We start from the raw sequence: 72,089 nt of genomic DNA, 5'->3' as shown, positions 1-72,089 counted from the left end.
GGCCACATGATGTGGTTTTACCAGGTCGATGGACACAAACCTGTTCTCCTTTCATCCAGCAAGGGGCGGCAGTAACACTGTTCTTGATCCGTGGATTGCTAGCCAGGTACTGGTTGTCTCTAAGAAGGCCCAAATTCCTTCTTGTTCACGATCTTTTCTCTGACTAGATCCCCAATCTTTGGTATCCAGGCAGGCCTTGCTGGGACATGTGGTTCTCCTTCAGTGGTCATTGGCTTCCCACAATGTGTTGCTTTGACTTCTCCTTGTTTCACTTAAGACCTGCAAAACAGCCAAACGGTCTTTGATATCAAAGGGTTTTTGTTCTACCACTGAAGTGTGATGATCAAGGTCCTGGACAATCATTCTAGTACCAAAAAGGATTTCATATGGAGTTATTCCCCCTGGAGAACTTCTTGGCAGATTATTAAGACTACGTTGGACATTCATTAGATGTTTTACCCACCCATCACCCGAGCCTAATACCCTAGCTGTTATAGATTGCTTTATGTCCCGGTTTATTCTCTCCACAACCGAATTTCCCTCAGGATGGAATGGACTAGAATACCGCAATGCAATGCCCATTTTGGCCAAGGTCTCCATGTAAGCTTTGGAGCTAAACGCAGTACCCTGGTCAGAATGTAGCGTGCCGATGGCGTATGTGCCGCAAATCTTTTATAACAGTTCGGGCGTCAGCCGAGCGTTGAGGCCACATCCAAATTAATCTGTGCTAATAGTTGTGGGACCGCATTTGTCCATAGGGACGTCTGCGTGTAGATAGTCTAATGCTGTCTAACAACGGTGTCTGTACTGGGCTGGCTATACTGTAGTCAGGTATTTGGCGGCTTTCTTTGTGGCGATCTCTGTTGCAGTCATGACAATTAATTGCAAATTTGTGAATGTGAGCATTCATCCCTGGCCACCAGTATGTCTCATTTAATTCTAGCATAGATTTAGAGATTCCTTGATGTATCAGACCGTCTCCCAAATGTGCTTTGTGTATCAAAGCTACTCTACGTCTCCTGTTTGGAATTACTCTATCCCCCACTCCAGGAATTCGAGCAAAAGGAACGGAGTTGGCATCAATTATCTATGAATATTCGAGAGGATATTTTAAAGGTAACGCTGCACTGCTGCCTTTGCTTGTGGCATTGACAGCTACCATTATTTCGCCATCTATTTTTGTTTTTGAACAAGTGATTGCAGCTACGGAAGCCGTTTGCACAGCTGCTTTCGCGGCTTCATCAGCCAATGAATTCCCTGCAACATGAACGCCATCACGCTGATGACTCAGTGTATGGATCATGTGAGTCTTTTGTAGTTCTTTCTGTCAGTGAACTACTTGTTCCCAAAGCAATTTATGCTTGATTGTGCCACCTTTTGCATCTTTGAAACCGTTTTGAATCCAATTCTGCAAGTATTCATTGTAAGATTGAATGCAGTAATAAGAATCGCACACTATAAGTGTGGGGAATTCGCAATCTGTATTTTCAAGCGCCTTGTTAAATGCTTGTAGTTCAGCTCGCTGAGCTGTACAATCTCCAAGAGATTGATTTTTTGTGACCATAGGTCGGAATTTACCATTGCGCCAGCGACCCTTAACAATCGCGCACGCAGCACTATCAGCTTGTTTACCCCCTATTGCGAGCTGTGCTGATCCGTCTGTATAAATTATACATTTGTACTGTTCTAGAGGCAGAATCTCAGTGGGCAGAGGACATTCTTGTTCGTATTGTAGAAATTCTTGTGTTTTCAAATAGGGGTCAAAAACGTATTCAACGTCTGTTGCAGCAAGAGAATGAACCCATTGTATCCAACTTGGATGTAGAGCCTTTGCATTTGGAATGCTAGCTTTTTTCACTGCTTCTAAGGCAGGTACAGGAGAAACGACTATTATGCGTTTTCCCTGTGCGAGGTCTTTCTCTTTTGCTACTGCAGTTTGAACCGCTGTCAGAATTTTTTCTGTAGAAGTGAATTTATTTTCAGCTTGTGTGTACAAGTGTGATTTATAAGCGATTGGTACTTTTTCACCTTCGTTAAGTACGTGAATCGGCATCTTCCTGGAATTATTCTTATTACAAGGTTGCGTACATTTACGCGGTCTGTAAATGTGTTGTTGCTAACATGTCTGTTTGCACTGAACACAACATTTCTGTGTGTTTTTGAGTCCAATTAGTAGTTTTAAAATCAGGTTTGATTAATTCGTAGAGAGGTTTAACCCTTTCTGCGTAGTTTAGAATGTATGTTTTTCCAAAATTCAGGAAACCTAGAATTGACTGTAAGTTTTTCCGCGTATTTGGAGGTTGAAGCAGTGCACACTTTTCTAAAAAGTTGGCTGCCAGGCTTTTGCCTTCACTTGATAACTCATATCCTAGAAAAAGGACGTTGAGGTGGGAAATACTTGATTTCTTAAAGTTAAATTTGTATCCTTCAGAATCCAAGTATAATGGTATTCACCCTGTCCAAGTGCATGTCCAAGTCATTGTCTGTTAGATGGATGTCATCGACAGAAGATAATGCCTCATCATCATACATTTGTATTAACTCTGGCTGAAAATAACCCCGGACTATTCTTGAATCCCTGGGGGAGACGACAGAAGTGACGCTGTGTCCCCATAATTGAGAAAGTGGTCAAGTACCTGCTTTCAGGTGCAATGTTTTGACAGAAGAAACCGTTAGAAATATCTAATGTCGTTTTATATTTTTTACACACAATGTTATTCATTAGTGCTGCACTGTGTGCATTTTGTACTGCAAATGTTTTGCAACAAGAGTTGAAATGTCTGTAGTCCAAAACTAGACTATATGTATTGTCTGGTTTGGAGACAGGAAACAAAGGATTGTTCAGTGACGAGGTCCATGTTTCAATCACCCCCTGGTATTCAAGTTGATCTAATATCTCCCTGACCGTTTTTTTAGCTTCTTGCTTTACTGAATACTGCCTTTGTGCAGTTGGTTGAGTTTTTAACTGGATTTTATGGTGAGGAGAATCCTCATCCCATCCTACATGATTTTTATATAATGCTGGTACCTGGGCTACAGCCCATTTTTGGGCATAGGCATATTTTAGGTGAATTGGAATGTGATTGGAGAAGGCTGGCGTAATGATGTGTTCGCCATGTGGGCATTCCCTGACGAATTTTGGTGGTAAGCCTTTTTCAGCTAGAAGAATGTCATAACCCTTAGAGAGCTTCTCCCAAAAGAGTGCTCTTATTGTCCTAGTTATGTCCCCTCCATCCAGAACGTTATTTCATATAACTTATGGGTTACACTAACCCTGGTATCAGCAGTTTCAACTTGGATGTCCTCATTCAAGTCCACTGTCTTCAGATGATCCTTCAAGATCTTGCGAGCAATGGTGACTTCTGCTGCGCTGTCCAGCATTGTCTGGGCCCACTCCCCGTTCTTGAGTTGTGTCCTCAAGATCTTCGGCATGTCTGATTTTTAGACCTGCTACCTTCTTTTTGGTGAATTGGGTTTTCCTATTTTTTGGAACGTGTTGATTGTCTTTGGACTTCACGCGTTCTTCCTTGTGTTCTGACCGTCCTCTTCTTTCCGATTTCTGTGAGGAAGTCTGAAAGGTACGAGAGAAAGGTGTATCAGTGTCTTGATATCTATCAAGTTTTTTCAAATTATCCCTGTTCCTGAGGTTATGCCTCTTTTCAGAGGGCTCCTTTTGAGGAGACCTTCCTCGGGACTGAGAACGCTTCTCTTTAGAAGTTTGTTTAGTATTTTCCCACTTCTTTTTAGGAGTGATGAGAGTGTTTTTAAAAAAGACCTTTTCAGGACTTTCTGTTAGTTGAGGTTTTACTGGTTTCCCACCCAAACTATCTCTACCTAGTTCTTCATAGGATTTTTCAATAATTCTGGCCAGTACATATGGTTGCTCAGTTACATCAAATTCTCTTAATTTTTGGTGGATCGCCACAGATGCTGCCTCACCTTTAATATTAGCTAATATTATAGCTGAGACCTGTATGAAATCTCTCAGTATTTTCATACCCAGATTTAATGCAGGCTCTGCCCCGTATTCATTTTGAATCTGTTTAAGGACATCTAGTATTACTGCCATAGACAGAACACCATGTGTTTTTGTGTAGAATGCAGCAAAGACTGTACCCCAAGTGTCACAGTCCTCCAGGTGTGGTGCGATCCCCATTGTAAACAGATTGTTCAAATCATGTGTTTCTCATGAGGGGTAGTATCAGGAGATACTGCCTCGATTTGAGTAATTTTTTGAGCTATCCAGAATGGAATTTGTTCCCGTTTTGCGGGCAATTTACCAATGACTGATTGTTTAGTCTGTGGTGCAATTTTATTTGTGTTCCCCTTGTGAGGGGTTTGTTGTGGAATCCTTATAGGAGGTTGGACTGTTAGAGCCCGCATGACATATTGAACCAATAGTCTATGGATTTTGATTAGTTGTTTCAGTTAAACTAATAGTTCTGCACCCGTCATTTCTTTAGTGGCAGGGTGCGGTGTATAGCTGGCTAGCTCCGGCCATGTTGCTCCTGGTTTACCTAGTGCACCGAGCCTGGTAATGTGATTTTGATGTTGTAGGGTGCCTTTAAACCAGAGCACATGCTCTTGGTATGTTAGCGGAATTTCAACAGCCTCGAAAGGAGTGAATTCCATTGAAGGTTCCTCTTCTTTGTAGAAGTGAAACACATGTGTTACTGGATTTGCTTCAGGGAAGATAATCCATGAATAGAATACCACTGTCTGCTGATATTAATGTGCCTCTATGACAAATATTACCCTACCACCTCTTGATGTTAGGCCATTTGTAATAAGCTTTATAGTGATAGTTTTCCTTACGTTTTACGGGATGATTATAGCATCTGGGTCGTCTTGTTGGAAACCTGTAACGTCTAAACCCGGTTGGGTTGCAGTTACTGCGGCTCCACCGGTCGTGTTATTTCCGTTGTTATTCGACATTGTTTACTGAAAGTTTGCAGAGCAAGTTTCAAGGAAACAAAGATAAGGTGCACAATATTTTGGAACACTGTATCCTTCAACGTTCAACAAACCGAAAACTAATACATAGGACTCAGAAATGGCAGATAGTTTATCCTTTTAGCCAATCCAGACATCTATTGGAGTATTTTAAGGGAAAAAGGGGTCTCCGTGAAAAGCACGACTGAGTTACTCTAGTATCTAGCGTTAAATTAGTGCCTTACCAAACGTAGGGCTCCATGTAGTGTAGTTCCTATATTCCCCATAGGCTCTCAGCATAGGAATAATACATCCTATAGATTTGACATAGGACCGAGGTCGACTAGGTCTCTATCGAATATATTAAACTTAATTGTGAGTGCCAGCTAGCTCAGAGGTCACTAGAAACTTTCTCGAATAAACAAGAAGGGATTAGTTTCTGACAACCGCATAAACATGACAACTTTGTTTCCTCAAGAATAAACTTATCTTCAGAGTCGTGGAAACAATAGATAGATATTTTACTCAGTCAATCGTGCATGCTTCGTTTCATCAGAGGTGCAGAGAAATAGAGAGACGGGCATTTTCACTAAAAGGATTTATTGAACAGTCTTCTTTCTCATGCAAGTAAAATGAACTGCTACAATCGTAACACAAGCTGCAAAGCATAATGCATACAGCAAAAATAGTATTCTGAAATAATACTGTAAAAGCATGGTATGGTTTCTAAGCCATATAAAAGTACATACATAAATAACAAGGGCTAAAAGTACTCAACTAGTGCTTCTAAAATACGCCTACCCAATGTACCTAACCTAAGTCTTGTACGAGGGAAGCAGTAAGTGTGGTGTAGCATAGATTTAGTTTCTTTGTCATGAATCTATCCAAGATTTCTCTTAGGGTCAAATCAGCTCCATACCTTAGTTTAAAATGAAGGAGGTCTGGTATCTTTTGCCTCAGACCCGATTTCCCAGCACCCTGCAAGGGGAGCTTGGAAACATTGGAGCTGGATTCTCGGCGAGAGAAAGGACAGCGTCTTGCTCAGTGCTTCAGCTGGAGGGTCGGCTTCCTTCGGCATTTGCTGTAGCGAGCTGCGTCGGGCAAGTAGATAGTCGAGCTGCTCTGAACCACAGTGTCTTTGCTAGAGCAAGTGAAGGCATATTTATAACTTGAAGGTGCCTAGTTTGACGTAAAGTCAGGCATAATAAAGTCAGAAAAGAACCCCAAGGGAATGGTAGTTCTTTGAAAACTCGATGAGTTCTTGGACAAATCAATATTCAAGCAAGGGGATGTCCCTGACCGCTTAAGCCGATTTTCCAAGAAATCGTTGTGGTTTTTTGGTACGGGTGGAAGTTGCCATGCCCGTATTTAGACTGCATGGGCTATGTCTAAATATGGGTATGATTTCTATGCCTATATTAGGGCAATGTGAATTGTACCTATATTAGGGCATGAATCGGGAAATTTTGCTCGGATTCTAAAACGCCATACAACAGGGGGGTGTTCACCTTTTGCCCACAAGGAGTCTTGAATCTTACAGTTCACTGCTTGCATTACTATTTGGTCCCTTATGAGCTCATCAATTTTTTAGCACAGATATGTAATCCTCCATAGAGGCTTTTTTCCCTTGTTTTCTGTGGAAGAATTGATAGTGATCCACCGCAACCCAAACAGTGGGCTTGTAGTAGTTGTTCAAATCTTCTAGGGCATTGGCATACACATCACCTTGACCCTCTGCACAAATTTGTTTAATAATGCAATTGTAAACTTTTAGACCACTAGCTCCTAAAATATGCAATAATATATATTTTTTCTCTTTTCAGGCAATAACTCCTTACTTCGTCATCAAAGTTGGATCTGTAGTCCGCGAAATATTCACACCATTCTTCCCACTTTAATGCGGGTTCTCCCGCTGCTGGTAAAAATTCTTTTGGTGGGGACAGGTTGTACACATTACCGGAGGCCATGGTGGCACAAGTCTTGTATTCCCTGGAGGTAGGGAATACAAAACTTGCTGTGATGAATCACGTGAGAGTGCCCCCTTGCTAAATACATAGAGCTTAAAGGATGCACCTAGAAACGTTTATTTTAAAATATTGTGCCCACACCAATGCAAACACAAGAACTGAGGTGGCAAAAGTGGGAGCACACAATAGCAGAAGGAGAGTTGAGGAGGAGTATATATTTTAGAACCCAATTAAAGCAAAATGGGGGTTGGGAGCACACTGCCTACCAGTCCCAGCACAGTTCGCCCCTTTGCATCCTGGTAAATGCAGTACACAGTTCAAACTTACTTTCAAATTAGCTGGAGTTTTTCACCAAAGTTGGTGCAGACATTGCTGTGTATCTCTAGACACATGTTTCTGGGTTGAGCCCATCATCAGTAGAGAGGGATCAGAATGCCAGCTGAGTACAGCATAATGGGGTGAACAGCCGAGGGTATGGTGTCCTATGGGGAAAAGGATGCATGTGCAGATACTTGACTACACTACAATCATGACAATCTCCTAGATCATTTATCATAACAATGATATTGTGCCATCTTCCTCCATGTGTGCTTAGAGAATTTTGCAATGTGTTTGCTAGCATCATTCCTGTCTGGGCTCTAGGAGCAGCCCAATTATTTTTGTTGGGTAATATCTACATATCGGTGAATATCTAAAAAAAACTGTCAGCACATTACCTTTACGAATTTGTTTCAATATTTGATTTACTGTGGACCTAACTTTAGGTGTGGGAGGGCGGGATTTTTGATCTCTTGTTTACCACTCCAGATCTAAACCCCGTTCTGGTCGACTGAATCTTTATTGCCTGTCATTGAGGGAAGAAAGTGCATCTAATACCAGGTTAGTTTGACTAATAATGGGCTCGACTCTGAAAAACCACATACTACTTCTAAGTTTTAAAGGTTTATTACAGAGTCATTGATAACTGCAAGTACAGACATCTCAAAACGAGATTCAAAAGATATAGAGGCACTAATACAAACATATGTTCTCTAAAAGTTCTTAGGCAAGCAAAGAATACTACTAGAACTAGTTCCAAAATCAGCAGGGTTGCAAGCATAGACACGAATTGTGATCTATCCGTCATTTACAAAGGAAGGAAGGAATCAGGTTAGGCTGTCCCTACCCTGTACTAGATGGTATCCCTACTTAACAAGATCCCAACCTATCAAAGGTGTCAGCTGTGAATGTCTTCCTAAGAAGATCACCCACTCTTAGTCTTTAGGTGAAAACCTATGATCTCCAGTCATGACCCCTCTCTGCCTACCCATCCGCTTTCTGAAGGGTCCTCAGGCGTCTGCTCTAACTCCACCCAAGGGTGCTGTCCCTAATACGAAAACACAATTACAGTTGAAACGCCCCTCACGAGACGCCCCTCACGTGGTGTCGGTTCTGGCTTTTTCCATGATGATCTTCCTCTGGGCCTCGTGTTTAGCGTTGACCTTGCTTCTCAGGCTTCTTCTCCAGCACGCTGATACCCCCAAACATTCCTGAACCCTCCTCCATGTCTGTACCAGTCTCTCTGAACAGAGCTCTATTCATCAAACTTTAATCGAAACCCCCTCGCACCTGCAGACAGACATCCGCAGCTTGGATCCCAATTCTCATAAACTTCTAACAGAAGTTTGCAACTTATTTCTCGACACAGCTCGGCCTGTACCAGCACGTGCAAATCAGAAAAACCTTTTTATCACTTCAGGCCTACAACCCTTCTCGCAGAGGTTTTATTCTCTCCAAATCCCTTCGTGAATTAAAATAACATGTTAACACTTTATTCTTTGATTATGAGAAACACTTCTATGGGATATAAATCTAACGAATAAACAGAATTACTATAACATTAGTGCAATCCATGTTTATGTATAAGTGTACATTTCCAAACCCTTCTGCCCTGGCCATGAGGCCTGCTCCCTTCTATGCTTTGCAGCATGACATTCCTCCATTAGCAGCTACATAACATGGATCATGATTAATCACGTCTAATAAGAATACATTTTCCACACATTTCTGCGTCAGTCCCACTCCTATATGAATTCTCTATGTTAACTACACACGTCTAAGTATAGGTGAATGTATCTTCAACACTTACAAGCACTTCTATTATAATTGTGCGACTAACATGTACCTATGGTGCACTCATGCATTTTGTTCAGTTTGCGCTCTCTCAGTTCCCCCCTTTGATGACCACTCGTGGTCATCATCCAAATTCAAACTGAACTAGTTGCAATCCCCCCTCGTTTCAGCATTTCGAGAGCCCTCAGACTCTTGTACTGATTGTCCTGCATGGCAGCTAATCTCCGTTCCTGTTCTCTCCTGGATCTCTCCAACCTATTTGATCGGTACCATTGGTACGACCTCACCAATCCCCACAACATGATCACACAGATCACTATTATGATGATAGGCTTCAGTATGTACCATACAAAGCTCTTCCCTATGTTGGCGAACCAACCTCCAACTTCACCCATTCCATGACCCACTTTTTCCCAAACATTTACTTTAGTCAGGTCTTCGATCTCATTGTGAATGTTAGTTATGTTCATAATAACTTTCTCAAGAGGTCTTGAATTGTCTGGAATGTAAGTGCAGCATTCCTGGACCTTCAAAGCCTTACAGACTCCGCCCTCTTTGGCTAGCAGAACGTCTAACGCAAGACGGTTCTGAAGCACCATGGCCCTTATCGATTGCATCTCTCCTTCCACCAGCATTAAGGATCTAGCAGTACTGGCAGACAATCTGTCTACGACTGTTGCCAGTCTCCTAATTTTGACATCATTGAGGATCAGTCCTAAAAGAGGAAATGCAGCTCCAAATACGTCTCCAACTATTTCTGCATCCCCTAGGTCTCTTCTCCCTCTTGTTGAGACCTTGCCTTCTATGATCTCTAAGTCTTGAGCGTGGTATATTTTGGGGAAGACAATGGCCAAATAGCATGATCCGTACCAGTTATCAGGTAGTCTCACATAGGAATTTCTTCCACATACAAAATATACATTTGGAATCACTTGCATTCCCTTCAAGAAGTCCTTTGTGTAATATTCTAATCTAAAAGCATGTTCACAACTGACCTCCCCTACGAATACATTTTCGTAGTACTTTTTACTTCTGTGAAGACATAACTTCCCTTTCTGCATTCTATCCAAAGCTATTGGACCACTACTACCCTTCCTTTTGTGTGCTTTCTCCTCCTCGGTCCAATCTGTCTTCCACTGTCCTGATTTCTTCAGAATCTTTTGCCTTCTATAACGATCATCCACTTGCCCTATAAACTTCTTCTCGACTTCTAACACTTTGCAAGTCAGATTATTTCTGCGGGCATGTGAAGTATCTAAGGTATCCCAAGGAATGAAGAACTTTGCCAATCTGTCTTCACTCTTATAATAGTCCCATTTATTCATTTGCTTGTAATTTGGGACTTCTGGTAACACTGCATCGTAATTAGAAAAATAATATTCAAAATGATCTCTTCCATAAAATATGCTAAGCAATAAGCTACATGTAATGCCATAAGTCAGTGGTAGGTGATGATATCTAATGCCTTCATCTACAGACGCAGGCAGTTGCATACACACATAACAGTCCTTGACCTCCATGGCATCCACATATTCATATAACAGTTTGGCATAAGCATTTGACCTATAGTCGCCCTGGGACTCATCCATATGTAACCTACGGGCTTCTGCTGCTAATAACGCTTTCTCCTGTGTTGTTTCCCCCTTCTCACCAGCAGCAGTGGGTTTTGGTGTCACTACAGATTTTGCGTCTGTTACCCTTGCCTCGCTCTCGTGTCCCATCACATATGATACAGTAACTACTAAAGCTATAAGAAATATCACTACCACTATTAGTGTGCCTACTATACATTTGGCTCTGCGGTTCGGATTACCGGCTTCCATGTTCTTCAGACAGTATGATTCCTTTCTCCTTTTCAACACAAAGTTCTTTCTCTTTGAGTTCCTTTACAGTCTCTCTTGCTCCTTCAGTCTTGAGAACCACACAATCGGAAGCTGGCAATCTCTTTTAGGCAAAGTCTCTTTGAGCTTTAACACAGACAACCCTAGCCCTTCTCCGTCAACTTAAAGGAAAGTCCCTAAGTGTTCTCTGCTTTCACTAGGCGCTAGGTTATCTTCTCACTCTCGGTTATATACAAAGTCTTTAAGCATCTACAATGAGGCTTGAACCAGCGGCTTGGATAGCGTAGTTCAATATCTCCAAACGAAGGATGTGCTCTTCATGACTTGTTATCGTTGTTCCAAAGTCGGGGAATTGTAATTCGGTGAAGAACATGTGCTTTAACTTGCTCAGGTAGGGAGGGTTGGGGATTTTGAACGTTAGTGACCCTTCTGTTTCGACTCCAGGCACCAACAGCTTTACTTCTACTGTAATGATGGGTTCAGTGCTGGTCACTATCACCGCCCTTATTCTCCCTGTGACTCGTTCCCAAGACATCTGTCGCCAGATATGTCCACTCAGGAGTGGCGTATCTTCAGTTAGGCACACGTACTCTCCTTGACCTTCTTAGATCTGCTGCTTCAGCGCCCAGAGCACCTCCGTCCGGGTCTGAGTCTTCGGATATTGGAGCAAGGGTTCTCTCTGGATGTGACCTCAGACTTGACCTTCTCCTTTGCGGCCAGCTGGCCTCTCCACGCCTTGCCCTTCTGCTCCTTGTCCTTCTGGTTTGCTCGTGCTCACTTTCAGCTTGGCCAGCGTCTGATTCGTACTCCCAGCTACTTCCTCCTTCTGTAGCGTCGTCGGTTTCACTATTGTACTGACCGTCCTCAGCTTGGTCAGACACGCTCCCAGCTTCTTCTGGCACCTCTACAGCTTGGCTAGCCCCCTCTGTGGCTTCTCTGTCCGCAGCTGGACGTACATCCGAGAGAGGAGCTGTTTCTTCCAGAGGTGCTGGAACTCTCCGCGTGTGAGACGCGTGGATCCAGTTGGGTAGTCCTCTCACTTTCACAGCAGTGTTCGAGATTAGGATGATCTGGTAGGGCCCACGCCAGCGGACATCTAGGCAGCTTCGTCTGACGTGCTTTTTGACCAGTACCCAATCTCCAGGGCACAGGTCATGACACAAGTCCTGGCACGACGGGACCTCGGCAGCCTGCACCTGAAGGGACACAGAATGAATGGCGTCAGACAGACCCTTACAATAGTCCAGGATCATATCATCTGTGATATTCAACAAGGCTGCAGTCGGTACTGATGGCAATCTCATTGCCCTCCCCATTAACACCTCGTGTGGCGATAGTCCCGTTCTTCTGTCTGGAGTACTACGGATGCTCATAAGAACTAGTGGCAAGGCATCGGGCCAACTCAGAGACGTTGATGAACACATTTTGGCAATTCGGGACTTTATGGTGCCGTTTATCTGCTCCACAATTCCCGAAGCTTCTGGTCGATAGCTACAATGCAATTTCTGGTCTATGTTCAGGGCTGCACAAATCATCTTCACAAGCTCGCTGTTGAAATGTGTTCCCCTATCTGATTCCAAAGAGGCCGGTACCCCGAAGCGCGGAATGAGTTCCCTAAGCAATAACTTGGCTACTGTGAGGGTGTCACACCTGCGTGTAGGGTATGCCTCGACCCATCTGGAAAATATGCAAACAACCACCAGCACGTATCGAAGGCGGTTGCACCTTGGCATTTCAATGAAATCCAGTTGCATTCGATTGAATGGACCTCCAGACCTCCCTATGTGGCTCAGTGCAACTGGTGTTCTTTTCCCTATGTTCAGCTGCTGACAGGTCACACAACGCTGGCACACTGCTTCTGCTGCTACTCTGAACTTGGGGTTGTACCAGGTTTGTCTGAATACTCTCAGCATAGCGTCTCTCCCTAGGTGTACTGGACCATGAATTTGTCTTGCCATTGGGCTCACCAACTCATTTGGCAACACTGCCCTTCCATCTGCTGAAACCCAAAAGTTTGTTTCGCCTATCACACATCCTGCAGTTTCCCATGTTCTTTTCTCAAAATCGGGTGCATTTTCTTGTATACATTTTAACTCGTCCCATGTATCTACAGTTTCCAATATCATAGCTAATTCAGTCCTTACATTTATTCCACCCACTTCCACCTCCGTGAAAGAGTACCCTTGTTCGGCACAGTACCGTGCGACTTCGTCGGCATATCTATTGCCCTGTGACACGAAGTCCGTGTTTCTCGTATGTGCGGTACATTTTACAACGGCAATAGCTGCCGGACATTGTAAGGCTTCCAACAATAAGCGTACAAACTCACCATTTCGAATGGGTGAGCCTGAAGAGGTCATGTAACCCCTTTGAGACCACAATTGCCCGTAATCATGAACTACCCCGAAACCATATTGGCTATCGGTGTATATGGTGACTCGAATTTGGTTGCTTGCCAGGCAGGCACGCGTCAATGCAACAATTTCAGCTACCTGAGCGGAGTGTACTCCTTCCAGGCATGCGGCTTCCACTACTCCAGTAATTGTACAAACAGCATAAGCTGCTCTCAACTGACCAACATCGTCTCTTACACATGAGCCATCAACAAAGAAAACTTCATCAGGGTCAGTCAGTGGCTCATCCACGATGTCGGGTCTCGGTTTGGTGCATAGTTCAGTCACATCAAGGCAATCGTGGTCTGTACATACATCATCATCAATGTCACTTGGGAGTGGCATCAATGTAGCAGGGTTCAAAACAGAGCATCTCTTGAGGGTCACGTTCTCTGCAGCAAGAATGACTTGCTCATAGCGCGTGAGCCTGCTATTGGTCAGATGCTGTGTTTTGGTCCTGGTCATCAACAGTTCAACAGAATGTGGCACATGCACCTCTAACTGGTGTCCCATGACAATGGTTTCGCACCGTTCAATGCTGACACCCGTTGCAGCAACGGATTTGAGACATCCGGGCAACGCTGCGGCTACTGGGTCTAAGGTAGCCGAGAAATAGGCGACTGGTCTACGGGCGTTCCCATGGATTTGGACCAGGACCGACAAAGCACAACCCTCTCTTTCACAACAGCAAGAATGTTTTGTCGTAATCTGGCATTCCCAGAGCAGGAGCACGACACATGTCCTCTCTCAGCTGCAGGAACGCCATAAAACTTTCTTTGTCCCATGGTACCGGATCACTCACCTCCTTGTGCGTCAGTTTTTGCAAGGGTTTTGCTTTCAGTGAAAAGTTCGCTATCCACTGTCGGCAATAACCCACCATCCCTAGGAACATCCTGACCTCTCTCTGTGTTTTAGGTGCGTTCATTTTCATGATCGCCTCTATTCTGTCTGGTGACACCTTCCGTTTTCCTTTTTCAATTCTGTGCCCCAAATACTGCACTTCTGTCAGGCAGTACTGCAATTTGCTCGGGGACACATTGTGTCCGTTTGCAGCTAGGTGATTTAGCAATGCAATGGAGTCCTCCTTGCAAGCTTCTTCAGTTTCTGACGCGACAAGTAGGTCGTCTATGTACTGGACCAGAACCGAATTTTTCTTCAAAAGCTGGTTAAAAATCAATGGGCTCTCTGTATACCCCTGTGGGATACGACACCATGTTAATACGTGACCTTCCAGCTTAAAAGCAAAAAGAAAGTGGCTATCCTCGTCCAAAGGGATCGAAAAGAAAGCCTGACAAAGGTCTATCACTGTGAACCATTCAGCTTGGAACGGTATCTGAAACAATATCACTGATGGATTTGGTACCACTGGACAACATGAAACAACTATGTTATTGATTTTTCGGAGGTCCTGCACTATTCTGAATTTCCCACTTGGTTTCTGCAAACTCATAATCGGGGAGTTACACGGACTACCCACGATTTCTTTCAGTATTCCCTGCTTAATCATGGACTCAATCACGGGTTTTATACCTGCAATCGTTTCTGGGGTCAATTTATATTGGGGTGTTCTCGGAAACTCAGCATTCGGTTTTACTATGATTTTCACTGGGTCCACTCCCTTGACTAGTCCAATCTCTTCCCCAGTGAAATCCCACACTTCGGGTGCTACGGTCTCCCTTAGATCCCACGGAAGTTCATCCACTGTCAAAGTGGGGTACAGCTCCACACACGTTCTTGAGTTTGCAACCTTAAAGTCAGCGTCATCATCATTAGTCAGTACCTCCACTCCCTGTGGTGTGCAGTATATTGTACAATTTAACTTGCACAATAAATCCCTTCCCAATAGACATACAGGACTAGAATCACAAACCACAAACTGATGTTCATCGCTGTATTTCCCTATTTTCACTAGCACTGGTTCTGTCAATGGGCTTGTTATTCTCCTGTTTGCGACCCCCACCACTTGAATCGTTTCTCCTGACATTGGCAGGCCTGGAACTACGGCTGATCTTATCGTGGATCGAGTGGCCCCTGTGTCTACTAAGAAGGTCGTGGGACACCCTGCCACTTCGGCCTCAACGTATGGTCCCCTTTGATCCACCTCTAAGACGGCCCGAGGGTACAATCTTCTCTCTCCACTCTCTGTCCCGTTAGGGGATCAACGTAGTAACATTCTTCTCCTCCTACGAAAAGAGGCATCTGTCTATAGGTCTTTCCCGCTGACCCTATTCTGGGTGGTTGAGGGAACTGGGCTCGTGGAGCTGGGGTCACCCCTTTGACCACCTTTCCTTGGTATGCTGTTGCCCCTTTTCCTGGAGTGTTTTGAACCTCTTCCTCCTCTATTTCTAGTTCCCCAATTTCAACGTTGTAGGGACACTCGCGTTTCCAATGTCCCACCTCGTTACATTGATGGCACCGGGTCGTCTTTTTCAATGTCGCAATGTCTACCCTAGGTCTTGAGTTGAAGTTCTCCTCATTACCTTTGTTCTGGTTATTCTGTCTCCTGCCCACGGTCCCTGTTCCCTGTTGCTGTTGTCCACCCTTACCAGCTGACTGCATCTGTACCACCATTAGTTTTTCTTTTAGCTTTTTGGCTTTTGAATCTATCTCATCGCTGCAGTACCTAGCATACCTCAGAATTTCGTCTAAAGGTTTATTTTGCCAACAAATCAAGTGTTGCTGAATCATTAAACAAATATCCGGTCTTAACCCCAAAACGAATTTAGACACAAATTGCCCTATGTCTTTAGGATCCATTACGTCCAACCCGCTATATTGTTTAAACGCCTTCAGCAATCTCTCATAATATTCATGAACTGTCTCCTTGGGTTCCTGCCTCGTTCGATCTATTTTGACCCAATCTATGTCCTGCATTGGCACCTTTTCCTTCAGCCAAGTCATCACTCTCTCATATTTTGTCATTACTGTCTCGGACGGTCCATTTGTCCGTGCATCTCTCTCTGGTTCTGCTGTGGGCCATTCAGCACTAACCTTACATGCTGACCACAAGTCTCCTGGTACCACAATGTCAAACAAGGTGTTCAGGTCAACCCATAGTACTTTGGAGATTTTTATGAACCTCTCCTATGGAACACTCTTCCCCTCTCCATTCGCTCCATTCCCATCTTTTCACACTTTCGCAAAGCTCTAAAAACTTTCTTCTTTCTTCAGGCTTTTCCCGACTAACTTCCCCCGGACCCCTTGGCTGACTTGGATGTGTTCCTTAGCGCCAGGAAGCCGCTTGGCCGCAGTGCGCTCTAGAAATACTTCTTTCATTTCATTTCATTTCATTTCATTTCATTTCTCTACCTGCTTGTACCATTCCACTGGGTTCTCCCTCAATTTAGGAAAGGAATTGGTAAAGGCAGCTAAGTCCCCCCTACTCCAGGGCACATGCACGTAGCTCCCGTTTGCAACCTCACGCAAAGGGTATGCCTCTATCTTCTGCAGCCCTCCCTCTGGGGACATCCCAAGCATGCTCCTCCTGACGGTCCCTTTCTTGGACCACCTTTCTTCCCATTTATCCAGCGCTCTCCATGTCCTTATTCCAGTGATCAATTCCCTTATGTGTGTTTTTAGTCCTATTGTTCTTCTCTCATCTAGGTCCTGATCTGAATAATGTAGCCTGTGGTTACCCTGTAACGCTTTGGTCCTTGACAAGTCTACCATGTATTTTCCTGCCAGTTCGACTAATTTCTCATGTGCTGCTCTCGCTTTCCTAGTGATGTCCTTTGCCATGAACAGTATTTCATCCTGCTCGTACATGTCCATTCTCTCCAAAGGCAAAGTACCATCTACCATGTCATCCAGATCTGATCTTAAGCTGGCGACATCCAGTCTCTTGGCTTTTATCTCGGCTCGCAGTATGTCTTTCTTAGGGTGTTCATTGATATCTCTCCCATCCCAGCTACGAGTCCTACGCCTAGGCTCAGGGGTGTTAAGGAGAGTCCTCCCTTGTTCCCATCTTTCTAAGTCCCATGCTCGGCCATCTTCCCTTGGAGGGTGGTGAAACACTGCCCTGTTTCCCCCAACTTCATTTTGTCCATTCTGTCTGTTTTCCTTGGCCCCATGATAGGACTCTCTGCTGTTCTCCACCCTGTCGCTATTCCCTCGTTGCCTAGTGTCACTCAGTATCTGGTAAGCTCCTTCTGAGCTCCCCATGTCCCCCGGATTCCATTCATGTCCGTGATCACAGGGGTCATGGCGAGACCTCTCGCAACTCTTGTTTTGTCCACTATTGCCAGACGCATAGTGTGTGCACTTAAAGCTGTCCCTGTACTCCTGCGTTCTCCTATCCCCTTCACTGTGAATGGGGCGGGACACCCCCCCACACTCCGGGCCTGTACTCCTGTTTTCCAGTACTGGTCTACCTTCACTCCGGGTACCGCAAGTATCTCCTCTACTTTCCTGACTCTTCCCGACCCCCTCCGGACTGCTTTCGTCAGCCCCGCAGTGAGTCCGGATCCTGCTACCCTGGCTTTCCCTTTCAGCTTCCGCTGCTATCAGGCTCTTGTGAGCCTCTACTGCCGCATCCCATTCCTTCATGTACTCTCTTAACTCCTGGAAGGATTTCGGTTCTGATCCCCTCAGATCCGTCGGCCATCTCGGGCCCCCCTGATCTCTTGTGGGATCTACTGCTGTATGTATTGGGGTACTCCAATCTCTTGGTCCTGGCAGCTGTCTTGGGGAATTGATTGTATCGTTCCTCCTTGCCATTTCTGCTCTCTCCCTGTCCAGTCGTACCTGTTCCTCCCCTCTGGCTCTTTCCGGGTCATAAATCGATACTATAGGACCTATAGTAAAAGGTACTTGCAGGGCGTCTGGCAGTGCATAGGATGTGGCACGCTCCGTTTCTGGCGCCTTTTGTACCACAAACCTTCCGACTACCTTCTGCACCGGACTAGGTTGAGGCAATTCTTTACTTGCAGTGGGGTCCCAATCTGTGCTAGGAAGCGGTCTATACTCTCCTATGCCAGCCCCCCCTTCCCTGCTTGGCTCTGCATTTTCTGTCTCCTTATGGTACGGGGGTGGCCTATCTGTTAGCAACCTGTTTATCAGGCTGTCCTCTGTCTCGCTCTCATCATCTTCTTCTAATGGGCTTCTGTTTTCCGCCACCTCTATCACTGGGTACAGTCTGTTTACTTCAAGGTTATGCACTCTCCATCTTTTAGCATCCGCATCCCATTTGGCATCCTGCACTGCTCTTACCGATCTTTTCACCCTTTCTTGGCGCCTGTTCTGGTTTCTATCGTGCGCCGCCCTAATCCATGCATTGAGGGCTTCAAACTGGGTCGGTCTAGGCAGAGGTCTCATTGAGGTCATAACTGCTTTTAGTCGATGTAATACCTCTTATCTAAACGTCCTGTACTTTGGAAACGTCAGTTCCTCATTCCCTTCTGTAATCTTACACCAATTTGAAATCCACAATATAGTATGCAACCCAACATTCGTTGCCATATAATTTGCCGGCGTACCCTCCGGCGGGGCTTCTTCCCCATCATAAGATCTCCGCCTCTCTCTCTTAAACGCCGCTCTTAACCATTTAAAACATTTCATGATTAAACGTACAATTTCCTGCTTCGCTATTCTGTTTACTTCCTGGTGACAATCCGCCAATCCTAGCGCGCCTTTGGTAGCTGGCCTATCACAGCGCGGTCTCACCCGTACCGGCCAATCCCAGCGCGGCACTTTCTGACGTCACTCCTATCACGGCGCGGTCTCACCCGTACCGGCCAATCCCAGCGCGGCACTTTCTGACGTCGATCGTCTCCCTTTCGCAGCAGTTCCCCTCCTTTCTCAGCTCGTCTCTCGGTCACGCATGCGTCCCATTCATACACTGAAAGGTGATTACTTCCGACCAAGCGATCACTTCTCTTGCCTGTGCGTCCACAGTTTATCTGTAATTGTCACCACAACTGACGAAATGCCTTTTCAGGCAGTCGTCTCTCTGATAGGTTACTTACACACAGTAACTTCCGACCAGCGTCCGTTACTCACACACTCACTCTTACGTTCCCCCTATCTCGGTCCTACGGGCGATCAATGGTACCTCATGACCCCCTTCACTCTGGTTGACAATTACTCTGGATGTCCGATACACCCGAGCCACTTAAGCTCTCTTCTGAACTTAAGATTTGCACCGGTTGCGCGCGCTCACAACCTGTTCCACAGTCGCTCTACAGGCATTCAACTCCGCAAAACATTACAACATAGATACAACACAAAAACACCGCAATCTAACACGCATGACCCTTTATACTCACTCTCGACCGTTACTGCTGCTTATCTTTCTCGCGCCGTCAGCACCCTCTTCGGCGGGCGGTTCTTCCGATCATCGATCTCTAGGGGCCTTGGGGTAATCTAACCTGGCCTAGATCACCTTCCTCAAGAAGGCAACCATCCTCTGCTACCAACTGGGAGGGCGGGATTTTTGATCTCTTGTTTACCACTCCAGATCTAAACCCCGTTCTGGTCGACTGAATCTTTATTGCCTGTCATTGAGGGAAGAAAGTGCATCTAATACCAGGTTAGTTTGACTAATAATGGGCTCGACTCTGAAAAACCACATACTACTTCTAAGTTTTAAAGGTTTATTACAGAGTCATTGATAACTGCAAGTACAGACATCTCAAAACGAGATTCAAAAGATATAGAGGCACTAATACAAACATATGTTCTCTAAAAGTTCTTAGGCGAGCAAAGAATACTACTAGAACTAGTTCCAAAATCAGCAGGGTTGCAAGCATAGACACGAATTGTGATCTATCTGTCATTTACAAAGGAAGGAAGGAATCAGGTTAGGCTGTCCCTACCCTGTACTAGATGGTATCCCTACTTAACAAGATCCCAACCTATCAAAGGTGTCAGCTGTGAATGTCTTCCTAAGAAGATCACCCACTCTTAGTCTTTAGGTGAAAACCTATGATCTCCAGTCATGACCCCTCTCTGCCTACCCATCCGCTCTCTGAAGGGTCCTCAGGCGTCTGCTCTAACTCCACCCAAGGGTGCTGTCCCTAATACGAAAACACAATTACAGTTGAAACGCCCCTCACGAGACGCCCCTCACGTGGTGTCGGTTCTGGCTTTTTCCATGATGATCTTCCTCTGGGCCTCGTGTTTAGCGTTGACCTTGCTTCTCAGGCTTCTTCTCCAGCACGCTGATACCCCCAAACATTCCTGAACCCTCCTCCATGTCTGTACCAGTCTCTCTGAACAGAGCTCTATTCATCAAACTTTAATCGAAACCCCCTTGCACCTGCAGACAGACATCCGCAGCTTGGATCCCAATTCTCATAAACTTCTAACAGAAGTTTGCAACTTATTTCTCGACACAGCTCGGCCTGTACCAGCACGTGCAAATCAGAAAAACCTTTTTATCACTTCAGGCCTACAACCCTTCTCGCAGAGGTTTTATTCTCTCCAAATCCCTTCGTGAATTAAAATAACATGTTAACACTTTATTCTTTGATTATGAGAAACACTTCTATGGGATATAAATCTAACGAATAAACAGAATTACTATAACATTAGTGCAATCCATGTTTATGTATAAGTGTACATTTCCAAACCCTTCTGCCCTGGCCATGAGGCCTGCTCCCTTCTATGCTTTGCAGCATGACATTCCTCCATTAGCAGCTACATAACATGGATCATGATTAATCACGTCTAATAAGAATACATTTTCCACACATTTCTGCGTCAGTCCCACTTCTATATGAATTCTTTATGTTAACTACACACGTCTAAGTATAGGTGAATGTATCTTCAACACTTACAAGCACTTCTATTATAGTTGTGCGACTAACATGTACTTATGGTGCACTCATGCATTTTGTTCAGTTTGCACTCTCTCAGGTGGAAGCTGAACCCTTTCATGGATAATTTTTGTAGATGTACCAAAACAAAGATATTGTACTATGTGTAAGGTCCCTCCCTGCAAACGGAAAAGCAGGTAAATGTTGTGACTAGCTCACAGAAGTTACTGCAATTATTAGGAGGCTGAGTGCATTCTGTGGGCATGCTGCAGTCGCTACATATAAATGGAGTGTTGGAGGATTGCCAGAGTGTCAGAGTGCTGCAGTGATGCAACACGAAAGTGACAGAATATGCCTGTGTCCAGCCTGGTTTAATGCCTGAGGCTTGCCAAAACCTGCTGTGCTGTTCTACCCCTGTGAGACTGACAAATCCAAGCCTCCTCGAATGTGAGTGTAGACCACTGACGATGACAATGGCTAGCATCTTCTGATTGTACCGCAGCTCAAGGAGTCGTTGGCAGTGCTGCAGCAGGCTTCTGCAGGGGTTGCATGGAGAAAGGAAGGCTGCAGAGGGGCTGGGGCAAACTAAAGCAGAGCTAATGAAGTGTTATTGTCAGTGCGACTTGTGGTGCATGCAGCCCCCCCTAGTTGTGGCCACTTTTAGCACCCAGGCCTGTTTTCACTTATCTTTACATGCCACCTCCAATGTAGGCATATGAATTAGCAACAGTTTTTGATGAGATAACTGGCAATTAACTGTAATAGTTATTATCGACCTATGGAAGGGCTGAATATATTTGCATACATAGTTGGCCTGGACTAAGAAAGAGACTACTTAAGGGACTAACAGCCAGAAAATTCAACTCCTCGAACGAGTAAAAGAGCACTTACAAAGGAAAGGAAGTGTAATGGTAAACAAGACAAAGCTGATGATGGAAAGAGGGCTATATCCTCACTGGTATCAACTAATATGCTGCTCTTGGGTCAGTCATCCGAGCGCATTAAAATTCTGAAGAACTTTGACGACTTACATACCTTTGTTGTTGATGCATTAACTAGACTAACGGACAGAGTGGGACTGTAGAGGGTATTTTAAAGGCTAAAAAGCAAGTTACTTCTAGTAATAATAATGAAAAATTAAACCCAAAGTCTGGCTCTACTGCATTCTTAAAAACACAAGAGGATAGTCAATTTTCCCATACTGACCAACCAGAAGGAACGACTGCAATGCATATGAACAGTCTGATTCCCCCTGGTTCTTCCTTAGTCCCGACATCCCTGACTAGGGCTCCGTTAAGGAACGAGCCCGAGATTAACGTAAGGGAAAATCCTAGAAAAGATTACAGGGCCGGCGGGTATCCAGCACGATCGCATCAATATAGGAACTCCAATTGTTATAATTATCTTGATTTGCCCCCCTGCGGCAACTCCATATGCCATAATTTGGGCCAATGTTTCTAGCTTATCTCTACAAATGATGGAAACATGGGAGGCGTTGCGTAACAAATCTTTATTTTGACCAGGTAGAAAAAACTGTTCTGACAGAAGTCCTTTTTGCAAAATTTAAAATGACCAGACGAGTTCTGTGGGTTGGGCGTGACCATAAATCCCTTCAGAGCGATTGTGTTGTTTTGACATTCAGTGACCCACACCTAATTCAGGCTATATTATCTAGGGCTGGGAACTAAACAATAACATACTTGGACATAAAGGTCTTGCTTTTGGGGTTCTTCTAACCGCATGTTGTTAATCAATATATGTCCCAGGGTATACCAGTAAATGCTTCGTGTCATTACAATGTGCCGGTGCACAACCGCTTTGATGTCCTCCCTACACTAGAAAACACAGATTGACCGATTGTTAATGAATACTGCACACAAAAAGGGAGGCGGTCATGCTAGCTCCAAGTAACATAAGAAGTGTTATAACAGGCTCTCCCGAGAACAGCTTACTGAAAAGGGTGCTCCTCCCTCTATAAGGCCTGCGGAAATAGCTTCTGATTCTTTGATACAGGCTTCTAACATAAAACGGCCAATAGATATATTCCTGACACAATTGTAAGTGGGGAATTGGGTAAAGTCTTCCCTGCATGTAAAATACTTTTCTGGAACATTGCAGGGTTGTCTTAAAAAATAGAAGACCCCCCAATGGCTAACCTTCGTTGAAAGGTTTACTATATTCTGCCTCCAAGAGACATGGCTGGTGGAGGAAAAACACATAAATGGGTTTCGAACATTTCATACCCCAGCTGTAGCAACGGACCATGGAGAAATAAGGCTTATGCATTTATGTTTCCAATTGTGCTGATGTTAATAAGTTAACCCTGAAAACAGTGACAGCCTACTATCAGATTCTATTAATGTTTGTGGGTAAAATGTTTTGTGTAGCTTTGTTAAATTTTTATTATAATATTCCCAAAGAGCAGATAGTTAGTGCTCTGTTGAATCTGCAGAAGGACCTCTGCAATTTACAGGAAGAAGTGTCTTTTGATATGTGCATTTTGTGGAGCGGGGACTTTAATCATGTCCTGTGTCAAAATTATGGGAAGGGTATCTGTGGTTTAAGCTATGATGAAGAAGACAAACAGGTACATTTTGTACACTCTGCGACAGGAGACCTGTTAAATTCAATTGTCTTCCATTTTGATTTGGGCTATGCTAATGACCTGTGCATTCCATCAGTTCCCTTTAAGCCAACTTATAATGGCAGAGGTTGCAATTCTATTATAGATGTTATTTTAATATCAAATAGACATTCCACTAAGGTCCACAACTTTGCAACTCATTATATTGCCTTTAGTGATCATTATCCCCTAAGTATTGATTTTTACTTACAGTGCCATGTTAGTGGCAAGAGGGATAGGGCAGCACAATATGATTTCAACATTAATCTTACTAGATTCAATGGGTATTCTTTGAGCTGGAATAAGGTATATCCCATCTATATTCACTGAGCGACTGGTATCCTCATGCAAAGAGGACTTTTCTACATGCCTAAGTGAGGATGCTACGGGTGAAGCTGTTTTAAATGCTTTCTGCAAAATCACAGCAGAGACTAGGAATCTCCTGATGGTAGAATCTATGAGGACTGACCGCAAGTCTAGGGGTTGGTTTGATAAGGCATGTAGTAAGGCTCATTCGATCCTGAAGAAAACCCTACCTAAGAGGGACAGTAGTCGTGCTGATATAAAGCAGGCTAGATCCATGTATAGGCGAGCCTTATAATTATGTAAGGAGAAACTACGGGCAGATGCCTGGTTGGCTCTACATTATGCATGCCAACGGAGGGAAAATAATGGCTTTTGGAAAGCTGTTAATGCTCCCTTCTTAAGCGCCAACACCACTCTGTTAGTTCAAATTGCAATAAGTGAGGACAGATGGGTAGAACACTACTCTGCCTTATATAATGACAATAGCCAGGTCCAGTAAGAAGGGGATTTGGATATAGTTCCATCTGTCACCATTCTGAATGCTCATGCACAAACGTTTCCTCTAGATGTCAATTTCTCCCTAGATGAGGTATTTTGCGCTATTAATGCCAGCGCTGCTGGACAAGCCCTGGGCCGGATGGAGTTCCCGTAGATATGTATCAATCTAATCTTCTTTTATGGGCACCTTTCTAACTAATGTTCTATCAGTTTGTTGTCATCAAGGCCTGAATCCCTCGTGGTCAGACTCAGTAATGATCCAGATTTTTAAAAGGGGGGACTTTAAATGACCCTTCATGTTACTGTCCATTTTTCCTTTTATATTCCTTCCTTAAGGTGGTAGGAGAGGTGGTGTTAAACAAGTTACAAACTTGGGCAGAGGATACTGTAGTTTATGAAAATGACAATATGGGTTTCGGTCTGTCTTGGGACCATAGAACAGGGACTAAACTTAAACGTATAATTAGTAAATATACACAGGCCAAGGATTAAAGACTTTTTTTGGCATTCATGGACCTTAGTTCCGCATTTGACTGTGTGAAGCATGAAAGGCTGTGGTGCATTCTGGAGGAGATGGGTGTTCATTTCCCCCCTATACTTTTTATTAGAGAACTATATAAGGATGCCGGGGCAAGAGTTCGGTTTGGGAAGCAGGGTGCATGTACACCCAAGTTCCCAATCAGAAAGGGAGTGAGACAGGGCTGTGTGCTCGCCCCTTTACTTTTTACTATATATATAAATGGCCTAGGCCAATTTTAAATAGATAATTTTCAGGATCTTCCAAATATTAATAATTGTCCAGTTCCTGTTTTACTTTATGGAGATGATGCAGTTTTAATGGCACAAACTCCATTGGGGTTCCAACAAATTGTTACTAGTTTTGTCACTTTTATGAATCCCAGGGGTTGAGTGTAAATATCACTAAAACCTACACTATGAGATATGGAAAAAAGTCTGCCAAATGTTGCAACATTTGTATAGATAAGAATAAAATTGAAAATACTAATAAGTTTTCGTAACTAGGGATTAATTTTGACGATAAAGGGACTTTGTATCCTGCAGTACAGGCTAGGAAATGTATGTTTTCAAGGACCATAGGTGCAGTGATTCATTTTGCAAGAAAACTAGGCCACAGACCAGTCCCAGAATTGTTACAAATTTACAAATCAAAGGGTCTTTCGACTGCCTTGTGTGGCTCAGGAATCTGGGGCTTTACGGATGTACAGCAATTACAAGTGATTGAAAATGCCTTCTTTCGATATTTGTTAGCTGTTCCTAATTCTACTGCTAATTTTATTTGCCATTCGGAGCTGGGTATGTCTTTTATTTCGGACCTGATTAAAATTGAACTCATACTGTTATGGCATAAGGTCTGGGTAACACATGAGACTCCTTTCAACCGTGGTATTATTGAGGACTGCTTAAGGCTGGAAAAGGCCTCTCTTATTCCTTGGTTTATGTTTATTAAGCAATTATCAAGTAAAATGGTTACCCGGAATACTATGAGAGACCAGATAGTTCGGGAGCCATTTCGAGAACGTCACTGAAAAAAGACTGTCTTGCATTTTCACAATCTAAGAGATGGGACATGGAGAGTGCCAAGCCAACTGTTATAGCTAATCAGTTGACACTGTTGTGGGATGGCATTCATCCATACTTTGTTCAAGTGCTGGGACGTTATGACCAAATGCTATTGACATGCTTTTGTTATTTCACAAACTCACTAGCTTCCCAGTTCTGAATGATTGGAGTAGGAATTTAGAATCATGCCTCTGTGATGATGTATCAAGCCAGTCTACATTGTGACCTCTGGTCACCCCACACGCCGCACGGCTCCCCCTGTGCCTGCGTGAACCCTCCTGCTGCCTGGAGCCCGCTGGTGGTGTGCCCCTGCTCCTGGCACTGATACCGCCGGTATCGTACTTGTGCTGCTGTCTGTATTTGGTTTTCCTTTGTTTTCCTTTGTGTCCTGTATTTTGCTCCTGTGATCGCGGTATCGTTTTGTACTGCTGTTTTCTGCCTTTGTATTTTGCGCCCGTGATTCCTGGCTTCCCCTTGCGCCCCTTGACCCCCCTGCCCCACGCTCCCCGCCACTGCTCCCCCGCCCGTCTTCCCTTCTGTTAACCCTTCCCTCGCCCATTGGCCGTCCCGCTCCCGCCTCCCAGCTGCTCCTCCCTCCCACTTGTCCTCTTATGGAGGAAGCCGCGCGGCAGTGGCTGTGACCTGACCTCTGGTCACCCCACACGCCGCACGGCTCCCCCTGTGCCTGTGTGACCCCTCTGCTGCCTGGAGCCCGCCGCTGGTGTGCCCCTGCTCCTGGGACTGATACCGCCGGTATCGTACTTGTGCTGCTGTCTGTATTTGGTTTTCCTTTGTCTTCCTTTGTGCCCTGTATTTTGCTCCTGTGACCGCGGTATCGTTTTGTACTGTTGTTTTCTGCCTTTGTATTTTGCGCCCGTGATTCCTGGCTTCCCCTTGCGCCCCTTGACCCCGCCCGCCCCACGCTTCCCGCCACTGCTCCCCCGCCCGTCTTCCCTTCTGTTAACCCTTCCCTCGCCCATTGGCCGTCCCGCTCCCGCCTCCCAGCTGCTCCTCCCTCCCACTTGTCCTCTTATGGAGGAAGCCGCGCGGCAGTGGCTGTGACCTGACCTCTGGTCACCCCACACGCCGCACGGCTCCCCCTGTGCCTGTGTGACCCCTCCTGCTGCCTGGAGCCCGCCGCTGGTGTGCTCCTGCTCCTGGGACTGATATCGCCGGTATCGTACTTGTGCTGCTGTCTGTATTTGGTTTTCCTTTGTTTTCCTTTGTGCCCTGTATTTTGCTCCTGTGACCCCAGTATCGTTTTGTACTGCTGTTTTCTGCCTTTGTATTTTTCTCCCGTGATTCCTGGCTTCCCCTTGCACCCCTTGACCCCCCCCGCCCCACGCTCCCCACCACTGCTCCCCACCCCGTCTTCCCTTCTTTTAACCCTTGCCTCGCCCATTGGCCCCCCCGCTCCCGCCTCCCAGCTGCTCCTCCCTCCCACTTGTCCTCTTAGGGAGGAAGCCGCGTGGCAGTGGCTGTGACCTGACCTCTGGTCACCCCACACGCCACACGGCTCCCCCTGTGCCTGTGTGACCCCTCTGCTGCCTGGAGCCCCCGCTGGTGTGCCCCTGCTCCTTGGACTGATATCGCCAGTATTGTACTTGTGCTGCTGCCTGTATTTGGTTTTCCTTTGTTTTCCTTTGTGCCCTGTATTTTGCTCCTGTGACCCCAGTATCGTTTTGTACTGCTGTTTTCTGCCTTTGTATTTTTCTCCTGTGATTCCTGGCTTCCCCTTGCACCCCTTGACCCCCCCACCCCACGCTCCCCACCACTGCTCCCCACCCCGTCTTCCCTTCTTTTAACCCTTCCCTCGCCCATTGGCCGCCCCGCTCCCGCCTTCCAGCTGCTCCTCCCTCCCACTTGTCCTCTTATGGAGGAAGCCGCGCGGCAGTGGCTGTGACCTGACCTCTGGTCACCCCACACGCCGCACGGCTCCCCCTGTGCCTGTGTGACACCTCTGCTGCCTGGAGCTTGCTGCTGGTGTGCCCCTGCTCCTTGGACTGATATCGCCAGTATCGTGCTTGTGCTGCTGTCTGTATTTGGTTTTCCTTTGTTTTCCTTTGTGCCCTGTATTTTGCTCCTGTGACCCCGGTATCATTTTGTACTGCTGTTTTCTGCCTTAGTATTTTGCTCCCGTGATTCCTGGCTTCCCCTTGCACCCCTTGACCCCCCCGCCCCCCGCTCCCCGCCCCGCTCCCCCGCCCGTCTTCCCTTCTGTTAACCCTTCCCTCGCCTATTGGCCGCCCGCTCCCGCCTCCCAGCTGCGCCTCCCTCCCACTTAGCCTCTTATGGAGGAAGCCTCGCGGAAGCGCAGTGGACGCGCCGAAGGCGCACCAAAGGCAAGCCCATCTGCGACCATCCGCACCTGGCCCGTGCCCAGCACCAGAACCCTTGGCCCTCGTCGACGCCAGCCCACCGGACGGACCTACGACGCCACCACCTTCCAGGCACTCAACGCCGGCCGAAACACAGCCTGTTACCAAGCCACCCCGAGGCGCACGCACGGACCCTTCACCTGCCAAGCCTGCAAATTCACCTGCCTCCGAACCTGCACCGCACCCGTCAAGCCAGGCACCAGCAACAATCACCTCAAGTGCATCCTGCTCAAAACCTGATCCGTCCACATGCACGTCGTCGAACTATGGAACCTCCTCGACACAACATCACTTGATGTCGCCTTCCTCACAGAAACCTGGATGAACACCTCCTCAGCCCCCGACATCGACATAGCCATTCCCGGATAGCTACAAGATCACCCGGAGGGACCGCGCCAACCAAACCAAGGAGGCATCGCCATCGTCTACAGAAACACCATCCGAATCACAACAAACTCTGACGACACCCTCACCGCCGCTGAGCGCCTTCACTTCAGATTCACACCGACCCCTAGACCACCCTCAGAGGCACCCTCATCTACAGACCCCCAGGACCACGCACACAATTCAGCGAAGCCATCGCAGACTTCATCAGCCCACACGCCCTTACCTCCCCAGACTACATCCTCCTAGGAGACCTTAATTTCAACCTGGAGAACAACAATGACAGCAACACCGCCGCCCTGCTGGACAACCTCGCCAACCTCGGACTTAAGCAACTGGTGAACACCCCCACCCACTACGCCGGCCACACGCTTGACCCCATCTTCTCCTCCAGCAAGCACATCTCCTTCAACCACTCCACTGGTCTACACTGGACAGACCAGAGCTGCGTCCACTTCAACTACAGGAGAACCACGACCCACCACCACCCGCAACAGGTTCCCCGCAGAAGCTGGAGCAAGATCACTGCCGACCAGCTCACCACCTCCCTCAGCCAGAACCGTCCCACCAACCCGACGGACCCCAACAAAGCAGTCCGCACCTCACACAGTGGCTCACCAACTGCGCCAACGACATTGCACCACTGAAGAACCCTCCCAGCAGACCCGGCAGCAAGAAAGCCTCTTTGTTCACCGACGACCTCAAAAACTCCAAGAAAACCTGCCTCACCGTCGAGAAAGCCTGGCGCCACGACCAGACATGAGAAAACATGACAGCCCTCAAGAGCGCCACCCACAAACACCACCAGCTGATCCGCCCCACCAAAAGGACCACATTCAAAGAACGACTGGACAACAACACCCACACAGCAAGGAACTCTTCAGCATCGTTAAAGAGCTCTACAACCCCAGCACCTGCAACAACGACATCAAACCCTCGCAAGACCTCTGCGACTCATTCACTTCGTTCTTCCACCGCAAGATCGCCGACATACACAACAGCTTCGGCGCCCAGACCACGCACCCAACAGCGGAACCAACGCCCCCCAACACCACCCTCTGCACCTGGACCTCGGTTAGCACCGAAGACACCACCCGCACGATGAACACCATCCACTCCGGCTCCCCAACCGACCCCTGCCCACACCACATCTTCAACATAGCGGACTCCATCATCGCACCCCAACTCCGGGACATCATCAACATCTCCTTCACATCTGCCACCTTCCCGGAGAGCTGGAAACACGCCTAGATCAGCGCCCTCATGAAGAAACCCACTGCGGACCCCACGGACCCCACGGACCTCAAGAACCTCCGCCCATCTCGCTCCTCCCTTTCCCGGCCAAAGTCATCGAGAAGACTGCCAACAAACATTTCTCTGCCTTCCTCGAGACAAATGGATCCCTCGACCCATCGCAGTCCGGTTTCTGAGCAAACCACAGCACAGAGACCGCCCTCATCGCAGCTACTGACGACATCAGGTCCATGCTCGACAACGGGGAAACTACTGCCCTCATCCTCCTGGACCTCTCAGCAGCCTTCGACACCGTATGCCACCGCACCCTAATTCAGCGCCTCAGCAACACCGCAATCCAAGGAAAGGCCTTGGAGTGGATCATCTCGTTCCTCACCGGATGAACCCAGAGAGTCCGCCTCCTCCCGTTCCGGTCCACGGCCACCGAAGTCATCTGAGGCGTTCCACAAGGATCCTCGCTCAGCCCCACCCTCTTCAACATCTACATGAGCTCCCTCGCAGCCATCGCACGCCAACACAACCTTAACATCATCTCCTACGCTGACGACACCCAGCTGATCCTCTCCCTCGCCAACGACTTCGCCACCGCCAGATCCAGCCTCCAGCAAGGAATGTAAGACGTTGCAGAATGGATGAAGCTCAGCCGTCTGAAACTGAACTCGGACAAGACGGAAGTCCTCATTCTGGGACCATCCCCCTCCACCTGGGATGACTCCTGGTGGCCCCCCGCCCTGGGCACCGCCCCCAAACCAATGGACCATGCACGCAACCTCGGCTTCATCCTGGACTCCTCCCTCACGATGACCAAGCAAGTCAATGCCGTCTCGTCATCCTGTTTCAACACCCTGCGCATTCTCCGAAAGATCTTCCGATGGATCCCCACCGGCACCAGGAAGACGGTCACCCAGGCCCTCGTCACCAGCCGACTGGACTACGGGAACACCCTCTACGCTGGAACCACAGCCAAACTTCAGAAAAGACTACAGAACGCCTCGGCACGACTCATCCTGGACATCCCCCGCCACAGCCACATCTCTTCCCATCTGAGAGACCTGCACTGGCTCCCCGTCAGCAAGAGGATCACGTTCAGACTCCTCACCCACGCACACAAGGCTCTCCACAACATGCGCCCCAAATGCCTCAACAACTGCCTCACATTCTACACACCCACCTGCCAGCTCCACTCCGCCAGCCTCGCCCTCGCCACCGTCCCACGCATTTGCAGAACCACCACCGGAGGAAGATCCTTCTCCTACCTTGCGGCCAAGACATGGAACTCACTCCCCACCCACCTACGGCAGACCGAGGACCATCTCTCTGCACCTTGAGACCCTTAAGGGTGAGTAGTGTGCTTTACAAATTCGTTTGATTGATTGATTGATTATTTTGTAAGTTTTATTCTAACCCCAGAAAAAGGTTTATGCTACCCATTTCAAAAACTCTGGGTCTAAGACAATGTTGCACAGCTTTTTTGATTCTACAAATCCTGGATAAGGAAATGTGTTTTAAAGCCTGTTGTAACTTTTTTGAAAATTTGTATAAAGTTCAGGAAATCTATGTGTAACCAATATGCTGGTTTCTAATTTTAAGATCTGATGTATTTATTTTAAGGTCATGTTCAATTGATTGTTAATGTTTTTATGTAACTGTGTATCACATATGTGCTTTCATGGTTTACTTTTAAATCGAATAAAGCAATTTTTTGACTTTGACTAACTGCCAGAGCGATAATTGGTGGAAGATGTTTGCTCTGCTTCAATTTATAATCAATAAGTAACCAGAGTGGTACCATTAACAGTCGTCACATTGTGAGAATGGCAGCACATAAAAAAGAAAAACTTTGCAACAAGTATCGAGGGTCTAGATGCTCACTTAGGCCTAGAAGTAGGTCATTTTATTTTACCACTTCTTAAATACCGAATTTTACCGATTCGGTATTTAAAAAGTGGTAAAATAGGGGGGGGATTTAGGTATTACAGAATCGGTAAATACCGAATCGTTAAGATTCGGTATTTACCGATTCTGTAAATACCGATTCTGTAATGCCCATTGACTCCTATGGGCATTGAAGCCCATAGGAATCAATGGGCATTACCGAATCGGTATTTACCGATTCGGTAAATACCGATTCAGGCAAGGGTGCAGGGGGTGTCACTTTGACACCCTCTAGCACCCTAAATACAGGCATGTGTGCCATGTGGCACACAGACATGCCCTAAGGGCATGTCTGTCTGTCACATGGCATAGGTGTGCATGCACACATGTGCATGCACACCTGGATTCGGTATTTTACCACCCACTTGGATTGGGCAGTATAATACCAAATCTGAAAGGCCTTTGGGACTCAGAAGAGTCCCACCTACATCTAGAAGTTACCGAATCGGTAAAAATACTGATTCAGTATTTTACCGATTCGGTAAATTTACCAATTTGGTAAATTTACCGATTCTGTAAAATTGGCCCCCTACATCCCAAAAACCCATTTACTGGTCGGTAACGGCGGAAATCGGCCGTTACCGGCCGGTAAATGGCCACCTACATCTGGCCCTAAGAGTTTATAATTGATTGATTGCTTCTCTGCCCAAGAGCAAAAGGGCTAATAAGAGGCCTGTACAAGTATCACCTTCCCCTTGGATGAAGGTGACTAGTGTACTCCTCTTTAGGACAGAAACAAACCTAATTACACAAACAGCCATTAGGAGAATGATGCAATGCAGCTTTTTATAGAGGCCCCTTGCGAGATCATTGCTAATAGGGATGCCCAATCTATTCACGCTTATCTCTTGGATAAGCCCCTTGAGTTCTGTTTAAAAGATGCTCGTAATTCCTAGTGACTTTTTAATATGGCAAATAAGGTAGAGAAAAAGATGAAGAATGCCGAGAGAGCCAGTTACAACAGAGATGAGTGATTTTGATATTTCAGACATAAATGGCACTCTCCGCAACTATGATCATAAGGGACTATGCCCTATTCCCTCAGCAACTTTTCCAATTAAGGTTGACTTTACTTTTCCTGATAACTTTGATGAGGTTTTGAGCAAAACGCAGACCACCAAAATCATAAAAGATGTTGTCTATATGAAGCCAAACCACGCACCTATAATATTGCCTGAGGATGATAGTTTAGGACCGCAGATGGGGGATTCAATTTTTTTGAGTATGCCTTGACAGAGTCAATTCAATATGTATTCATCTAAGAATTCAAATAAACAAGAATGTATCATGTCTGAATTGTTAACAGCATTAAAACGTATTGAAAGCCATGCTTTCGCTAACGGAGAAGTCATTGGGGGCAGCAATCATATTGCATCACTGTTGACAACAATATTGCAAGTTAGGACCAGTGCAAAGGCCACTTTACAAACAGGCTTTAATCTAAATGAAAACTAGCTTTATCTCTCCTTGACTACATGGAAATTCCTACACAACTCTTGACTTGAACATGCTAAAGAGAAAATCCTTCGATGAGCCATGAAGCGGAGGCTGAAAATCAAATCAATTTGAAAATATTAAGATTTTTAACTATTCCTAAAGGGTAGCACACAACAGTGAAACTGAAGGGTTTCTATTCTCAAACGCCATCCAGAAGAAAGGAAAGAACTGCAAGGAGCAAAAGCAGAATGTGACTGTTTACTATTGAAGGAAATTGTTTTCTGAATCATCTAGATCTAATCATGTTGCGGCGTTAGAGATGAGGGTAAGGTTGAAGCAGTGAAGGGCATTAATACTCAAAGTGATGAGGGGAAAAACTTTAAAACTACTGAGGTTATAGATACTTTGTTGATTTACTAATCTTCATTAGAGGTGGGAATAACCTCATTAGTATAGATGAAAGCAGATAAACTGTGGAAGTGTGGAAACAGTCTTTTAAAGGAAAACGAGTAGGGAAATATAGGAGGTGTAACCAGCAAATAAAGGAGTATCTTAGCCAAATTAGAAGAGTTTATTATCACAAAATAAAAGCTGCGCAACATATGATGTTAGGAATGTGGATGACCATGTTCCTACCCAGAAGGAAGGGTCTCTAATTACAATAGTAGAAGTCAGTGATCAACCACTAAATCCATTTGTTAAACCCTTAAATATGGGGAAGGAGGATGACAGAAGTAAGATTGCCATTGACGGGGCACAATCTGATCCTACACCAGTCACTAATGGTGATACACGCATCTATGAGTTTAGTGATTATTTCCTGATGTTAAAATAACTAAATCACCTAATAGATTATGCCTCTTATCTTTGTATAATACCCCTTAGGTGAATAACATTTCAAGATACAAGACCTAGGGCCTGATTCCGATCCTAGATTTTTTTTCCATACAAATAGGATTTGTAGTTTTTTTCCATACAAATTTTACAAGTCCCTTCCAAACCGTGTAGTACGATTCGTACGGGAAAAATACATACAGATCGGCCCAATCCTTACAAATCGGATCGGGAAAAGCTGTACGACACGGACTTGTAAAAAAGACCATGCAAATTGTAAAAAGGCTGTCCAACCCGTCAAGTACGATTCGTACCAGTTTGTCAGCATACCATTTGTATGGAAAATGGCCTATATACGGGGAATGACTCGTACCAGGCAACAAAGCGAACCACTATACGCCTCATACCCTGGTATGACTCGTTCTGGGGGTACGACTCATACCGGGGTATGGGTCGTATAGAGGTATGAGGCGTACAGGGGTCCCCCCACATGCGAGGCATGTGTATGGTGCGTACACCAAAATCGCATATGTGCGCACCGTACCCCAAAATCGCCCGTGTACGCACTGTAACCCAAAATCACGTATGTCCGCACTGTACCCCAACATCACGCATTTACACACCGTACATACGCGATTTTGGGGTACGGTGCGTACATGGGGGATTTTGGGGTACGGTGCGTACATACGCGATTTTGGGGTACGGTGCGTACATGGCTGATTTTGGGGTACGGTGCGTACATATGCGATTTTGGGGTACGGTTTGTACACAGGTGATTTTGGGGTACGGTGCTTGTACGGTGCGTACACGACCAGTACCCCTTCATCGCGTATGTACCCCACTTTCCGTGTCATCCGTACGCACTGTGCATACGCACCGTACCCCTGTATTCATGGGGTGTACGACGCGTACATGGGGGGGTCTGTCTCGTACTGTTTTACGGGTGTACAAGGCTTTTCCCGCACTTTTTGGCTCTTGTAAAAAAAGAGCCGTACCGCATGCCGTTTGTACGAATCGTACTTGCCGGGTTGTAAACTGCTGCCGGGATTACATGGAAACGTCGCGTACAGAGCAATCCTTATCGGAATCGCTTGTATATACGAGTTGTATGGTCTTTTTTACAATTTGTATGGAGTGTGTCTATTTGTACAGATCATACTTCCTAGGTTGTAGGGGCCTCCTTACAAGTACGAGTTGTATGGAGAAACCACTCCATACCACGGTTTGTACAGTGTTTTTCCAGGATCGGAATCAGCCCCATAATGTGTGTAAATTTGGGGAAATCCATGAAATTGGGAGGGGCGCCCTCAAGTTACGGAAGCTAAGTTTGCCTCTCTTACGATCAGCAAGATCATATTAGGATATCTAATTTATCTGCATATTATTGGTATAGAAGTGCTTCTGTTATGAAATAGTTAAGACCAGAGTGAAACTCTCATTGCACTCAACACTTTTAAGTGATAACATTGTCCGGTCAAGATACAATCAACTCCTTATTCCTACGAAGCCCAAAATGGTCATAGCCCAAAATAAAGTCAATTTTGATAACCTTCTTATTGCTAAGGATGATAATGTAAGGAAAGTTGAATTGTTGAAAAGGGGTAATAATCATGAAGGGATGGAAGAGAAGTGTACCTTATTGGGCATGGCTAGCCTTGGCCCTTGCCACTTAAATGAAATCCTTGAATATTGCTGGTTTAAAAAGTAGGTTAGAAGATGAACAGAGGCAAGTTTGGTTAAAAAATATGCTTTCAATAAACATGGGCATTGACAGTGTTACAGATGGTTTCACTGAGTAGTATGAACCAGCAAAATGATTTTTTAAAAAGGGTCGGCTGATGGGAGAGCTTTCAACTTGAGTCTCATGTAAATCACAGCAATTACATGTGGTTATTTTAGGTTTTAACATCTAGCATGTGAGGCTAATGAGTATGTGAGGATAATAAAGAAGTTGGGAGCATTGATATCCTCAATGTATATTTACACGCTGGATGGTCACCTAAGGTCCAGCACCTCTGAAATATTCTAGAGGAGTATGTGAGCCACATTAAAGAGAGCAGCATGGTCACTGATTCTCAGCTACTCCCAATTTCTGGAGATTTCAACAAGCAACCAACAGAAAGTTCCTTAAAGATCTGTGCTATTGTATACCAATACCCATTTTGATTTGCAAAAGATCCACTAAGAAGGAAAAAGTGCTCTGAACCATTTTTATAAATTCTGGGTTAAGCTTCTGAATGGACATACTATTTCACATTTATTGGCACAAACTGCATTCAGTTATGGTAATAAAGGCTGTCTTATTGATTACTGTATGATTAATTCCAAAAGGTGGGAGTGTATGGCTGATATGGAAATCATTTAAAGGGTAGAAGGCGACCGTGGTCACTTAGCAGTAAGCCTTTACATAAATGGCATTAGTTAGAAAGAATGAATAGAACAGAACCCAGTAGAATACTACCCAGAAATAATCCAATCCAGGAATGCAATATGGTGAATTTATGAAAACTATCACAAAGAAATTCTACTGTCAGTATACTTTCCAGGTTTGGTGATATAATCCTGGATACAACTATAGGAGGAGGTGATTTAATCCTAGACTCCTTTCAAATAATGCTTTCTGAAATAAAATCGCTGTGGTCCCACCCTAACAAATGAAATCATGGAAGATCTGACACTCATAACAATTGTAGATGGTATGACTCAGAATGCTTTAATAGTAAGTAAAAGTTTCAATCACACTAGTACTCCACCATCTTCAGCCATCTAGCAAAATACATTTACAGCAATGTAGAAAATAATATAAAAACCCAATGAAAAGGAAAAAGAAGGAATACCAATTTAATGCAGAGACTGTGCTAAAAGAAGCAAAGTATGGGAAAGACTCATAAAGGTTTTGGGAAATTATCCCATATGCAGGAACAGGTGCAGTGAATAGACATGAATGTTATATCAGGCCTAATGAGTGGATCAACCTTTTAAGAAATGTATACAAGGTGGCGAGTTCTGGCGTAAATCTATAAAGAAGCTATACGTTGAACCAAAAAGAAAAATCCCCTGTTAAAAAACATTCCTTGAATATATTGATGCTAGTATTTGGAAGGAGCATTGTTAAGTATGAAAGCCCTTATTTAATACCCATAGGCTTGTATCACGCTGAACCCAATTTTTGGTCCTGTTTAAAAGCCAAAGTCTTTAATGCACTTGTACCACCTAACATTGTACCTCTTTCTTAGTGTTTCATGATTTTTGCTACCACCACACAAGAGAAGCAATCGCGGTAGCACATCCAGTAATTGGCCAAACTTATTATTACACAAGGATGGCAAGATATTTGCTTAGTTTTTTTTAAACTGACTACAAGGGTGAGTAGATGGTACGAACATACTGTACGATGCTCAGGTGGGTTTTTGGCCTTTGAGCGGAACAATTGATCAAGCAGTGCAGCTTTATAAGATTTGCTTCAAGTACACCATAGCTAAAAAGACCGTGGTGTACTTGGCTTTGATTGACCTGAAGTCTGCCTTCCACCTTGTCAGTCGTGGAAAACTGTGGAACTCGTTGCAGAAAAAGTGAGTTGAAGACTCACTTTTGGGTTTCATGATAGGATTGCATGTGAGTTACTCAACTAGAGTCCGTTATGGTCCCTATAGTGAATGTTGTGACAGCTTTGCAATTGACAAAGAAGTTGGGCCGAGTAGTAGCTCTGGATCTTTTTATTTTATTTTTAAATTATGTCATATATTATTTAATTGGTGCTGATCTTGATGTCCCAAAAAAGGCTGGATCTACGGTCCCGATCTTCTTGTTCGCAGATGACCTGCTAGCCAGATCTAAAAAAACGATGCAAAGCCTGCTGGAATGATTAGCAAGCTTCTTTGGTGATAACGGCTTAGTTATAAATATAAGCAAAACTAAGTCTAAGTCTATGATATCGAAACCAGCCCCCATGTTCAAAAGACAATTTGCTGTACTGTGAGAGGCAATGGGATGTGTGGCACAGTACCATTACTTGGGAATCCAATTTGAAATGCAACTCAAGTGGAAGGAGCAGATAGCAAAGGCAAGAGCCACTGCAGGGCTGTTCTTAGTTTAAAAAAAAGGGACGGGCAGCCAATTTATAAGTACAATCTTTGATGTTTATAAACAGGAGATAATGGCTGCTGTACTATATGGAGCATAGCTTTGGGGATATGGTAACCTAACTGAGCTGCAAGTGGTACAAAATACGTTCCCGAGGTCCCTGTTGAAGTTGGGCTCAGGCACCCACTAACAGATGTATATTTGGAGAACTAGGCATTACCACTATTACTGATACGGCTGCAGTTAGACCTGTGCTTTAATGTACATGGTTAAACTGGAATTATTTCCAGCGATTTATCTAAAATCTATATTAGAGATATCAAACTAAAGTGGTGTGGGAGTAAGTAATTGGCTGTCATATATTAAGAAATCTTTGGTAGCCCTGCAGCTAGTTCATCTTAGGAATAATCCCTCCTTAGTTGGTGCAGATACTTTAGAAATTGATAGGAATGATAGTGCTGCCTTAAACAAGAAGGAAAAAGGTCTAGATTTAGAGTAGGTAGGTTGCCTGTCTCAGGCTACCTCCAATATAAATTTGAACCAGTTTTTGTGAAATACTTGGACTTAATCTATTCTGAAATGAAGTGCATTATATATATTAGGTTCATGATGGGGACATCCCCAACTAGAGAATATTTAGTAGGATGATGGAGACCTCAAGAAGGAACTGAATAGTTTAATTTTACGATTGGCTAGGAAAAAAGACAGGTTTTATTAGAAAGCCCTCACCCACCAACCTAGTTGGTGGCATGCTTCATCATCGGGCCCACCACAGTGGCACCTAACGTGCCGGGCGCCGCAGAAGGATTACAGGTCCAAGGAGGAACCAGATCGACAGTTTCGGTCTTTTTCTCTGCCAGGCGACCCAAGGAGGCTTTGAACAGATAAATACTGTCAAAGCGAGAGGGAATCCCCTTCTCACCCATATAGCACCTTAGCGCGTGCTACACATAAAATACTAAAAACACTCACTGTAAATTATTTTTATAAACCCACACATACTCACTTGGTCCTGAGGAAAGCCTGTTTCAAATTAAGAAAGGCCAGGCTGAAACATGTAGACCACACAGGACACTGGAGGTCATAATCCATACTCCACCGTGTCCGTTTGCCTTTTTAACGTGCCAACAGATACCCAGTTTCATTAAAATAGTTTTTACCCTCGGGTGCTGGGACTTTTGTATGGCTTTTTAATCTTCACCTTCATACTCACCACATTGCACACTCAGTAATTATACCAGCTCCGCAGTAATCTGGCGTCGAAGCACACCCGGGGCACGTTAGGTGCCACTGTGGTGGGCCCGATGATGAAGCATGCCACCAACTAGGTTGGTGGGTGAGGGCTTTCTAATAAAACCTACTGGTTTTCCTTGACATACGTACTCCATTGAGTCTTACCTGCATAAACCTAGCTAGTCTTTCTTGATTTTTGATATATAAAAGCGGGGATTCAGACTAGCTTACCTAGTCCTCCCTCTCTCCTTTGATTTAGTGATAGGAAAAAAGACAATCATGCATCCTCTGCTATGTTGCTCAAAGACTGATAAACCTTGCCGATGATGTCTGTTGCCATTATTCATGTTCTACGGTATTAATTCACCTGCCAATGCTTTATCAGGCTATTATAGATCAGACGACAGAGCAATCTTTTGCTCTGTGGCCTCATATATCTTGTCAGCCTGGCCACATGTTAAATAAGAAACAAATCATTGTAAACTAGATTAAATGTTTTGCATATTTTAATTGTACTCTCATTAAGCTTTTAATTGATGTAAATTGAACTACTGTGTTTATGAACGTGATGGTTGTACCTTACTATCTTAAATTATATATTGTAACGCTACTGCTGATGACAATAAATAAATAATGACTGTTCCACATGGTGTTATATTTGGCCTAGTTTGGCGAGATAACTGCAAGTTTCCCCTGATGAAAGGCAGACTGTGTGATATAATTTATAAGCAAGGCCTGGTTGTCCTGTGTGTTCAGTTAGTGCCTGTGTCCTTTGGCCAATGTTCTAGTTTGGGAATTGAGGGACTTTTTTGAAATGACTAGAGGAGAGAAGGCCTCTAAGGAGGTGGGTGCTTCTGATAAAAAAAAAGAAGAAAAAGAAGTCAAAATGCAAAAATAACACAGAGGAAAATAGAACATCCAGTACCAATCCATTAATCCAAAGAAAACCACCCAGAACTTCAAATATCCATACTAATATAATAAAGAGAGAGCCCAAACCTTTGAGGCGGGTAATCTCAGGAACCACAGCACCAATCACAACACCCAATACAGCGTTGGAAAGGGCAGTTGCAGCAGAAGGACATAGGCTATGCAGACGCCCACCATATACATTTAAAAGGTAAAAAAACAAAAACGTGCCAACAAAGTAGTCCCTTGTGGGCGTGTCTGCATTGTGCTGTGGGCGTGTGCTGGGGGCGTGACAAACGATGGGGGCGTGTGGTACGATCCGCCCTTCATGCCATGTCTCAAATTGTGTGCTAATCCCACCCTGCTACCTTTAAATACCCCTGCACCCCATAATCATAACCCACCCTTACTCCTTAAAATACCCCAACACCCTTAAACACTAACCCATCTTAACCCTATAAATATACCGTGTACCCCATACCTATCCTTAAACCCTAAAAATACCCGGGTACCCCAAAACCCAAACCTAGCCCTGAACCCTATAAATACCCGTGTACCTCAAAATCCAAACCTACTCCTGAACCCTAAAAATACCCCTGTACACCAAAACCCAAACCTAGCCCTGAACCCTAAAAATACCACTGTACCCCAAAACCCAAACCTACCCCCTGAACCCTAAAATAACCCTGTACCCCAAAATCCAAACCTAGCCCTGATCCCTTAAAATACCCCTGTACCCCAAAACCCAAACCTACCCCTGAACCCTAAAAGTACCCCTGTACCCCAAAACCAAAACCTAGCCCTGAACTCTAAAAATAACCCTGTACCCCAAAACCCAAACCTACCCCTGAACCCTAAAATACCCCTGTACCCCAAAACCCAAACCTAGCCCTGAACCCTAAAAATACCCCTGTACCCCAAAACCCAAGCCTAGCCCTGAACCCTTTAAATACCCCTGTGCCCCAAAACCCAAACCTACACCTGAACCCTAAAAATACCCCTATACCCCAAAACCCAAACCGAGCCCTGAACCCTAAAAATACCCCTGTACCCCAAATCCCATACCTATCCATAAACCCTAAAACTACCCCTGTACCCCATAACCCAAAACTATATCTGAACCCTTAAAATACCCAAACACCCCAAAACATATACCTCAGTACCCCAAAACATATACCCCTATACCCATACTTACCTTATCCAAACATTTTTTAAAAACTAGCTTTTACCATTCATGCATTTACAACGAATTTAGTTGTAAATGTATGCGTGGTAAAAGCATATAAAATGTAATGCCATGCGTTATAATGGCATTGCAGAGTCATGTTACTTTCGTAATGAAAGTATGCGGAGTGATGGTATGCGGAAAGAAAGTTGCGGAATAATGGGTGTTTACCCTCCCCCGGTAAGTACATTGGTGGCACGGAGGCCCACATCTCCAGCAACATACTCATATTTCTTCACCACCCATTTGAAAAATGCACAGGTCTCTCTCATTGATGGCCAGCACCGACATACACTTTTAGACACACCTCCCGCCACAAGTTTTAGAATTGCGAACTTTAGAGCTGGGGAGCTACGTTCGAATCTTGGCATCAGCTCAAAATCCTTTGATTCCAGGCAAATTGCTTTGTCTCCCCGTGCCTACCACAAATTAATGTGTTCTTCTGTAATGTAAATTGTGCTCATGCCATGTTGTCGAGTTCGCCCTATATAATATTGCAAGGAAAAATAAAGCAGGGAAACTCGAGTTCACACACTACTGAACGTGCACTCTTCAGTGCATCAGCAGTGCACTGTGAATCGGAACGTTTCACAGGCCTGTCACAGATAAGAAATGCTATCAAAACGAATCCTACAAAACAATATACTACTGGCCGGCAGCAATTCATTCCTGGACAACGTCGGGACGGGCTGCTAGTTAGAAATAAATGTATTAACTCTACAGAAAAAACGAAAAATCAAGGAAAAAGTACAAAAAGTAATTTTGGAGAAAAAAATAACAATTATTTTTCTTTGAAGAAAACACAACTGATCCAAGTTAAAAACAAATTCAGACGTCTGAAAATAAAAACCTGTACTGGACAAAACATATAAATACACCCAGAATACCTATACAGATTTATGCTGTGCATGCTGTCTCGATTATTCATATCGTGGACACACCAATTAGTAATCTCATGCTATAATTTGAGTACCCAGTGCTTAATTTGAGTCTTTGGTTGCCAGTGGGGGGCACATGCACTCATTTCTGAGGACCAACACTTACTTTACTGAGCTCAAGAGAGGGAAAACACACAGATCAGAAAGACGGATGGCGAGAAAAATGGCGAAAACTTCAAAAACAAAGAAAGCATGAACTTGTAGGACAGAACAATTGGCAGAAAGTGTCTGGAAGTGGATTAAAGACTGCCAGCCTTAGAATTCGGCATGTTTTATTGCACCGGCCGCCGGCTTCTGAGCAGAGCTTAAGGCATTGCTACTCTTTCTATCACAAATTAAGCACTGTGAGGGGAGGGATTTTCTACTTCGGTTGCTACGCAAAGAGTTTCTACTTCACTTTGCTAGACAGAGGAAATTATGATGATCAGTCTCCTCTTCCTCTTTTTCACCATCCAACATCAGCATCACCACCAGTCCTGTCATGTTGGATTGTTTTGTAAGTCAGGTGAGTGATGTGGATAACTCTGTAGGGTCATCTGCATAACTCAAGCCAGTATGGTAATTCATCTCACTGGATGTGTCCAGCACTGGAAGGACCTAGTCCGCTTATCTTAAAAGTCTATGTGATTCACAGACTCACCAACTCAGCCTCTCTGTCCAAACTGGAGTCCAGGTAAGTGCTCTATCAAGTAGTCAGTTACTGAGTCACAAGGAGCTTATCTTAATTCTTATGATTTAAAAAACACATATCTCAGTCATAGGTTTAGTTGCAAAACATGAAATGCAGATACATATAGCAATGTCATTTATTATTTAAATCAATTGCAGCAATAAGATATTATAATGATAACGTACAGCCAAGATACAGCCTGAGTCATTTGCAGGCAATGGCAGGCAGCCATCAAATTGACAAAATTGTCCCACTGACCTCTCAACAAGACTGCTGGTGCTTTTGATCACCTGGTCATCTATTCTGTAGCTGATTTCTCGCTGTAATGTCATTTAGTAATAACCAAGCTCATCAGGAAGGAATTTAGCAACAATAAACTAACAAATCCTAGTCCGCAACCTCGTTGACTCAGTCAGGTACTTAGTTAGGGTAGATTCTTGAGAATATATCTGTATCTCCGCCAGGCTGGTCTCTAAATGTTTGTTGACAGTGTTCATGAAGTGACGGCTTTGAATTAAGTGCCAAAACACAGACCACTATATCATATATGACATACTATGATTTTTCTCCCACCTTGCTCTTGCATGATTTATGGGATCTCTTAAAGGACAGCTTAGCACACATGCCAGGTGGGTGTAACCTCATTCTCTAGTGGTTCTTGCTTGGAGGCAAAGAACTGGCATGCTAACAGAATATTTAAACTCCTCCTTGATTACTCTTTCAGACCTCCAAAAAGGATTGTCTTATAACTCATAACTAATTATAGGCCTTTGTAATGAAAGAAGTGCACAATATCAGGTTACTCCACAGTAGTCCCTTTCAGTAGTCATGATGGCTGATAGTTAGCTAGGCCATCTATCTAAGACCATTTCCTGAGGGAACTCTGCATTGATGAAAAAAACAAGGCCTTGCCACTTCAAATGTATCGACTGTGCTGGTGGCCTCTGGAAAAGGTTGCCTTGTGGTATGATCTACAACTAGCAGACTAAACATTTTCAATGAGGAGATCTTAGCCCAAGGGACAAGCAAGTGTCCAGCCCTGTCCTCCCAAAAGGAGTGCACACTGCTCACATTGGTATGAGGGGATGCATTGTCTGATCTCATGACTACACTGGCTCAGCATGGCACGCAAAACCAAGAACACTATTGCATCTTACTTCTTTATGGGTGGGGGTGGGTTGAAGGTCGTGCAGCTTCTCCATTCCTTACATTCCACCAGTACAGATTAAACAACAATTAAGACTTAAAAGGGGCTTTACCCTGTGGGGCTGCAGGCAAATTATAGCTGTCGTGCAGGGCCAGGAATGATTCCACGTGCTTCATTTGAGGATGACCATCCACTCTTTCTCGTTTCCCCTCTGCTGGAAGTCCTAGAACTAGTCTTCCGAAATCAGGGAAAACTAAATGACATGGATGAGTGGTGGTCAATACAATCTCCCCTCTCTAACTTAAGAGACAGAAGGAAAATACCAATCATCAATCAGTATTTGTAAAGTGCACTAATCAACAGGGGGGTATCCATGCGCAGCATGGGGGAAGAGCTATTTGAAAATCCAGGTCTTGAGGCTGCTCTGAATTCAGCAAGGCAGGAGGAGGTTTGGAGGCGGAGGTTGTTCCAGGCTTTGGCAGCGAGGTGGGAGAAGTCGCTTCCTCTGGCTCGAGTACAATGGATTCAGAGGACGATTGCGAGGGCCAGTGAGGCAGACTGCAGTTGTCTGATGGGGTGGTGAAAGGTCGGGCAGCTGTTGAGGTATTCGGGTCCCTTGTTGTGGAGAGCTTTGTAGGCTGCTTGGTGTCCCATCCATGTTGTGCAGGACATCTAGTAGCAGGGATGGGTAAAGTTAGCAATGCCAAACTCTGTCAAATTTGCTGAAACTTTTGCGAAGTGCCAAATTCTTTGGCTTTGCCCTGATATTTGGGTGCAATAAAATTACCTCTCCTACTTCTAGTCCCAGTAATTAGGGCTAATTAGCCAGTTGTCGATTATGGTAACACCAAGCTAGCCAAGCAGGTGAATATTGTGAGCCATAGACATTAAGAAATCACTGTAACCCTGAGACACTACTAATTGCTTAGTGGTACGCTCAGTGTCACATTAGCCTCATAGTAGAAAACACAATTCTTCCAATTCGTGTTGAATACATTTTGGTGTTCTGCTCAAAAGTCTTCAAGGGCACCTTCTCTGACTTGCAGAAGTCTTCCTCTGTACGATATGTGGCAGCCTCCACTTCTGGTAGCTCAAGCAGGCCATCCGGTGCAGTATATTAACCATCTTCTGTACCAGATGCCTCCCCTTCAAAAGCAGACACATTGTTATCCATTGAGATCTCTGTTCAAGGCTTACCCTGCCTCAGTCCTTCTTCTTTTCTGAAGTCCCTTTCCCTCCTAAAATGATCATAACCCCGCGAATCTATCAAAGGTTCTAGAGGCTTTTTTAAGGGGCTAGTGGTCCCTGGTTTCCCCTGAATGATTGTCAAGCTTTAGTAATCACAGCTGCCTTTCAGAAAAAAAGACCATTGCTTTGCATACAATACACTTCTATCGTCATGGCACCTCATGATATCACAAGACTGTCCCGGCATTTACATGGTCTGGGTAAACCAGCTTTACCGTCACTATGATCTGCAAAGTTTCTGTTCACACCGACAGCTCTTTTAGCAAACTCCCTAGGGTCCACTAAATGCAGGAGCAGGAAACCAACAGAATTACTCATGATATGCTTCTTTCATTCAATTTGTACAAAATATCACAGGTCTTAACATTGCTTGCCTTAATCTATGCTTTAGGTGACTTTAATTCATTGTCCAACTAAGTTTTTCAAATCTGTTTCAACAGGTTGGCATTCTCCATAAATCTTCTTGAGTATGTTTTCTAGTGATCTGAACTTTCTCATCAATCTCTTTTACACACTGATTCTTGTAACAACCCTATCACAACACCCCCTTAATGCTCTAGCTCAGTATGTTAAATGGTGCAAAGGCATGCAAAAGCTTCCATCCAATTCTCAGTGTTCTCACCAATGGAAAGTAAGGTATTGGTTTGTATGTGTTGGCAGCTCAGCTCACAAGGATGTTGCTACTGCCTGGAAATCAGGACAGTGAGGTCCTCAGAGCTCCTTTGATTTATCTGGATTGCTTTCTCTGCATGAGCACTTAAAACGCCATTTCTTCCCTTTGGGTCTCCTGCTCTCGGTCAGGTACGTGGGACATCTGGTAGTAAAGCTTCTGGTGCCAGAGGTACATTGGCTAATTGAGGCTCTGAGCATCCACCTGTCCTGGAAGTTCATCTATTTCACATTCATCTTTAGGCTCATTCACAGTACTCTCATCTCCAAGGGAGCCTGTTAAACTTTTTCCGAGGTTTTTAATGATTCTTCTGTATCATGCTTCTTTTCTGAATACCCAGGAAAATGATTCCTTTCTTAACAGCTCTCATATCAGAGACATTCATGCAATTCATTACAAATTTTGTGAAAAGTAATATAATGACCGTTAGTTAGTAAGGGACTTTATGTCTTTACTCCTAAGGCGAGTCCTAATCATTGCTTAAATTGAAGTGTCAACAAAAGAAAACAGATTTTACTGAGAGTAATCCTGGCTTCCCTCAGGGAGCTTGGTCTGAATCAAAGCAACTCCAGAGAATTGTGTGAAGTGATGTGTGTTACACCAGTACTGTTAAAGGGAAACAGATCTTAACCACCAAATGAAGTTTAGTTATAATATTTAGATGCACATTTATTAATACAGGAATAAATTGCATAAATGAAGAAAAATTAATAAAAGAACATGGCTAGCCTTTGGAAGCATAAAAAACGTGTCCAAAAGCCACAGTCAACAGAGTTTGTTATCAAATATGGCAACTAAAGGAAAGCAATACACCATGAATATTCACAAGAGAGACTTTGTCATTACAGAGGTCTGAGGAGCAGAGGAGAAGTCAGTTACTTTGGATGGCACACTTTTTACTGTGTGGTAATGTTACAAACGTTCTAATGTTGTTCTCCACAGGACTGGTTACACTGAGCTTTGGAAAACAGTTGTACGCTCTCTCTCACAAAATGCACAAACATACTGTATTTCCATTAAGTAACTAAGATTTCTCTATCTGGTCATCATCTCCCTTTGATAAAAGACCACTTTACTATCACAAACGTTATCACAATACTTAATAAAAATCTAATGATCCAGTCACAGGTCAGAATAAAGGGAAATGTCTGTGTAAAATATCCACTAAAAAGTTTGGTAACAGGAGAACTATATAAAAATGTAGTCCCAGTCTAGGTTTCCTCAAAGCTCTATGTTAGCAGTACAAAAAAAGCCAACCGACCCGAGAGCATACAAAGTAAAAGTTAATTGAGTCTTGTAAGTAGCGTGAGCAGGGCACAAGTCCTAAAAGAAGAAGTGGGGGGATGCTGACGTCACAACAGGAAGTGACGTCATGAAAGGTGGCTTGCATCATCAGACTCATTGCCTCCCCTCGCTCACCCTTTAGCAAATGGAGCCACACATTCACTCTTTAACCTCCTCGGGGCGATATCTCGCCCCAGAGAGGCCAAAGAGTGAATGTGTGGCTCCATTTGCTCCAGTTATCGAGCTCCCAGTAAAATAAGTGGGGGGACGCCGTCCACTTCCATGGTACCCCTACTCGAGCCCTGAGCGTGAGCATACATATGCGTGGGAACCCGGAAGATGGTGGACATCTTGACAATGCCTCTATAAAAGTGGTCAAGTCCGCGTATTTACTTTCTTATCAAATTGAGTTTCCTTCGTTGTTTGGAGAAGTGTTTTCTGATTGCTAAATCATTGCGCTTTGAAGACCTAATTCTTGGATTCACCTTGTTCATTTTCGTGAAAATTTTACTGCTCATAAAACACTCTCACTGGTAGGATCAGCCCACTCAAAAAATTCTTAAATATCTATTTTTTCTTGGATCAATCATTGTTGTGGAGTCTGTGAGAGATGTGTGGTGAACACCCGGACTCATTAGCTTTAAGTTACTTGTTCTGTTTCCTATTTAGGATTCTGCCTTATGTAGGAGGTAGATGATAGAAAATGTGTGAGATTAATTTATATACTATACAGACTTCATAATCTAACAGTATGTTTTTGTTTTGGTTTAGTTACTCTTACTGTGATAAGGACAGCGAATAGTCATAGAGAGAGGTAGCCAAAAGTCATATATATATATATATATATATTCACTGAAAAAAACATAGGTTTCAGCCACGTTATAGTTACAAATTAGCATTTAAAAACCTTAGAAATTCACTGAAAAAACTATAGGTTTCACACACGTTATAGTTAGGAATTAGCATTTAAAAAACCTTAGAAATGAGTGATGTCATGAGTGATGTAATATGTGACGCCACCAGCAGTGCATTGCGGGCGCGTGAGTTTTAGTTAGCTGAAATATCTATAACGGGGGAATTTCAATGGTTCTGTATGAGTGAAATGTCCAGCTAACTATAACATGTGTGAAACCTGTTTTTTTCAGTGAATTTCTAAGGGTTTTTAAATGCTAATTCCTAACTATAACGTATGTGAAACCTATGTTTTTTTTAGTGAATTTCTAAGGTTTTTTGAATGCTAATTTTTAGCTGTAACATGGCTGAAACCTATGGTTTTTTCAGTGAATTTCAAAGGTTTTGTAAATGCTAATTTTTAAATGTATTTACTGTTATTTTTTATACTGATTTACTACATTATTTTAAATGATTTATTTTTAGATATTTTATTTTTAAATTACATTACACTTTTTTAATATAAACTGAAAGAAAATGTTTTTAAAAATATTGAAATTGTAATATATTTTTTTATTTAATATTTTTTTAATTCATATATATTTTATATAGCAGGCAATGATATCCTATGGAAGGAAATTCAAGTTACTGGTAAGTACAGTTAAATTTACTTTTCAGGAATAGTAGTGAGCTAGATTGGGGAATTAATTCCGCTTCAATCCTGTGGTCCCCTGTGAGCCAACTAGCCCACCAGGTAACTCCAGTATGCGCCAGGCAGCTGTGTTACAGAGGGTCGCTCAAAGGGCACGCCCCCTTTTTACAACACTCTGCAACACAGCTCCATGACGCTTACTGGAGATACCTGTTGGACTAGTTCCCCCCTAGGGGACCTCTGGATTGAACAGGAATTAATTCCCCAACTTAATACGCGCCTCAGGGCATGTTTGCACTCACATCACCTCAAGCCCTGCCCCCTACCTTCACCAATGTGCTAACGCACCCTGTAGAATGTTCTAAGTTGGGGCATTAAGTCCCCTTGCATGCTGGGGTTCCCTGGGGGCCAACTAGCCCACAGGGAACCTCCAGTATGCGCCAGGAGGCTGCGTTGCAGAGATGTGTAATGAGGCCACCCCCCTTTTTACACCTCTCTGCAACGCAGCCCCCGGGCGCGTTTGCAGAGGGGGATTAATCACCCTTGCATACGGGGGTCCATGGGGGCCAACTAGCCCACCAGGAACCTCTAGTATGCGCCAGGGGGCTGCATTGCAGAGAGGTATAACTAAGCCACCCTCCCTTTTACACCTCTCTGCAACGCAGCCCCCTGGCGCATTTGCAGATGGGGAACCAATTCCCATGGAATACTGTGGGTCCATGGGGGCCAACTAGCCCACCTGGAACCTACAGTATGTGCCAGGGGGCTGCATTGCTTTGCCCCAGGAGGTGGTGGTCCCCGGGGCAGTATGGGGGGATTGGGCCCCCCCACACTTCTTTTTCATTATGCCCCCAGGATTTGGCCTCCCTGGGGGGTAATTTGAAAAAAAGCAGAACGGGTTTTTAAAAGAAAATTTGGGGCCTTGGGGGTCCTTGTGGGACCACCTGAGCAGGCCTAGGGGTCAAGCTGTTTCTACCCTGCCCCCTTTTTGCGTTCTACACATTTGTTTTTCTGCTTTCTTGTGCCTTGGTCTACTGAGCACAAGATGTCTGCCAACACCTCCTGGTTTGGAGTGTTCACAGTCAATGAGCATGCAGATCATACTCGGAAAGGTACGCGTACCGTACTCGTTCGGTACTCGTACCCTGCGATTTTTGTCCCCCAAAAAATTCGGGGGGGCCTTGAGGGTCCTTGTGGGACCCCCTGAGCAGGCCTAGGGGGTCAGGGTGTTTCCACCCTGCCCCCCTTTTGCGTTCTACACGTTTATTTTTCTGCTTTCTTGTGGCTCGGTCTACCGAGCACAAGATGGCTGCCAACACTTCCTGGTTTGGAGTGTTCACAGCCAATGAGCATGCAGCTCGTACTCGGAAAGGTACGCGTACGGTACTCCTACGGTACTCGTACCCCGTGATTTTTGTCCCAAAAATAAATTGGGGGGACCCCCTGAGCAGGCCTAGGGTGTCAGGGTGTTTCTACCCTGCCCCCTTTTTGCATTCTACACGTTTATTTTTCTGCATTCTTGTGCCTCAGTCTACAGAGGCACCAGATGGCTGCCAACACTTTCTGGTTTTGAGTGTTGACAGACAGTTGACAGCCAATTAGCATTCATCTCGTGCTCAGAAAGGTACAGAGTACAGTAAGCTTACAGTAAGCTTACCGTACTCATAGGGTACTCGTACGGTACTCGTAACCCGGGATTTTTGTCCAAAAAAAAATTGGGGCGGGTCCTTGGGGGTCCTTGTGGGACCCCCTGAGCAGGCCTAGGGGGTCAGGGTGTGTCTACCCTGCCCCCTTTGAGTGTTTTGCGCGGCTGTTTTTAGCTTTCTTGTGCCTCGGTTCTACCGAGGTACAATATGGCTGCCAACAATTCCTGGTTTGGAGTGTTGACAGACAGTTGACATCCAATCAGCATGCAGCTTGTGCTCGGGAAGGTACAGAGTACAGTAAGCTTACCGTGACACCTCCAATATATACTTATGATTTTCTCAGGAACTACTGAACGGATTTACACCAATTAACATAAAGTACATCTGCGAACAGAACGCTATCTTTTTGCCAAGTTTGGTGTAATTCCGTTCAGCCGTTCGGGCTGTAGCCCCGGCTAAAGGTACTATGGAAAATTGCATGGGGAAAACACATTTTGGGACACCCCTTCTTTCTCGGCCCCCGCTTCACGAATCACCCCCAAACTTTCAGGGAAGGAGCGGAGCAGGCCATTTTCTTGGAGAAATTCGCGAAGATTCGTCCACCGGTGCCAAAGTTATTCCAAATAGAATGTTGCGGATTTCCTATGGAAACTAGGTTTTAACTATAACTACCTACTACTGTAACTACCTACCTAATATATATATATATATATATATATATATATATATATATATATATATATATATGAAAAAAGGGTTCCTCCCCAGCTTCGCTCTGCGCTCGCAGACACCGCCTCCACGCCAGCAGAAATGAGGACCGGACCATCAGAGTCAGCAAAAGGTGTTTTTATTATCCTTCAACAGAACCAGCGACGCGTTTCGAGCTGAAAGCCCTTGTTCACGCTGCAACATGTTTAAAATAATAATGCTTTTTTATACTTGTAGTGATGCTAACACCACCCCCTAGTGGTGTTCACCAAAATCACGTGATTAACAATGAATAGTGAAGAAATACTATCACTGGTAACATATCTTGTTTGCTGATAATGCAACATGAAAATGCAGTTACTGGTTAAATCCAGGTAATAACACAAATTGAACATGAATCAGATTAAAAAATAACAGATCTAATATCACTCAATGTAAACATTTCCTTATATTGCAAAATTAAGTTTCAACCGGCCAATATGATCCTAGTCTGTGCAAATATATATATCTTATAGCAGCGAAAGTTAAAGTGCAATAAGTGTATAAAAAAGTGCATAAGTGAAAGAGTTACAAAAAAGTGCAAAGATGCTGGAATAAGCCATTTTACCATTAGAACAGAGATACTCAATAACTAAGTCTACCTACATATTATATTGGATGTTTAGGCAGATTGTATTATTCTATTCAAAGCTCTCTAAAAAATTACAATTGGTAAAAAACTGTATCAAAAAAGTTAAAATTGAAAATATGTATAAATAATACCATATTTCATATATATACACACATAAACATCGTTATATCACAAGAAACCAAATATATTACAAAACCTATACTGAAAACAAAAAAACTATCATAAACTATTTTCATATCCCTTATGTATACACAGCCATATATACATACACATATCTCTATATACACACATGATTATATCTACAACTATATACACCTTCTACCTTAATATATATATATTACCTACTGGCGGTCGCCAGTAGGTAGTTATAGTTTGGATTTTTTTCAATGTTAAATCTCAAAATTCTATTTGGAATAACTTTGGCGCCGGTTGACGAATCTGACTGAAACGTTCCTCAAAATGGTCTCGCGGCATTCCGGTCGTTCCCTGAAAGTTTGGGGGGGATTCGTCAAGCGGGGGCCAAGATAAAAGGGGGGTCCCAAAACGCATTTTCCCCATGTTAATTTCCATAGGGCGGTCGAATTCACTTTTAGCCCGAATGGCTGAATGGATTTCCACCAAATTTGGCAAAATTGTAGGGACTGGTAGCCCGATGTGCCTTTGCTATGTCTCAAGATATGTGCTCCAGTGGATTTTGAGTAATTTAGGTTCAAAAAAATATATATATCTACGGAAGCGCCCTGGTAGGCGCCCCGGGGAGCGCTCCCGGCACGCCACGCGAGGTGCGCACGGAAAGCTGATTGGCTCTCGGGTGTCTGTAAACATTCAAAACAGTCCGGAGCGGCCGCCATCTTGTGTCTCGGTAAAATTGAGACACAAGAGGTGGCTAAAACAAAGGGGGAAATGACCATAAGGCGTCAGGGATAGACCCCCTCTGACCCCCTAGGTTTGATGTGGGGGCTATAAAAGGGCCCTGCGGGGCATTTAAAATATTTTTTTTTTTTTCGTTTTGCGCGGGGGAGCGCCCGGTACGCGCACCGGGGAGCGGACCGGGGAGCGTACTATGAGGAAAAAAGAATGACAGAGTTTTTAAAAAATGAAGCCTTTTTTTAGAAATTGGAGGTAGTTCTAAAAAGAACTTTTTTTTTCTTCTTTTTGTTGTTTTATTTTTTTGTGTGTTTTTTGAACATTTTGTACTTTTTTTGGCTTTTCAAAACAGTTTTATATTTTTTTTGTATTTTTTTAGGGGGAGAAACAAAAAAAAGGGAATTGAAACTGGCTCAACTGGAGCAAAAAAACAAAAAAAACCCAAAATTACTTCTTTTTGGGGCACTTGTGATTGTCACCTGCAAGGACGATGAGCTTTACGCTCTTTTCACCATAGGCGATAAGCTTGCCACATGCAGTACCAGTGATTTTAAAATCAGCAAATCGTGGCTGAATACAAGGCATCATCTCTGATGTTTCTGGTCCCGATGAAGTGGGTTCGTTTCTTTGGGAGGTGGTCCTTGAAGACTGGGGGAGGTTACTGGCCAGTTCCCTGAGCTCTGCACGAGAATAGTTGTTAGGGTGCTTACGGGTCATATGTCGAATCATGGTATTGTTACCAAAGGAATATTTTTTGTTTGGGTTGCCCCTTGAGAGTTCTTCCTTACAGATTAGGCAAGTTACCTTGGCCGCATTCACTTGTTTCTTGCCCTCTGGGAGTGAAAAAAACTCCCATACAATGTGTGACTTGGGCTTGTATGGGGTATTTTGTTCAGCCTCCTCCTCTTCCTCTTCCTCCTCCTCCTCTTGTTGACCACCAATGTAATCTTGAGCTGGTCCTCTTGGTTGTTGTGGTGGTGGGGCAGATGCACCAGCTGCTGCTGCTACTAAAGCCATTATAAAGATCAAAAAGGTACAGAGAGGTACAAACAGGTCTTCCTAAGTCAAAGGACAAAGTCAGAATAAGGAAAAAAGGTGGGGTCTTTCATCATTTGGAAAAAAAAAACTGTCCTGAACCAATGAGAAGTGTTATTTTCAGGTCACAAGGCCAGAGGCTTCATCATTATGAAACCAAAACTGTTATGAACCAATGAAAAGTGTTATTTTCAGGTCACATGACCCGACGCGCTTACGACGCGCCCCCGGGTTCGCCCAGGGGCGCGCCCCGGGTCGCGTCGCGTAAGCGCGTCGGATGTTTACGTTGCGCGATCGTTTTCGTTCGAGTACTTCCGGGTGCGCTTACGCTGTGCGTATCACCCGGACGCGGCTACGCGATACGTCACGATCATGTTTTCGTTCGCGATATTGGCGATTACGGGACGCTCCCCGGAGCGCGCCCCGGGGCGCTTTATAGAAGTACGCTTTTCGGGGCGCTCCCCGGGGCGCGCACCGGGAGCGCTCCACAAATAAAAAAAATAAAATAAAAAAAGGGAAAAATTTTAGGGACTGGTAGCCCTATTCTTAAGTGGTTTTTACGAAAATTAACTTTGAAAAAATATGTATTGTGCTACATTGGGCTATATATATGTTAGAGCCAAAATGTAGCCCAATGTAGCCCCATGTAGCCCAAAGATGGCCACCAGAGACAAAAAAAAAATATAGCTCAATTATAGCCCAACTGTAGCCCAATGACAGAATGTACCAGAGTGTTCTAAACAACTAGAGCGCTAACAGTCTTACTTATAAAGTGAGACTTATAGTTAGGAATTAGCATTAAAAAAAAACTATGAAATTCACTAAAAAAAACATAGGTTTCAGACCAGTTATAGTTAGGAATTAGCATTTAAAAACCTATTAAATTCACTGAAAAAACCATAGGTTTCACACCAGTTATAGTTAGGAATTAGCATTTAAAAAACCTATTAAATTCACTAAAAAAAACATAGGTTTCACATCAGTTATAGTTAGCTGGAAATTTTACTGACATAAAACCATTGAAATTCCACGTTATAGTTAGTTGGACTCACTATAACTTGCGCGTGTAATGCACTGCTGATGACGTCACATATTACATCACTCATGACATGATCAGTGACATCACTCATGACATCACTCATGACATCATCCTTGTGACAGAGTGACAGACCTCCTTTCACTGTAATGTACCCATGAAACACATATTGAAAAATATAAATTAAATTTTTTTTAAAAATGGATATACCCATACCAGTTACAACAACCAATTCAATAATTCCACCATCTATATACACATTCACTCATTCACCAACAGTTCTATATAGTCACTCACACATATATACACTCATCATATGTAGTTATACACCTATACATCCTGTTACACACCGACAGTCATCCAAAAGTTACTCACACACATACTCACACATGCAAATAAACTATTGAACATCCATTTATTTGCATATACAGCTATACACACACTACCACCTTACTTCTAAGGAAACTTACACATACTTACTCTCTTAAACAATCACTTATAGAAACACATACTTATTTAAACAAGAACTCTTTCAATCTCTCACTCTCACATATACTCACTCATATACATCAATACTCACATATACTAGATTAAAACATATGTAGTTACTGATAAAGACACTAATGAGACAGTCATTCACTCACTAACACACGCATATACACAATCCTCCACCCATACAGTCCTGCACATATGCCGTCTTCAAAACACATACAAACAGTGAGTCAGTCATTGATGCATCTATGTGCTAAGTAACACTCCCACCAAACCATACAGATACTCATACTGATACTAAAAAAAATCTAATAACCCATATACACACACATGTAGCTACTCACCAACCTATGCAGCCATTTATACACAAAGTGAAACACTGATACATATATTTAAATATTTAAACATTACTCGTTAATATATGTATTCACTAAGATACACTTAATAAGCCAGTTAACCAATCATTTTTTTAAAAAAAAAACATCCATTTACACACTTATTTAAACATTTATTCTTCCATCGACCTTTACATATACATATATAAAACATATTTATTTTTCAGAAAGACACACATTCACTGGATGGTGTCATCAGTGATGTCATGTGTGATGTCACTGACCATGTCATGAGTGATGTAATATGTGACGTCATCAGCAGTGCATTACACGCGCAAGTTATAGTGAGTCCAACTAACTATAACGTGGAATTTCAATGGTTTTATGTCAGTAAAATTTCCAGCTAACTATAACTGATGTGAAACCTATGGTTTTTTTAGTGAATTTAATAGGTCTTTTAAATGCTAATTCCTAACTATAACTGGTGTGAAACCTATGGTTTTTTCAGTGAATATATATATATATATATATATATATATATTACCGACCAAAGTATATTCCGAGCGTCGCAAGTTCTGCTGGCACAGATACACAAAGCACGGACCAATTTCACGATATTAAATCTTTTATTCGCCTGTCGGTTTCAGGACGTTTCGGCACCCCTGTGCCTTGCTTACATGACAGCGAGAAAGAGTGAGGGTGAATTATTTAAAGTGCAAGTGCTCAATTTTGATTGGCTAAAACACAAATAGACATGGTAAATGCATTTTAAAGGGGACATTATTTGTATAATACACAGGCATATATAACAGCACACACTTTGATTGTATCCATGTGGCGATATATCCAAAAGAGTAAAAAATATCCAATATAAAATATATAATATATACAATTGAACATCATGATTGAATATCGTGGAATTATTAAGTGCAAACTAGGATGAATTATCACAGTTAAATACATAGTATTGAAGTACCAAAGTGCAAATATTTCATATATTTACACTAGGACAGAATCAAACAGCCCTTATACCTATGATAGTACGAACCATCCCCTCTAAACAATTATATGCACACAACGCCCTCCCCCAATCTGTACACCATGCTATTGATCTTTTTAGTCCACATGTGCTATTTCATCTTGTTACTGACAACCTTCCAGAATATTAACTCCTCATAATTAATTCTGTTTTTTCCACATCTAATAAAATAAGTGACTAGTGCTGAGATAAAAACATTTTTTCAATTTCTTATTTTTCTTTCTTCGTTTCTGTTTCTTATTACTAATCAATACTGCTGATGCAATTGCAGACAATTTTTTACACAAATCTAAATTTAAATTTAAATTTAACTGAGCCCAGTTAAAAAAATGTGTATATATATGTTTGTAACTCAATAATTCTAACAAGACATCTGATCAATATTCACTTCATCAAATGTTGTCATACATACGAAAACATGACCACAAGCATCATAATATTCCTGCGAGACATGCAATGCATGATCCACGGAGCCCACTTGTTGCAAAGTCACTAATAGTTCATATTTTTCCATAGTTTCATTTTTGATTTTTGGCTATTGACAGAGTATGTATCTGGGATAAGTTCACAATTCATATTAGTTGTTACTTCCAGAGCTGTAAACGTATATTGAGGTCCACAGAGGGCCCTGTTGAATTAAAATCACGATATATATATATATATTGGTGCAGAGTGTCACGAAGGTCAGCTGCCTCCGTCTCCAGACCGCCTCCATGTAAGCCGGAAGCCGTCCTCAGCTGAGACCTGTTTGCTCCGTGGTGGAATTTGGCGGCTTCCCCCTGCATTCGACCGTGAAAATCTACTGAAACCGGCAGAGGTTTGGATTCCATCAGGTCGGAGGACTCGTGAAGAAAACAACAAAAGTGCCGGTGAGTGATTGATTCGAAAGTGGCAGGAAGGGAGAGGCAGCACCAGGCAAGACGAGAAACAAAATCGACTGTGTTCGTTTGGGTGATAATTGTTCCAAACTACAGCCAGCTATGTCAGCGGAGGTTGAGAGAAAGCGAGAACTGGCATCGGAAGGAATTTTTGACAGCAAGAACAAAGCTGTGCATGGCGTAATTCAAACACCGCCAGATGAATCCGCAAAAGATAAAGAAGTACTGTTGAAGAATTTGGACATTAAATCCAAATTAGAGGTAACAAAATGGTGGGAGAACAAGTCCTTATCGAAGTATGCAGAAGTGGGTCAGTGCCGTGAGGCCATCGAATCTTATTGGCCCCCAGCTTCAATAACCCAAACCCTGAAATGCTCCGTGAATGGGGAGAGAGCAACCTTGGCGCATCAATGAATCTGGTCAGGATTCTGACAAAATATGCTCAGATAGACCGCCAAAAGATACTAAAGGAACTTGAAGCAATCAATGAAGAACTTGACAAAATATCCCATAAGGTATTACATTACATTACAAAAACAAAGGCTGATATCAAAGAACGTGTCAAAAAACACGAAGAAAAAATCATGGCTAGAATGGCGCATAAGTTTTCAAGGGATCTGGCTGACTATGAAAACGGCCAGATCTTCATGCTCTCCCGCAAATATGACCTAAGCAAACGCAAGCAGTATAGTCAAGATAAAGGCATCAAGGCCAGCAATAATGAAGAGCCATCAACCAGCATTAAGGATGAATCCTCAAATGCGGACACACTATCCCTCACAAGTAGTTCAAGTGGCAGCACAGAGTTCATCAGTACTAAAAAGCCTATTTTGAATATGAGTGAGGAGCTGGATTTTTTAGAGGCAGAAAGGCTAAAAACATTGCGTCCGAGACATTTAAAACCGCCACAAGGAAATGCAGTAACAAGCGCAGGAGGGAACAGCAGAAAAGGCGCAAAAACTGCCACAAAGAAGAAAATATTTTGGCAAAAGAACCGACGCTAGATGATAAGACAATTGTAAATCTGTCTGATGTAGTCCTGACGAAAGCTGAACAGCAACTCTTGTCATTGGGGTTAAACTTTTGCCCTGGTGAGGACTTCAATTATGCGAGGACTCGCATAGATGTGTACTGCTTTATACGTAAGCTTAAGCTAAAGAAATACTTTGCATTAAAAAATGATAAAAACTTAGATATGGGCTCATCAAATCTTGTGGGAACATCCATTGAGGGGGAGGGAGGAACAACACCACAAGCCCTGAGAGCTTCTGATGTTGCTGGTGTTATTACTATGCATGAACTACTTGAGGAAGATGGATATATGTCAACAGAGCGGTCAGTTGACCCAGTTGACATTTCTACACAGGAAAGGCTTCGCAAAATAGATTTTGTTCAAAAGGGAGCAGGAATAAGTCCATTTAAGAAAAAATCATGCTTTCTGCCCCTAATGCCGAAAGACGCCATAGATACCTACCATGACATGATAGTAAATGATTTGAAAAAATTAAATACAAATGTCAGGAAAAACAAACAACAGTGAGGAAATTTTTTTAGGAAACTAGCATATGACAAGTTAGTCAAAAAACTGGGAGATAACTGTGAGGTGATCGTAAAAAAGTCTGATAAAGGCGTTAATTTAGTGTTATGGCCGAAAAAGGACTATATAATGGAGGCACAGAAACAGTTAAGTGATGGTACATGTTATCAAAAAAGTTCCATCAAGGAATATAAAAGAGCAAGGGAAACCTTACAAAAATCATTGATGCAATGGAGAAGGGAAGGATTACTATCCAATGATGAAAGTAAGTTTCTCTACAAGGAACATCCGGTGTTGCTCATTTTGTATCTGATCCGAAAGATCCATAAAGGGGTAACACCAGTACCGGGGAGACCAATTATCTCTGCCATTAATAGCGCTGGTGAGAATATTGGGCAGTATATAGATCACTTCCTGCAAGATCTAGTTAAGTCACTACCGAGTTATATAAGAGATACAGGACATTTCTTGACAAAGATGAATGATGTGAGTTGGACAGAGGATTCTTATCTAATAACACTGGAGATAGAATCCTTATACACAAGTATTGACCATAAGCAAGGACTAGAGGCAGTTAAATACTTCCTTTCATTACGAACAATAAAGTTTTATGGCCATAATAAAGTCATAATTGAACTAATTAGCTGGTGCCTTAACGATAATTTCTTCCTATTCAACAATACTCCATATAAACAACTTAGAGGCGTGGCCATGGGGGCCTGCTTTTCCCCCAGCTATGCGTGTTTACACGTAGGCTGGTGGGGGGAGCAGGTCCTCAGGCGCACACACCGCTAACAACAGGAAGAGAATGTCTCCACATATTACAGATATATTGACAATGTCTTTTCAATATGGCGGGGAGATCTAGCATCAGCAGTCAAATTCATTGAAGACATCAATGTTAATGATTTTAATATGAGGTTCACGTCACACATTCACCCAACTCAAATTGACTTTCTTGATGTAAGGCTTCATGTGCTAAATTCTAGACTTGAAAGTACTATGTTCAGAAAACCCACAGCAGGGAACATTACGCTCCATGCGAACAGCTCACACCCCAGACACTTGTTGGCCAATATACCTTATGGGGAAATTCTAAGATTAAAATGAATATGCAGCAATAATGAAAACTTTAAAACTTGTCAGGAAGATATGCGGACTAGACTCATCAAGAGAGGATACAGTGATCAAATCATAAATGATGCAATTGTAAAAGCCCAGGATCGTCCACGATCCAGTTTATTTGAGAAAAAACCAACAACACCGGGAAAATAGATGAAAATGATTTTATAGATAGCCCGAGATTGATCACTACATACTCAAGACAGGAACGCAAAATTAGAACTATCATACAGAAACACTGGCCAATTGAATTAACAGATACAGTTCTTCATGAACGCCTGTCGCCTTCTCCTACTATAACTTTCAGAAGGGGCAGATCGATGGGCAATGATTTGGACAAGAATTCCCCAGAAACGAGAAAGTCCGTGAATTGGTTTCAGTTTAAACGATGCACAGCTTGTCGAGCATGTAAATTTGGGTCTAGTAAAACATCTTACATGACCTCATTTGATGCATCTCCAGTGGCAATTAAGGGCAGCTTTAATTGCAAAACAGAGTTCGCCGTGTAGGTCCTGACCTGTACCTCTGGCCTTAGTTATGTTGGAAGCACAAGGCTACAGGTAGACGTCAGGATAATACAACATCTAAGAGCCATCCTTCATCATGACACGGCTTACCCAGTGGCACGACACTTCAACAAATGTCATAACAGGGATCTAAACTGTCTGTCTTATTATGTCATTGGGGCAGTGCCAGCAAGCAAAAGAGGTGGCAACCGTGACAAACAATTAAGACAGTTGGAAACAAAATGTATCCTTGAACTAGACAGTAAGTGGCCACGGGGATTGAATAATGCAGAGGACATGCACACTTATTTATGAACCCAGTGCTTTGCTCTAACAAGTATTAACATAGCCATTAATTCAACTATGAATACTGATGATTATTGTACTTGCAAAATGAAATACCTATGAAAGATGCCATGTCAGAAACTCTCTCTCTTAAAGGGAAAAAAATACTTTTAACAAACAATGATGATATTATATATTTTAAGCAATTTTACAAATCTTTTATATAGTTTTGAATAGTGTTTTTTTTATCTGGCTGGAGTAAAAACTTTACACTGTTGAGATTGTATGAAATGAAATTTTCCTTTTAAAGGATATATATATATTTATCATGTTTGTAAGGGAAACTTTAGATGACATTGCACTTTATATTTATTCAATATTGGTTGTATTTTTGCACAATTCCTTTTGCACTTTATGTACAATTCTTTGCACTAGAAAAAGGCACTAAAGCACTTTGTGTTGCGTATTTGCACATATATATAATTTTGGGGTCAATAAGTTGATCAACAGGATAAAATGAAGTCTAAAAAATGTAATAAATATCCCGCTCTACAGTGGACAAATTTCGATTTGATTATAACATCATGGATTTAACCAGCGAAAATATGTCTTTTATTTATTTATTCATATGATTATCAGTATTTATACTGATTAATGTTTTAAATAATGAGACTGCACTTGAGCATAATAGTGCTAAAATTTGTTGATATTTTTTTCAAGTCATACATGCAGCAATCATGTTGGGAACTACTAGAACTACCTATAGTCTTTTGTTTTTGTCCAGCATCCTGTGACCCAAATCATCACCGGGGAAGGGGTGTGTACATTGTTAACCACATTACAAAAAGTGAAAAATGCATAAAGAACGCTGAATGTGAACAAGGGCTCCTGAAACCCGAAAAGTGTTGTTGCTGGCTGGGTTGAACAACTAATAAAAACGTACCTTGCCTGAAAAAACGCTGTGGTCGGTCTGAGTTCCTGATTCGCCACGAAAAAACGGAAGTGGCTGGAATCATTGGTGCATATATATATATATATATTTATATATATATATATATTACCTACTGGCGTTCGCCAGTAGGTATATATAGTTAGGATTATTTGTCTATGGAACTTTTGAAAATTCTATGTCTAATAACTTTGGCGTTTGTGGACGGAATCGGCTGAAATTTTCAGGAAATGGCACATTTTGTTTCTGAGCAGCCCTTGAAAAGTTGGGGGGGTTTCCTCAAGGGGGGGCCGAGAAAAAAGGGGGGTCCCAAAACGCGTTTTTCCCATGTTAATTTCCATAGGGCGGTTGGCCTCACTTTTAGCTCGAACGGCTGAATGGATTTGCACGAAACTTGGCAAAATTGTAGGGACTGTTAGCCCGATGTGCCTTTGCTAGGTCTCAATATATGTGCTCCAGTGGATTTTGAGAAATTAACGTTCAAAACAAGATATATATCTGTAACAGCGCTCCGGGCTGCGCTCCGGTCCGCTTACTTTTCGCGAAACGGAACTTTGCGATGCGAAGCTGATTGGCTCCCCGGTGTCTGTCAACATTCTAAACAGTCCGGAGCGGCCGCCATCTTATCTCTCGGTAGGATCGAGAGAGAAGAAGAGGTGAAAAACGAAGGGGGAATTTAATGAAAGGGGGCAAGGTATACCCCTCTTGACCCCCTAGGAATGTTGTTGGGGTTATTAAAGGGTCCCGTGGGGAAAAAAAAAAAAAATTATTTTTCACGGTAGAAGCGCTTCCCGGGCCGCGAACTGGGCCGCAAACTGGTAGCGAAACGGGAATTCGCCATTTTGTGCTTCGTTTTAATTAAATTACTAGGTATAAGGGGGTGCGGGAGACGTATCCTAATCCCTTATGTTTTCTGAGGGTGGCTGAGGAGGCTCATATATGTTGATATATGTCTTCCAGCGGCTGTGCGTGCGCCATCTTGTCTCTCGGTAGGATCGAGAGAGAAGAAGAGGTGAAAAACGAAGGGGGAATTTAATGAAAGGGGGCAAGGTATTCCCCTCTTGACCCCCTAGGAATGATGTTGGGGTTATTAAAGGGTCCTGTGGGAAAAAAAAATTGATTTTTCACGGTAGAAGCGCTTCCCGGGCCGCAAACTGGTAGCGAAACGGGAATTCGCCATTTTGTGTTTTGTTTTAATTAAATTACTAGGTATAAGGGGGTGCGGGAGACGTATCCTGATCCCTTATGTTTTCTGAGGGTGGCTGAGGAGGCTCATATATGTTGATACATGTCTTCCAGCGGCTGTGCGTGAGCTTTTTTTTTTTTGCTGCGTGACGTCTGTTAACGTTCGATTCGATGGAAATCAGGAAGTGTTGACCGCCAATTTGTCAGTGCGATAAAATATTTTGTTATAAATGAATCCTTATTGATAAACATTGTCTGCGCCATCTTGCCTTTTTTCCAATGCCACAATTTTGTCGTGCACGGCAGCCATTTTAGATGCCAGGCCGGTCCCAGGCTATCACCTAGCCCTGCGGATGTAGTTTTTGGCCCCAGCTGTAGAGAATCCAGACATGCCAACCCTCCCGATTCAGGCGTGAGACTACTGATTTCAGTGCTAGTCTCCCGCCTCCCGATTTCTGCAAGCAAAAACCCGGGGGCATATTACCAACAACTAGCGATAATTTTTGTCTCTAACTTGTTTAGAGGCAAAAATTATCGCCGCACATCGGCGATTTTTATCGCAGATAAACCTTGCTATTACCAAGGTTTATCGCAAATGCGATAAAAAACGGCCGCAATGCATGAATATCGCTGAAAAGTCAGCGATATTCATGCATTATCGAGCAAATGCTCTTAGCCATGTTATCCACCTCCTATTGGATAACATGGCTAAGAACTGCTCAGGGCAGGTGTTAGCTTTTGGAGATATTCGCGCTTAGCGCGAATATCTCCAAAAGTTGGTAATAGGAGATAGCGATGTTAGGGACTGTTTCCAGTCGCTAACATCTTGGCACGCCCACTTTGCATGTCATTAGTGATAAATATCACTGACATGCAAAGCGGGGCCCAAGATGGTCGCTATCTCCTTTTAGCTGTCACTAACTGGTGTTAGCGACAGCTTGGTAATAGGGAGATAATTTTATCTCCGCTTTCTTGGCTTTTAAAGCCAAAAAAGCGGAGATAAACCCCCTTGATAATATGCCCCACGATTCCTCGGGGGTTTCAGGTGACAGGGCTTGGTATTGTGTTACGTGGTAATTCTTCCAGGAAACGTCAGAGGGTCGATGCAGGGGTTCTAGAAGGGGTGATAAACCATTTAAGCCTCATGAACAAGCGCATGGTCTTTTAAAGATCTGTGAAGTACTCGGGGCGGCGGTGTGTGTGTGTCCTCTTTCAGGAGCGGGCAGGGGGGGGGCACTGCCAGCAACTTGCCAGGCCAGGCAGTGTTCAACACTTGCATCACCCTTTCTCTGCCTGCTATTGCGCTCCATGCTTCGGAAAGGTAAGAAAAAGAACGTGCATTTGAGTTTGAAATGTCCGATCCTGTAGCAGTACACTTGCAAAGCCCACACATGACAATAACCCGATTCAAGGCCCCATTCACCCGATTTTTTAAAAATATATAGCACTCCAACAAAGTAGGATTATAAAACTTTATTAACTTTTAAATATAACGAACGCAACAAAAACTGTAAATACATTTAAACATTTTTTAACAAAAAAAAAACAACAATGGTCAGAAGCTGTCTTTTGTGCGAATAGTCCCAAGGCAGCACAACGTGCTGAGTTCTGGACGGCACCCAGGTGATGTCACCTGGGTGCCGCACTGGTTTTTGGTTTCCTACAATGCAGCTCAGAAAAACAGCGTGGGGCGTCCCGGGTGGTGCGGGTGGAGGCCTCGTCAGTAGCGGTCTGTTGTGCGAATAGTCCCAAGGCAGCAGAACGCGCTGAGATGTGGATGGCACCCAGGTGATGTCCAGTAAACTGCTGCACTGGTTTTGGTATCCTACAATGCTGCTCCGAAAATTGGCGTGGGGCGGCCCGGGGGGGGGGGCGTGGGGGAGGCGGCGTGAACGGGCCTCCCCAGGTGGCGGCCATCCAGCTGAGTTGCGCCCGCTCTTGCGGCTACAGCGTCTCGCTCACCATGTAGTTGACTTCCGCCCACTCTTGCAGTGCAGCGATAGGCGGCTGCCACAGGACTCTTAAAATGGCGGACGGCTCTTCGGTTTTGGGCCTGGTCCACTAAAATGGCCCTGGGACACCTTGGAACTCGGACGCTTGCCTGCTAGGGCTTGGGCTCCATTCTCGAAAGCGTCCCCTCAGCCGTGAAGATTCTACAAAAGTCTTGGGGGCCCTCGACTCCTGCAGGCTTCCGGTGGGGAGCGGCTGCAATGATTGCTCGCGGAATGACCACGACGGAGCCACGAGATGGTGGTGCTCTCATGCTGACGCCAGCTTCAGTCTGAATCATCCAGAAACAAGGTGGGGCTTTCATCGTTTAGGAAAAAAAAATGTTCTAAACCAATGAAAAGTGTTATTTTTAGGTCATATGACCAAGCCTTCCATCTTTAGGAAACCAAAAGTAAAATGAACCAATGAAAAGTTTTATAAACAAGTCACATGACCTGTTATGCGGCATAGGGCTACAAAAAGTGTAGAAAATCCGTTGGCACGTGAGGCGGCGTCAGTAGCGGACCGATGTGCGAATAGGCCAAAGGCAGCACAACGCGCCGAGATCCGGATGGCACCGAGTTAGTGTCCAGCAAGTTGCTGCACTGGTGTGGCTATCCTACAATGCTGCGCCGAAAGTCGGCGTGGGGCGCCCCATTGGCCTGTGAGGTCGCGTCAGTCAGTGGGGGCTGTGCGTCTCCCCCAAGATGGAGGCTCCTCGGCTGCAGTGGAGCGCCCCTTAGCGTTTCACTCGCCGTCCAACTGAGTTGCGTCCGCACTTGCGGCTACAGTAGGCCGAAGGCAGCACAACGCGCCGAGATCCGGATGGCACCGAGGTGGTGTCCAGCAAGTTGCCGCACTGGTGTGGCCATCCTACAATGCTGCGCCGAAAGACGGCGTGTCCAGCTGAGTTGCGGTCACTCTTGCGGTACAGTGACTCGAACGCGCAGAGATCCGGATGGCACCGAGGTGGTGTCCAGCAAATTGCCGCACTGGTGTGGCCATCCTACAATGCTGCGCCGAAAGATGGCGTGTCCAGCTGAGTTCCGGTCACTTTTGCGGTACAGTGACTCGAACGCGCCGCGATCCGGATGGCACCGAGGTGGTGTCCAGCAAGTTGCCGCACTGGTGTGGCCATCCTACAATGCTGCGCCGAAAGTCGGCGTGGGGTGCCCCGTTGGCTTATGAGGTGATGTCAGTAGTGGACCGATGTGTGAATAGGTCGGAACCAGCACAAGGCGCCAAGATCCGAATGGCAAGTCCTGGATGTTGAGTGCCATAGTTGAGAGTTCTGAGCAGTGCTTGTAAGACTGTCTGAAGCTTATTTGCACCTGCTGCAGCTTCACTATTGCCCTGGTGTGGCCAAAGATCGCACATGACATAGGCGGCCGGCTCCCGAGGTCCGGCGGAACTTTTTTCCTTTTCCTTTTTGCTTCTTGTCCCACAATCCGTTTCACCTGAAGACACGACCAGGTCCCTGAATGTGTGCAGGGGGACGTTATTGATTGAATCAAAATGGCGGCTTCACACAAAGCTGACTCAAGCGTTGCTGTTGATGCTATACAGACAAAAATTGGTTTTCAGTTTGTACATTCTTCAGGATTTTTTTTCCATCCAAGGCTGATTGAGAATTTGTAGAAAAATGGCTTCAGATTTTCCACATACTACTCTTCAACATTCTTCCTAAATGTAACAATGTGAGACTCACTAGGAGAACGGCTGTTTATCTTTCCTTTCAAAATGCTGCCAACAATATTTTCTGAATGGAAGACACCATCTTGTAGCATAAAGGGCCGAAATGGGTTCTGGTCTGGCCGATTGTTGGTGGAGACATTTTGACTATATCTTGGACCTGCCCGGCCTCGCCCAAAATGGCGCCGGTATAAATGGGACTCGTAACTCCTTGTTGTGTACTGGTTGAACAACCTTGATATCACGAGATATGAATGCAGTTTTGATGCTCATGGCGGGCGGGGACGAGAATTGATTGAATATTTTGACATCCCTATTGATATTAAGTTCTGATGTGTTATTGATTACTGTAGTATTGAAAGTTCGAATTAACGTCACCCATGGTACTTGCCCGCAAATGTATATCTAGAATTTTTTTTTGTAACTGGCCCTGTCGTAATTTAATTTACAAAATGTACGTCCACCGATTCCGCAACTGTTAGACACCTTAGTTCTTGCAACCTAATGGCCCGCTCGTTACGTTCCTCTATAATGTAAATGTCTCCTCATCATATACAATTTCAGTTTGCTCCGTGGCCGGCCCACGTGGTTATAGGCCCGTATTTGTATACTGACATTTTCACAATAAAGGTTTTTTAAACAAAACATGGTAGTAGTATTTACATTGGTAAAGTTTTTACTTTTAGTCACTGTTTTCGAATCAGTAAAAGGCAAGTGAAATAAAGCAGTCCAATTACATGACGGATAAAAGGTATAATACGTAGGAACACAGTAAAGATAAATGGTCAAGGGCAGTTATGTTTTCCACTCCTGCAACATAAAGTGATCGATAAGAATCTGATAATCAGGCGTATCGGCGACTAAGACAGCAGGCCGAGTCTCTTTTACTCAACGGCTCCGTCATGGAACGAAGAAACGCCCTTTTTCTCGAAAAAGGAATATATTTTACTTGCAGGACAGTTGTAAATTTTTCGGGAAAGTACATTAGCCTGGAATATTATAACATATATGTTTAAAAAAAAAAGTTCGAAATCAATAAAAAGCGTATTTTTTAGGTCATATGACCAAGCTTTTCATTATTAAAATAACAAAAGTAAAATGAACCAATAAAAAGTTTTATTAACAAGTCACATGACCTGTTATGCTTACGTTACGCGCTGCGCGCCGCGCCCCGGATCACTTCCGGGTGCGCTAACGCGGCGTGTCATATAACGCATTACGCGACAACGTAGGTCAAGAATATAGTCAAAATGTCTCCACCAACCAGCGTTCGGAACACAACCCCTTTCAGCAGTCCAAAAAGTTCTGTTAAATGACAACAGAGGGGACAGGCAACAAGAACCATCAGTCAAAGAGGGGAGGGCAAGTTCTTCTCTACCGGGTCATGTTGGGGCGCTACCGGAACTGATCGAATTGGTAGTCTACAGTGTTTCTGGATGTTTCAGACTAAAGCTGGCGTCAGCATGAGAGCACTACCATCTCGTAGGTCCGTCGTGGCCATTCCACGAGCAAACATGGCAGCCGCTCCCCACCAGAAGCCTGCGGGAGTCGGGGCCCCCAAGACTTTTGTAGAATCTTCACGGCTGAGGGGACGCTTTCGAGAATGGGACCCAAGCCCTATCAGGGAAGCGTCCGAGTTCCAAGGTGTCCCAGGGCCATTTTAGTGGACCACGCCCAAATCTGAAGAGCCGGCCGCCATTTTGAGAGTCCTGTGGCAGTCGCTTATCGTTGCATCGCAAGAGCGGGAGCAACTCAACTACATGGTGAGTGAGACGCTGTAGTCGCAAGAGCGGGCGGTAAACAGCTGAATGGCGGAAGAGGCACAGTGTAGCAAAAGCGGGCGGAATGGCAACTAAAACGGTAAAGGGGCGCCCCACTACAGCGTGTCTTCAGGTCAAACGGATTGTGGGACAAGGTCCAGAATAGAAGAGTCATCAAAAGGCAAAAAGTTCCGCCGGACCCCGGGAGCCGGCCGCCTATGTCGGGGGCGATCTCAGGCTAAACCGGTGCTATAAGACTTGGGGAGGGGGTCGGAGCCAAGCGTCTTCTCCGAGTCCGTGCCATCACACCGCCCCTCGGGGGCCTCCGTCAAGCGGTTTAGGGAGGTACCATATCACATTGTTTTCAAATGCAGTCAGGTCCACAAACGACCCTCACTTACTTTGAGAATAGTGAAGCTGCAGTAGGTGGAAATAAGCTTCAGACAGTGTTACAAGCGCTGCTCAGAACTCTGAACTATGGCACCCAACATCCAGAACTTATGCCATTTGAGAATGGCAGTGACATCGAAGCAACTCAGGGACCAAAACCATTAACGTACTTTCACATATGAAAATCTTACTTGGGGAGGGGGCAGGAGCGAAGCGCCCCCTCCCAGTCCGCGCCACCACACCGTATGTTGAAAATCTGAAGCCATAGTTCTACAAACTCAACCAACCTTGGATGGAAAAATCTAGAAAAATGTACAAACTGAAAACCAGTTTTGGTCTGCATAGCATCAGTAGCAACGCTTGCTATCAGAGTGCATGAGTTTCATGCTCGATCGATTGAGCTAGCCGGATCGGGCAATAAAAAGTATAAAATAGTTATGTAAATAGTTATTTAATAAAATGTTTTACCCTGTTTCTTTGCTGGTGTGTTGTATATATTTTTAATATTTGCATAGGGTTTGTCGTTATTTTGGGCAGGGTGGGTGACGGAGCCGAGCTGTCTTGCAGCCCTCATGGTGTGGAGCTCAGTTCATCTCACTATTTTCGTATTTCTCATGAAGGGTTGTTCCTAATATTTCTATTTTAGCGAGGTCAAAAAGAGATCCAATTAGTGGCCTACTGATTTTGCTCGATTAATTTTATTTTTTTACACGATTTTTCACGATTTTTCACTATCTGCAAAGACTAAACAGAGTATTGCGACTTTGTGCTTGTTTGTAAATAGAGAATGAACCAAAGAGAATCAATTGTAAAACAGTAAATGCTTGGATAACAATCAATCAAATGGAGAGACAAGCAGGCACGACGGATTACAACGGGGGTAAAGGCCTGCGTTAACTACCCTTCACTATCTGCAAAGAGAGAGTACTACTAAGAGAAAAGAGGGGAGGGGGGGGGCAGCGTTCAAAGCACATCAGCGTGCATAAACACGAAAAAGTTTTTACCTATCACATACTTGACATTTGACAGCTTTTGATATTTGCTATTAAAAAACCATTCAAATTCACAGAAAAAACCATAGGTTATAGACGATATATAGTTAGGAATTTGCATTTACAAAACCTTATTTTACTCACACAAAACCATTGAAATTCCATATATAGTTAGATGCGCTAACTATATATCGCGCACCCGCAATCCACTGCTGATGATGTCACATATTACATCATTCATGACATGGTTAGTGACATCACTGATGACATCACTGATGACATCTCAAATGACATCACTGATAAAATCACTGATAACATCTCATTTGACATTACTGATCACATCACTGATGATATCATTCATGTGATAATACCATGAACCTCTTCAGACTCTAATATAACCTTAGATACAATCAGTGTAAACAGACAGTCACAGACTGTCACTCATCCATGGAGTTACTCACACACCTAGTCAGTTATTCAAAAAATCAATCACACCTCCATTTTCTCAACTATACAGTTATACACACCTTACTTATTCAAACATATACTAACACATATTTACTCTCTTATACAATCCCTGATACATGTTCACAATGATCCATACAGCCACTCACACATTCACTGGCTCTTATGCACAGTTATTTATATATGTCAACTCTCCCATGTACTGTGTTTTACATATGTACTTACTTTGACATGTAGCACTGAGATATCCATTCACTCACCAATACACTCATGCACAGTCAACCGCCCATACAGCTGTTTCCACATGCAGTTTTGAACCCATACATATAGTGAATCAACTACTCACACATCTAGGTACAGAGTCACACACCTCCCAGCCACCCATACACACACTCAGTGTCCCATACAAATACTTGGACAACCAATCAATAACCCATACAGTTACTCATATAGCTACTGATCAACACATGCAGCAGTTTGTAGAACAACAGATATAATGATGCACAAATTAAGATAGTTTAGTCACTAACCCATGCACTCATTAAGACACATTTAATCATTCTCTCATACAGTCAGTCATGCACCTACTAAATCCTTCTTCCAGACACTTATACATCCACTCATTCTTCAATATGTAAGACATATTTTAACTTTACAGAAACATACAGTCACTGGATGTTGTCATCAGTGATGTCATTTGAGATGTCATCAGTGATGTCATCAGTGATGTCACTAACCATGTCATGAATGATGTAATATGTGATATCATCAGCAGTGGATTGCGGGTGCGCGATATATAGTTAGCGCATCTAACTATATATGGAATTTCAATGGTTTTGTGTGAGTAAAATAAGGTTTTGTAAATGCAAATTCCTAACTATATATCGTCTATAACCTATGGTTTTTTCTGTGAATATATATATATATATCTCCAATTACCGCTCCGGCGCTTAAAACCACCAAACGGAGAAAGACACGGACTCCAGAATTGCCTTGCTCACTGCTGGCTGCAGTGACTTTTATTTAAAGTTGGTGCGGGATGTCAGACAGGATGACGCGTTTCGGCTAGCGTGTAGCCTTGCTCACATAACCCCGCTGCTCAAACAACTTAATTTAAATACATTGGTGTAGATGATCACGTGATTACTTGGACTACACAAGTCACAGACAGTGAAAACATACTGCGCTAAGAACTACACAAATGTTTTCTAATTTCTCTTAATAGATCAAATGCATTTATATTAAACATTGAACACTCATTATATTAAGCCTTAATCAGTTCGGGCAATATGAAGATATTATCTGCACCAATACATTTGTTATGAAAAATGAAAACAAAAGTTTTTAACAATTAAGTGAAAAAGGCATTAT

This window comes from Lissotriton vulgaris, chromosome 3_1 (genome assembly GCF_964263255.1).
Source record: "Lissotriton vulgaris chromosome 3_1, aLisVul1.2, whole genome shotgun sequence".
In the NCBI taxonomy this organism is placed as follows: Eukaryota; Metazoa; Chordata; class Amphibia; order Caudata; family Salamandridae; genus Lissotriton; species Lissotriton vulgaris.
This window is presented reverse-complemented; position numbering follows the sequence as displayed.